Raw genomic sequence first — 72,089 nt, 5'->3', positions numbered from 1 at the left:
TGGGGTTTCAAGAAAGTGCATTGGAAGTGCAGGCTTTCCCAGCATGTTAGAAACAGCACAATTAAAGGGGAACTATCACTGCTATAAAGATGCTTCCAAACTATACTTGTACTTGAAACAGCAGGGTCTATTTTGAATCTCAGTCCAGACCTGGCATTACGGTGCGTGATGGTGATGCCGGCCGTGTTATATCTGTAGGGGTCAGCAATCTCAGTAACCTTAGCGCCTGGGCCTGAAGGACACAGAGGGATTCGCCATCTGCTCTCTCTGCCTACTGCTCACACACACATGCTGGGAGGCATATGCCCCAGACCTGGCACGGATCCCAACAATAGGGGGCACAAGGAGCCAGGGCAGTTTAACCCCTATTGGGCATCACCATTAACTTATCTAAATCTAAACGTGCATAAAATACGAGAACAAGAGCCTTGTGCTCTGAATTAGACCAACAAACGGATGGTCCTAATTAGGCTTTTCTACTTATTGAGCAAAGTACTGGATTACAAGGGGCTCCTGTGCACCCCTGTCAGTTTAATTATTTATTATTATTAGCTGCCTGTATTTTGGGATCATATAATATTTCAGCTTTGTGATATAGATTGGTATATAGATTGTAAGTTCTACGGGGCAGGGACCTCCATCCTCTTGCGTTTTTGACTCTTATGTTATTGCAAGTGTATCTTTTATTTATTTGTGTTTATTGTAATACTTTGTATTTATCTATAATTATCTTAATAACCCCCTGTTTGTATTAATGTATTCTACTGTACAGTGCTGCGTACATAAGTAGGGCTTTATAAATAAAGATATACATACATACATATAGCAGCAGCCAACCTGCATCTCTGAAGCTTTTACTGAATGTTAGTATCCAGACTGTAATGTCATTCAGTTCTATATGGGTTAGTGTGAACTACAACCTCCCTATTCATTTCACTGCTGAGGATGTTGGGAGTTGTAGTTTATCTGGAAGGATGTTTGTGGCACCCTGCACTTAGAATAACATAGGAGTCAGGGCTGGGTGATTCCTTATCCGCAGGCGCTTTGCATGTCTCCGAGATATTGACTTGAGTTAAGCAGAGTCCGCCAGCAGTCAGATTCCATTTAATTCCAGCCGCCTGCATTAGTCAGACCAAACTGTGTGGCATTATTCATTAAATCAGCAGACTTCCAGCCCCTCCTGTATCCACACGCATGATTTATGCTTTACAAGCAGGCAATTAGAGGAGTCGCCATGTTAACTCTTCTCCTGCAAGAGAGGCCTGCAGTCAAATGGGCAGCTCCTAGCACAGCCCAGTGCCACCATATATTGCCTTTATTACTGGGCACATTACATTTTAATTCTTATTTATAGCATGGCTTTTAACACAGCTTTGAATAATAACTAGTTAGTGGGGATTATAGCCTCTGGGAAGGGACTGGGGCTGTGGGATAGCAGGTATAGTAGGGAGAGATGGTGCCTATAGTAGCAGTGGGGGGATAATAGCCTCTGGGAAGGGACTGGGGCTGTGGGATAGCAGGTATAGTAGGGAGAGATGGTGCCTATAGTAGCAGTGGGGGGATAATAGCCTCTGGGAAGGGACTGGGGCTGTGGGATAGCAGGTATAGTAGGGAGAGATGGTGCCTATAGTAGCAGTGGGGGGATAATAGCCTCTGGGAAGGGACTGGGGCTGTGGGATAGCAGGTATAGTAGGGAGAGATGGTGCCTATAGTAGCAGTGGGATAATAGCCTCTGGGAAGGGACTGGGGCTGTGGGATAGCAGGTATAGTAGGGAGAGATGGTGCCTATAGTAGCAGTGGGGGGATAATAGCCTCTGGGAAGGGACTGGGGCTGTGGGATAGCAGGTATAGTAGGGAGAGATGGTGCCTATAGTAGCAGTGGGGGGATAATAGCCTCTGGGAAGGGACTGGGGCTGTGGGATAGCAGGTATAGTAGGGAGAGATGGTGCCTATAGTAGCAGTGGGGGGATAATAGCCTCTGGGAAGGGACTGGGGCTGTGGGATAGCAGGTATAGTAGGGAGAGATGGTGCCTATAGTAGCAGTGGGGGGATAATAGCCTCTGGGAAGGGACTGGGGCTGTGGGATAGCAGGTATAGTAGGGAGAGATGGTGCCTATAGTAGCAGTGGGGGGATAATAGCCTCTGGGAAGGGACTGGGGCTGTGGGATAGCAGGTATAGTAGGGAGAGATGGTGCCTATAGTAGCAGTGGGGGGATAATAGCCTCTGGGAAGGGACTGGGGCTGTGGGATAGCAGGTATAGTAGGGAGAGATGGTGCCTATAGTAGCAGTGGGGGGATAATAGCCTCTGGGAAGGGACTGGGGCTGTGGGATAGCAGGTATAGTAGGGAGAGATGGTGCCTATAGTAGCAGTGGGGGGATAATAGCCTCTGGGAAGGGACTGGGGCTGTGGGATAGCAGGTATAGTAGGGAGAGATGGTGCCTATAGTAGCAGTGGGGGATAATAGCCTCTGGGAAGGGACTGGGGCTGTGGGATAGCAGGTATAGTAGGGATTGATGGTGCCTATAGTAGCAGTGGGATAATAGCCTCTGGGAAGGGACTGGGGCTGTGGGATAGCATGTATAGTAGGGAGAGATGGTGCCTATAGTAGCAGTGGGATAATAGCCTCTGGGAAGGGACTGGGGCTGTGGGATAGCAGGTATAGTAGGGAGGGATGGTGCCTATAGTAGCAGTGGGATAATAGCCTCTGGGAAGGGACTGTGGCTGTGGGATAGCAGGTATAGTAGGGAGAGATGGTGCCTATAGTAGCAGTGGGGGGATAATAGCCTCTGGGAAGGGACTGGGGCTGTGGGATAGCAGGTATAGTAGGGAGAGATGGTGCCTATAGTAGCAGTGGGATAATAGCCTCTGGGAAGGGACTGTGGCTGTGGGATAGCTGGTATATTAGGGAGAGATGGTGCCTATAGTAGCAGTGGGGGGATAATAGCCTCTGGGAAGGGACTGGGGCTGTGGGATAGCGGGTATAGTAGGGAGAGATGGTGCCTATAGTAGCAGTGGGGGGATAATAGCCTCTGGGAAGGGACTGGGGCTGTGGGATAGCGGGTATAGTAGGGAGAGATTGTGCCTATAGTAGCAGTGGGGGATAATAGCCTCTGGGAAGGGACTGGGGCTGTGGGATAGCAGGTATAGTAGGGAGAGATGGTGCCTATAGTAGCAGTGGGGGGATAATAGCCTCTGGGAAGGGACTGGGGCTGTGGGATAGCAGGTATAGTAGGGAGAGATGGTGCCTATAGTAGCAGTGGGGGGATAATAGCCTCTGGGAAGGGACTGGGGCTGTGGGATAGCAGGTATAGTAGGGAGAGATGGTGCCTATAGTAGCAGTGGGATAATAGCCTCTGGGCAGGGACTGGGGCTGTGGGATAGCAGGTATAGTAGGGAGAGATGGTGCCTATAGTAGCAGTGGGGGGATAATAGCCTCTGGGAAGGGACTGTGGCTGTGGGATAGCAGGTATAGTAGGGAGAGATGGTGCCTATAGTAGCAGTGGGGGGATAATAGCCTCTGGGAAGGGACTGGGGCTGTGGGATAGCAGGTATAGTAGGGAGAGATTGTGCCTATAGTAGCAGTGGGGGGATAATAGCCTCTGGGAAGGGACTGGGGCTGTGGGATAGCAGGTATAGTAGGGAGAGATGGTGCCTATAGTAGCAGTGGGGGGATAATAGCCTCTGGGAAGGGACTGGGGCTGTGGGATAGCAGGTATAGTAGGGAGAGATGGTGCCTATAGTAGCAGTGGGGGGATAATAGCCTCTGGGAAGGGACTGTGGCTGTGGGATAGCAGGTATAGTAGGGAGAGATGGTGCCTATAGTAGCAGTGGGATAATAGCCTCTGGGCAGGGACTGGGGCTGTGGGATAGCAGGTATAGTAGGGAGAGATGGTGCCTATAGTAGCAGTGGGGGGATAATAGCCTCTGGGAAGGGACTGTGGCTGTGGGATAGCAGGTATAGTAGGGAGAGATGGTGCCTATAGTAGCAGTGGGGGGATAATAGCCTCTGGGAAGGGACTGGGGCTGTGGGATAGCAGGTATAGTAGGGAGAGATGGTGCCTATAGTAGCAGTGGGGGGATAATAGCCTCTGGGAAGGGACTGGGGCTGTGGGATAGCAGGTATAGTAGGGAGAGATGGTGCCTATAGTAGCAGTGGGGGGATAATAGCCTCTGGGAAGGGACTGGGGCTGTGGGATAGCAGGTATAGTAGGGAGAGATGGTGCCTATAGTAGCAGTGGGATAATAGCCTCTGGGCAGGGACTGGGGCTGTGGGATAGCAGGTATAGTAGGGAGAGATGGTGCCTATAGTAGCAGTGGGGGGATAATAGCCTCTGGGAAGGGACTGTGGCTGTGGGATAGCAGGTATAGTAGGGAGAGATGGTGCCTATAGTAGCAGTGGGGGGATAATAGCCTCTGGGAAGGGACTGGGGCTGTGGGATAGCAGGTATAGTAGGGAGAGATTGTGCCTATAGTAGCAGTGGGGGGATAATAGCCTCTGGGAAGGGACTGGGGCTGTGGGATAGCAGGTATAGTAGGGAGAGATGGTGCCTATAGTAGCAGTGGGGGGATAATAGCCTCTGGGAAGGGACTGGGGCTGTGGGATAGCAGGTATAGTAGGGAGAGATGGTGCCTATAGTAGCAGTGGGGGATAATAGCCTCTGGGAAGGGACTGGGGCTGTGGGATAGCAGGTATAGTAGGGAGAGATGGTGCCTATAGTAGCAGTGGGGGGATAATAGCCTCTGGGAAGGGACTGGGGCTGTGGGATAGCAGGTATAGTAGGGAGAGATTGTGCCTATAGTAGCAGTGGGATAATAGCTTGCTAATAACTCCTATTGCTCCATATAACCCCCATAACTTATACCTCTTATGTGAATAACCCCATAAGAAGAAGCTGCATATTCTTCTTTGAAGACTCCGTGTCCTTTGTGCATAAGGCTAAAGTTGGCCTTATCTTTCATATCCCTTGATTAACAAATCCTCTTTTCTTGCTGGCAGAAAATGGAAATTTCAGGGATAAACTCCTTTTCATCTACAAACAGGTGTTGATATCACAGCTGAGCCAGTGGGCTAGGACCCAGCCTTAGAACTTCTATAGTGATTCCCTGGATACTTTCTTTGGCACTACACTGCACTTATGTAGCCATAAAGCCAGCCTGCTTATAAATGGGTTAAAAAGGTCATCTGCTCTGGATACTTAGTCTATTGACAGCAGCAAGATGCAAACTACTGGTCAGACCAGGTCAACCTCAGCACAATTGGACTTTAAAGTGATTGATTAGGGTCGGTTCTGCAAACCTTGGGATTTTATGTCTGTAGGGAGCAGAAAAAAAACCTTGAACCAGCAGATCCCTTGATTTACTTATTTATTGCTCTGCTCCCTTTTGGTGCCATGGACATCCCTCATTAAGCGACTTGACATTACTGAGGATTCTGGGAAACTACCTTTAAAAAAGAAAATCTTTATTTAGTCTATTAAGACGCTCTTGTAAGTCATCCATATAAAGAGCAGAAAATGCATTTTATAGGTATAGCACTTTATGGGCATAAAGTTATCTGGGAAAACATTAAACTGGAAGTACATTAATATTAATGGACAAACAGACAAGTTGCTGATTTATTGAAAAGGACATAACTTTCACAGCTATAAATATGCAGGGAGGCAGCATGCATCAAGGGAACGCTAGCTGGTTAAAATTGCATGTGCTATAGTATTGGGAGTTGGGCCTTTCCCTTCTGACAGCCGGAGGCTACTAAAGGCAAGATCTTTGGGTTATTAGTACCCTATATTCATCATTTTGGCTCGGGGCTTTCCCATCTGACTGCCGGAGGCTACTAAAGGGTTATTGGTACCCTATATTCATCATTTTGAATTGGGTCCTTCCCTTCTGACAGCCAGAGGCTACTAAAGACAGGATCTTTGGGTTATTGGTACCCAATATTCATCATTTTGAATTGGGTCTTTCTTTTCTAACAGCTGGAGGCTACGAAACGCAGGATCTTTGGGTTATTGGTACCCAATATTCATCCTTTTGAATTGGGTCTTTCCCTTCTGACAGCCGGAGGCTACTAAAGGGTTATTGGTACTAGATATTTATAATTTTGGCATTGTCAATCCAAGGGGAGCCCTGTATAGTACTACTGGCTGGGTTTGATTATACATATATGCTCCCACCACCCAGGCCCGGGCTGGGATTAAAATTAGACATTAGTATTGAGTACACAGAGGCCCAAACAACCCCCACCCCCACACACAGGCCCACTAAATAATGACTGTCTATCGTATCTTACAGCAGCCCCTCTGGCATTTGCCTGAACCCACAGATTGCCAGTCTGGGCCTGGGTCCTGGCATTCCAAGTACCCAGAGTCCCAAACAGCCCCCCCCAGCCCAATAAATAGTGACTGTCTATGGCATCTTACAGCAGCCCCTCTGGCATTTGCCTGAACCCACAGATTGCCAGTCTGGGCCTGGACCCTGGCATTCCAAGTACCCAGAGGCCCAAACAGCCCCCCCCCCCCCAGCCCAATAAATAGTGACTGTCTATGGCATCTTACAGCAGCCCCTCTGGCATTTGCCTGAACCCACAGATTGCCAGTCTGGGCCTGGGTCCTGGCATTCCAAGTACCCAGAGGCACAAACAGCCCCCCCAGCCCAATAAATAGTGAGTGTCTATGGCATCTTACAGCAGCCCCTCTGGCATTTGCCTGAACCCACAGATTGCCAGTCTGGGCCTGGGTCCTGGCATTCCAAGTACCCAGAGGCACAAACAGCCCCCCCCCAGCCCAATAAATAGTGACTGTCTATGGCATCTTACAGCAGCCCCTCTGGCATTTGCCAGAACCCACAGATTGCCAGTTCGGGCCTTCCACCACCTGACTATTGTCTTCAGAGTTGAGTTATGGAATGTTCTTTATTGGTTTACTTGGCACTTACATGGACCCTTTAGGAGTCTGATATTTCCCCCCTCACTCTCTAACCCATAGTAATAGCAATAATAAGCCCCAGGTTGACATCTTTTATGCAGGGAGGAACAAGTGAAAGAGAAAGCGTGCCACAATATCAATAGAAGAAATGAAAAGAAATAAAATGAATATAAACGTTTTTGCATTATTTTTTGAGCCTCAGTATCAATAGGTGGAACAGATATGCTATAGGTTTTTATGGTCTGGATGTAACTATGGTCTTAATGTAACTTCCCCAGGTACTCATTTACCTATCCGACATGAGTGGCTGTGGAGTGGGGGACACAAGCTGGGTGGGTGGAGTGGGGGGACACAAGCTGGGTGGGTGGAGTGGGGGACACAAGCTGGGTGGGTGGAGGGAGGGCCTGGGTGGGCCCAGGGCTTTGTAGTTATGCCACTGTTTGGCACTTTTTGAGCTATAGTTTTTGTCTTGGCATGTTTGGCAAATTGTAAAGTATCCTGCCAAGCCGGCCAGATGCCTAAGGCAACCTGGTTGGCCACCTCTTGTCTCCCCCTGCACTCTCATGTGTAGTGACAGCTAACGGGGGTGGGGTGAACGCTCACATGTGGTGATGACGTGGCAGGGGACAAGATTAGATGAGGAACGTGCAATGGGGACGAGGGCCCCAACCAGGGGTAGGCAGACATGTGTCGAGTGCCCCCATCACTGTTGCCCCCTAGGCTTCTGCCTACATCTAGTTCCGGCCCTGATAGCCATATTAGGAATCACTCAGCAGTTCCATAGCCATATAAGGGCCATTACTAGCCTTATATTTTACTACAGGGGGAACCCTTTTTATACTTTTTACACCAATAAGCACCACTTATGGGCATATTTACTTATTTAAGGATTTCTGTTGGAATCAATGAAATCAACATTCGGGCGCAGGGACACATATAAAACACACAGACATCCGGATCACAGGGCACACGAGCTGCTGAGATTAATTTTATTATTCCAAAAAAAGTACAAACAGCCCAAAGCACTTTTGAATGGATTTTGTCAGGATTAACAGAAAGCTTGTATTCCCAATATAACAATTCTAACCTATAATTTACCATAAAGAGCCCTTTAGTTATATCCTTTTGCCAAAGACATTTTGCCCGTGGGGTCCAACTCACATTATGGGTGGGAGACGAGGCAAAGCCCTCACCAAAGCCACTTAGTTCCTGGCCTGTACTCTGTATCCACGTGAGTTGGTTCCTCACTGACTATGACTAGAAGCTCTGGGAGTCGCCACAATGTGGTTCTGTGGGAAATGTTTGGCCAAAGGATACCAAGCCTGCCACCACGTCAAGGTAGGCTCTGTGAGCAGGTCCCTAACCTACTCTATTTATATCCTATTTATCTACTTACATCTCATTTAGCGCTTTCTTATTACTTTCTCATATAGTTTATTATATCCTTATCTCTATATGTCTAATTAATATTTTATATTCTATATTCTCTATTTTATCTATTCTTATCTTCTGCTCTTATTATCTTCTACTGCTATTTATCAACTCTCTTCTTATCATTGGCTATTAATCTACTAATTTAATTATCACAGGCTATATTATTTATCTACTTCATTTATCCCTAATTTCTATTGTCTTTTTTATTCTAAGTCTATCCCTATTAATAAAGTACATTTATTCTATGGTATGTTTTATGTTATATACTTTTATATTATTATAACATCTTATTATTGTCTGTCTATTTATCTATAGCATATTTTTATATTATTAGAACATCTTATTATGGTCTATTTATCTATAACATCTTATTATAAATATGTATTGAACTGTTACTGTTTATTATACGAAATATACATATGAAACCTATTATTATATTATATTATATATTTATATAAATACATATATGTGCTAAATCCTATTTTCTATTGTATCCAGAGGAAGGAGAAAAAAACCCCATTGCTCCAGCCAGAGAATGGGGGAAAAAAAATTCCTTCCTGACTCCAAATCTGGCAGCCGGACAAGTCCCTGGATCATACAAACTAATATTTATTATACTTATACTATCAACTTATATAACTTCCATATCCTAAATCCTATTTATTCAGCCGAAGAGAGCTGGATCTAACGGGAGGGCTGGAGGTGGAGATCTCGGCGCTGTAGATGACATAAGGATGTTACTTGTAGCGCCGTTTGTGCAGTCGCTGGAAGGGAAGCAGATGAAGCCGTTGGTAGGGCTGAAGAAGGAGGGGATGGTCACACTGCAGATGGAGTCAGTGGCTGAGCTGCTGATGGTCGGGCCTAGTATAGATCCGGGGAAAGGGCTGGAATCTGAGCTGAAGGGGGGGGCCAGGTGTTGGAAGCACATGGTGCTAAAGCTTCATGTTGCTGGTTGGCCCTGCCAGCTGTCACTCACATGGGAAACTTCTTGAAGGCTTTTGATGAGACCTGAATCGATGTTGAGATTCAGTTCCTTCAAGAATGACAGTGACTCCTTTGGTGCTGATCACTAAACAAGAACAGCATTATTTTAGTTGGATTGTAACGTTTCAACATTAGGAAAAAATCACTAGGAATAGTAACTCTGATGCCCACAATGCCTTGCATTTGCTGTGTTTAACAGGCCTGATTTTGGATGCAAGCGCCATGCATGATCATTTGTACCCAGTAGCGAGCATGGCGCTAGTGCCCAGCATTAATACACGACCCGTATAGAGTAAGTGTTCCCATCCCATTGGTGACTTTCTCTTGATTTTAATAGACACTGAGATGCTCCTTTTAACCCAGTTATTACTTACAGCTTATGAACGTGGAGGAGGTTTTAACTTTTGGATTTCCACTGCTGCCCAGTCGATGTTTCTAAAGACTGGATGTTCTTGGATGTTTCCGTTCACCCCAAGACGCTTTGTGGGGTCCTTCTCTAGCAGCTATAGGAAAAGCATTAAGAGTCATTTTAATCATTCACAAGCCTCTCCCCTCCCAGAGATACACAATATCACAGGGGGCACGTGATCTGCGCAGCATTGTGGGGCTCCTGCGGTTTTCTGTGTGTCCTGTGAAATCATGAGTTACCCATGCTTTAATCCTGAGCCCCTTTTAACCCCATGCCCCCCAACTGTTGGGGGTTTGCTCCTCTATAGTTACTCAAGGTTAACCTTGTAATTACATTAGGGCCAAGAAAATGAGGCAGTGGACAATTTAACTTAATTACTCAAAAACACTTTCCACTTTAAAACTGCCCTGATACAAATTGCTTGTTGTTTAGCTGGAGGCCTGGGAGCTGCCTGTGACCCAATACTTTCTTGGAGCCCCTCTGTATAAGTGCTCACACCCACCTTTTGCAGGAGATCCTTTATCCTACTGTTGATAAAAATAGGATAGTCTGGTGGGTCGTGCAGAATGGCATTAATGCGTCGCTCTTGATCTTTTCCACAATAAAATGGCATTCTGCTAGTGGCCAGTGAGAATAGTACATGGCCTAAAGCCCACCAGTCTATCCCTGCATCATAGTTCTTCTTCATCAGCACCTTACAAAGAAAAAAAGATTATTTTGCAAACTTAAGCATTTCTCACTGACTTAGACCTATAAGTAACCCTTAGCAACTGGGAATTCTTCCAAATTCTGCTGAATCGCTTACCTCTGGAGCCATGTACAGTGGGGTTCCATGTGAGAAAGGGGCGCTATTCTGGCCTGTCAGCTGACAATCAGTTTGGGCAAAGTCAATGATTTTGATATGGCCCTCCCCAGTCAGAAGAACATTCGGCGGTTTGAGATCCCTGAAACATAAATAAAGGTAACTCAGTATGTCAGTATTAGAAAGGGTAAAGGGCTGCTATCATCATATTGCTGATATATTTCCTTAAGCAAAGATTTAAGACTCACAAGCGCAGACACTGATGCTTCTCACATGAGAACTGAATAGGTTTCAGTGTTACCTGTAACTACCTATAGAGCACCTTGTACACCTGGTAAAGGCCGAGGCTCCAAGCCTGAGCCATGGCATGTAAAGGATTAAAGGAACTATGGCTCTTGATATCAGGAGGAGATCATAAGCAGATCCACAGTACATTTGCTACTGTAGAACAATGCCCCTGGAATGAAGGTGCTGCCGGCCCCATAGAAGTTTTACTTACCGATGAACGATGCCCTTTGCATGTAGATGTTGGCCGCACACCATCTCTGCTGCATAGAAGCTGCGGAAAGGGAGAAAATACTAAATGTTATCATGCTGATTGGAAGCCATATCCTTCCGTACTGCTGCTTATGATTTCCAGAAATGCTGCTCCATAGGGGCAACTGTGGCACTTACACGAGGCTGTCCATGCCCAGAGGAACTTTAACAATCAGATCCACCAGGCTTCCCCCACTGATGTGCTCCATGACCAGGAAAGCTTGCCGCTGGTTTAAAGGGCAAATAAGAAGAGAATGAATCTCCTGACAGATGGAACACTCCATAAAATACAATACAGGGTAAAACACAAATCATTCATGGGGTTGAGGAGAGAAGCAAAACACAAGCAGGCAGAAAGTGCCCCTCCTGTACATTACAGACAAAGTGCATCTCCCCTACATTTCATGATTTTTCACTCTGAATGGAAAGTTGTATGGGAGGAAAGGGCCCAAATATGATTTAGGCAAAAGCCTCTCTCAGGCTCCTAAAGCCACTGAACCCCCTCCCACCAACCTAGGTCCAGGGGCCTTTTTGCCATGAAGCATGCCCATAGTATGAATTACTAGTAAAACATAGGGCCGGGCAATGTGCATCAATTCCTATTGTATGTGCCTAAAGCAATTCTGCCCAGATCAGTAGCACTTCCATTATAGTGGCGCGACACTCTCATTAGCCTTGGGTGCTCCCATAATCCCTGTGTAGCAAATTGAGTGTACAGAGATAGGGACTGGGAAGAAAGCAATGGGAAATAGGAATATAATGGTGAGAAGTATCACATGTACTAAGCAAACTTGTGTTGGCCTGACCTAAGGAAGGCTGGCAATACAAACTGTATCACTTCAATATTATCTTGTACCTCTGTATGGAATGCGGCACGGAGATGGCACAGGTAAGGGCATCCTCTCGCTGCCTTCAGAATACTGGCCTCTCTTTTGATGCTGTCTTGTGGCTGAGCCTCCTTCTCAATGATTTTAATGGCCACGCTCTCGCTCCTTCCCGCGACTGATGCCAGCATTACCTGAGAAAGGCAGAGGGGAGAGATGAGAGAGGATCTTGTAGGGACACAGCCTCACAAATCATTCTGATAGGGCTGGGGGGTGAGGCCTATGAATATAATATGAAGGGATCCTCCCAAGTCTGTCACTCACCTTGCCATATGCTCCTTCCCCAAGTTCTCCATGGAGCACATAGCCGCTGATCTGCAGGGGAAAGGCCCTTGTGAGCCTCTTTGCATCACGCCCTCCTTCTATGAGAAAAGAAATATGGGGAATGTGTTACATTGTAAAATGTGAATTTCCGAACATATTTATACAAATACATAGAGACGCAGTAGGTGAGGTTATACAAAAAGTCACGTGTCTAATCACATTTTATTTAATTTTCCTTTGGGGCAGGGCTGCATTTAGGGCCATTGCCACCCTAGGCACCTAAGCTAAATACACCCCTATGTCTTGCATGTGGCGCACAGCGTGCTCGTGCCATCACTTCCGCCGAGCAACCTGACCCCTATCCCTCCCCAGCGCAGTCACTGGATTTCCTATGGAAATCAGTGGCAGAGGCTGAGGGGAATATTTTATTTAAAAAAAGAAAATATTAGAAACAAATATATAAGCACCCGGGAGCCTGCCCCCCAAACCCTGCCACACTAGGCACAGTCCCTCTGGTGCCCTACTATAAATATGGCCCTGCGTGGGGGTCATGTGATAAAAAGTGTAAAGTTTGCTCCTTATTAATAACCCATTACAGCCAATAAGCTGGTAGCAAACATTTAATTTGTTCAAATGGGCCACTGGACTTTGCATCTTTTATGACATTGCCCTGCTAATTGTAACCATGAAACATCATGGAAACGCTGTTATTTTGGGGTTAATGTAATATTTAATTAATGCTGATTGGTTGTTGTAAATTACTGGGCAGTTGCAAACTTTGTGGCTTATTTTTTATATTCATCCAAGTATTTTAAATGAAACACTGATATTAAAATCACTTTTTCTAACATGGCTAACGGTAGGATGGGGGTTACAATGAGAATAATGAATACAATGAATATCCCTGTACATAAATACAGAGTGCGAGACTCCTTACCTTCTGATGCTGCTGTCCCTTCGCTGCTCCTGGAGATCTCCTCTATATTGCTGGTTTTTGGCAAATCCCTCCACTTCCTTTTCCCCTCTCCCCTCTCCACTTTTATCTCCTCTCTGTTAAAATTCCTATTTATCTTTCTTTTGGGGGCCACTGGGCCTCTCCCTCCATCTTTAATGCTGTGCTGCACAGCGCTCTTCACTAGTGAAGGCTGACGGATTTGCTCCGTGTTTCCCAATAAATCCCCAGCCTCGACTGTGTCTAGGTGGGGTCTCTTCTCCATTCTTGATGGAGTTTTCCTGATCTTCTCTAATATTTTATTGGACTCCAGAAAACAAAGTTTTGCCAGAGTGCACCTAAGCTGCGTCTAACCCGACCAACTGTCACTACTCTGACAAAGAGAGATGTACTTGGGTATAAGAGTGCAACCAACTGTCACTTCCATAGCTGCATTGTGACATGACTGAAATCTTGGGGGAAGAGCAAGGGGTGCATAGGGTTTGCTCTGATGGAGAGTAGATGTCTATGGTACATTCTTTTATTGGAATGGGGTAATTAATAGCATGTTCACTTTCTATATTGGGACCGCTTACATTACATAGGGTTAATGAGTTGGAGGAGGGCAACTAAACTCTCTGTGTGCCATTGTCCTAATGGGACAAAGACAAATCTTTAATGCAGAAGGACCATGGGGCACCTGTATACACCCACCTGTTGTACAGCGCAGTGGAACATGGGGGTAAATATGTAGGAAGCACGTGTAGCAAGCAATGCCAGCCAGCAGCCCTCTGCAACCAACCAACAAGTAAATGATACTCCATAAACAATGGATAACAAGTGGCTGGCACCCATGGGCTGCAGCACTAACCACAAGTCACTGTGCCACACCCTACCTGTGTGCTGTATAAAGACATAACAAGTTTAGTGCATTTAAGAAGTCATTTGAGAATAACGGCAATGGCAGCCGCCCCAACCACTGAGCCGCACCATTCTTGCCTATTGCTCTCTGCATACAGCCCCTTCAAGAACCTATTTTTAGATAGAACTCACATTGGAACTGAACTAATACCCTAAGTGCTACAGGAACATTACCACCAACCCATTGTGTACTGTTCCAATTGTGCAGTGTATGTGTGTGTGTGTATATATATATATATATATATATATATATATATATATATATATATATATATATATATATATATAATTTTATTTTTTTACATACGTATTGTGCGGGGAGAAGCCGGGGATGCCTTGAGAAATTTCCTTTACTATGGAATAAAAATATACCCACATTGAGCCCAAGGCCCAATTGCACAAACCCAGCAGCTGTTAGTGTCACTATAAGGAAATGATCAGGGCAACATGTCTTTTATTTAATTATCGTAATTTAGTTTTCGATTTTGCTTAAATATTAATATACAAATTCCTTACAGCGCGTCCCTAAATCTGGCCAATCACAGGTATATTAACTGCCAAGTCAGCCCTTCCAGAACAAACTGCCAGCTAACTGGCCCCCGAATGGGCAAAACCACTGCCCAAGCAGTATCTGACAGGGATCAGCCCTGAGGCTTTGGCCCACCATATGGGCGGCTAAATTATAAAAGATCTTCCATCCAGCTTTATAAAACAATATATATATATATTTTTTTTACAAATTGTCCTAAAATGTCCTTTTCTGTAGAATAGTTTAATAAAGGGGAATATCCTTTTTGCATGTAATGTATATCATTTCAAACAAGCTGCCTATTCCTTTAACAGACCCACTGATGTGACTGAACTCAGCCTCAGGACTAACGCTGACCCAGCCAGCTCGCTCTGACTTTCCGTATGCCATTGATCGATAGGGGCCGATTCACTAAAGGTCGATAAAACGAGTGATATTTATAGCATGCGTTAAAAATTAATTTTATCACTTCTTATTGTTTGTGACTTAACGTTCGGTGTTCTTGGCGTTATTTATCTCGCGATGACCGATTTTACGCGATATTTTAACGCATGCGCAATAATTTCTGCCGCGTGCTAAAAATCACACGCCATATTAGCCATACACGCCATATTAGCGCACGCTATTACCATGTAGCAGTTACTTTCTGATAACTACTGTTCTAAAAACAGTATACACATACTTGAAAATATCAGACTGCAAACTCCATCTTGTCCCCCCAGACAATCACCAGCTGCAATTTAGTTCAGTAACGCCTACTCCTGGGAGGCGGTAAATTTCACAGCAATTATCGCCACATTTTACGCGTTTAGCACTTTATATGTGTTAGTGAATCATACGTTAGTATTATTTCTATGCGCTCATTACCGCAATGCGTTAAAAATAACACGTTGCGATAATGTGTTTTTTGGCGCGTGCGATATGCGTATTAACGCAGGCAAAATTAGTTTGATGAATCAGTACTTAATTATCACGCTCTTTTTAATGTATGCAATACGCATTAACGCCCTTCAGTGAATGGGCCCCATAGTGTATATAGACTGGATCCTGCTTATGGCTGGTATATGAATAGGAGAGGACGTGAATAGAAACAATAAAACTGCAGCCTCAACAAGCAATAGTTTTCTGGCTGCCGGGGTCAGTGCCCCCCATTTGAAAGATGCAAAGAGTTATAAGAAGATGGAATATAGTTAAAAAAATAATGAAGACCAATAGAAAAGTTCCTTACAATAGCATGCACATCCAGCTCTTTGTATTTGTGTGAATTGGTGTTGCTGCCTGCTGCTCACACTTAGACTTAGTATCTGATAATAGAGCATGGCTGTCAATCAGACTGGATCATCGATGGCCACACCAGCATGGTAGCACCGTGTCATTATTCATGGGTAGTAAAGACCTATGGGAATTGGATTTCCCAGAGGCTATTATCCCCCCACTGCTACTATAGGCACCATCTCTCCCTACTATACCTGCTATCCCACAGCCCCAGTCCCTTCCCAGAGGCTATTATCCCCCCACTGCTACTATAGGCACCATCTCTCCCTACTATACCTGCTATCCCACAGCCCCAGTCCCTTCCCAGAGGCTATTATCCCCCCACTGCTACTATAGGCACCATCTCTCCCTACTATACCTGCTATCCCACAGCCCCAGTCCCTTCCCAGAGGCTATTATCCCCCACTGCTACTATAGGCACCATCTCTCCCTACTATACCTGCTATCCCACAGCCCCAGTCCCTTCCCAGAGGCTATTATCCCACTGCTACTATAGGCACCATCTCCAGCAGGAAGAAGAGCAAAAGAGAAGGGGCTTTTCAGTCTCAGGGGGCAGAAAAGGAGTCACTGGAGGAAGGGGAGTTGGGGGAGCAAGATGTGAGGGAGAGTCAGGGGGCAGGTGTGCGGGTACAGGTTAAACGGTCTGCTGGGAAATGTTTGGACAATTTTCAAAAAAAGAAACATAAAGATGCCTCTTGATATGTGTTTTATAATGATCTGTAAAAAATAAGATGCTTTGGAGGGAGGTACGTTTTGTTTTTTGATGTGATATTGATTTATATGTTTGTTTTTTGTTTTTTTGCTTGATTGAAATGTAATTATTGTTTAATTGTATTTGTTTAATATATTTTAATAAAATTCTCTCCCTACTATACCTGCTATCCCACAGCCACAGTCCCTTCCCAGAGGCTATTATCCCCCCACTGCTACTATAGGCACCATCTCTCCCTACTATACCTGCTATCCCACAGCCCCAGTCCCTTCCCAGAGGCTATTATCCCACTGCTACTATAGGCACCATCTCTCCCTACTATACCTGCTATCCCACAGCCCCAGTCCCTTCCCAGAGGCTATTATCCTCCCACTGCTACTATAGGCACCATCTCTCCCTACTATACCTGCTATCCCACAGCCCCAGTCCCTTCCCAGAGGCTATTATCCCCCCACTGCTACTATAGGCACCATCTCTCCTTACTATACCTGCTATCCCACAGCCCCAGTCCCTTCCCAGAGGCTATTATCCTCCCACTGCTACTATAGGCACCATCTCTCCCTACTATACCTGCTATCCCACAGCCACAGTCCCCTTCCCAGAGGCTATTATCCCCCCACTGCTACTATAGGCACCATCTCTCCCTACTATACCTGCTATCCCACAGCCCCAGTCCCTTCCCAGAGGCTATTATCCCCCCCACTGCTACTATAGGCACCATCTCTCCCTACTATACCTGCTATCCCACAGCCCCAGTCCCTTCCCAGAGGCTATTATCCCCCCACTGCTAGTATAGGCACCATCTCTCCCTACTATACCTGCTATCCCACAGCCCCAGTCCCTTCCCAGAGGCTATTATCCCCCCACTGCTACTATAGGCACCATCTCTCCCTACTATACCTGCTATCCCACAGCCCCAGTCCCTTCCCAGAGGCTATTATCCCCCCACTGCTACTATAGGCACTATCTCTCCCTACTATACCTGCTATCCCACAGCCCCAGTCCCTTCCCAGAGGCTATTATCCCCCCACTGCTACTATAGGCACCATCTCTCCCTACTATACCTGCTATCCCACAGCCCCAGTCCCTTCCCAGAGGCTATTATCCCACTGCTACTATAGGCACCATCTCTCCCTACTATACCTGCTATCCCACAGCCCCAGTCCCTTCCCTGAGAATGTTAATATTATTCTCCCCATATCATTATCGTTCCCAGAATGCTATGTATTTCCAGTTATCCCTAATGCCATAGAGGTCAGTGCATCTGAGGACTTTTGGGTCTGGTTCTGTAAGGTGGTGGCGAGCCCAGAGTCTGCATTTTGGCCTTTCTCTTTGTGCTTGAAATGTCACGGCAGATTTGTATTCTTGTTTCTGTTCCCACTGCTTTTGTTAAGTGAATTGATTTGTGTAGCAGATAATGCAGTAGCTTGGCCTGGCACGGCGTCACTCCCGGCGCCTCGCGCTCACACTCTATAAATTGGCCGCAGTTCTGGGGTAGCCAGCTGTGCGCGGAATTGCTAATAAAGCCAGCTGGCACATGGAGCCCCAAAGAGGCCGCCTGCTCAACTCCTCTTTTAATTTGGGAATGGAAGACTTGTATTTTAGAAATACTTTACATGCCACTGCCTTAAACCCATCCAATGAACATACTGAGAGCAGAATGCGTTTATGGTCAGGCCATTCCGTGCAGGGACTTTTATTGTTCCAAAGGAATACACATTGGCTGAACGGAATCTATAGTATAATCAGAGTCTTGTCTAATGCTTTCTGCCTTCAGTGGCATAAATACCCTCAAGCCTGAACTGGGATTCAAAATAGGTCCTGGCATTCCAAGTACCCAGAGGCCCAAACAGCCCCCCCAGCCCAATAAATAGTGACTGTCTATGGCATCTTACAGCAGCCCCTCTGGCATTTGCCTGAACCCACAGATTGCCAGTCTGGGCCTGGGTCCTGGCATTCCAAGTACACAGAGGCCCAAACAGCGCCCCCCCCAGCCCAATAAATAGTGAGTGTCTATGGCACCTTACAGCAGCCCCTCTGGCATTTGCCTGAACCCACAGATTGCCAGTCTGGGCCTGGGTCCTGGCATTCCAAGTACCCAGAGGCCCAAACAGCCCCCCCAGCCCAATAAATAGTGAGTGACTATAGCACCTTACAGCAGCCCCTCTGGCATTTGCCTGAACCCACAGATTGCCAGTCTGGGCCTGGGTCCTGGCATTCCAAGTACCCAGAGGCCCAAACAGCCCCCCCAGCCCAATAAATAGTGAGTGACTATAGCACCTTACAGCAGCCCCTCTGGCATTTGCCTGAACCCACAGATTGCCAGTCTGGGCCTGGGTCCTGGCATTCCAAGTACCCAGAGGCCCAAACAGCCCCCCCAGCCCAATAAATAGTGAGTGACTATAGCACCTTACAGCAGCCCCTCTGGCATTTGCCTGAACCCACAGATTGCCAGTCTGGGCCTGGGTCCTGGCATTCCAAGTACCCAGAGGCCCAAACAGCCCCCCCAGCCCAATAAATAGTGAGTGACTATAGCACCTTACAGCAGCCCCTCTGGCATTTGCCTGAACCCACAGATTGCCAGTCTGGGCCTGGGTCCTGGCATTCCAAGTACCCAGAGGCACAAACAGCCCCCCCAGCCCAATAAATAGTGACTATGGCACCTTACAGCAGCCCCTCTGGCATTTGCCTGAACCCACAGATTGCCAGTCTGGGCCTGGGTCCTGGCATTCCAAGTACCCAGAGGCCCAAACAGCCCCCCCAGCCCAATAAATAGTGACTGTCTATGGCACCTTACAGCAGCCCCTCTGGCATTTGCCTGAACCCACAGATTGCCAGTCTGGGCCTGAAGACCCACAATCTCACCAATGGTATCAGGGTGCCTGACCCAAGTAGCTTACAAGATAACTTTTAGTATGTTATAGAATGTTTTATTCCTAGCAATTTTGCAATTGGTCATTATTTGCCATCTTTTTCTGACCCTTTGCAGCTTTCAAATGGGAGTCATTGACCCCAGAAGCCAAAAACACTTTTGCTGTGTGAGGCTACAATTAGAGTTATTGCTATTTTTTATTAGTTATTCTGCCCTCACCTGGTATATTGTAGTTTCTCACTCAAACAACTGCCTGGTTTCTAAGGTAAATAAGACCCTAGCAACCAGATAGCTGCTGACATGCCAAACTGTAGAACCACTAAAAATGAATTATAATATCAATGTCTACATCATACAACACAGGCAGTGGGAGTCATTTCTCAACACTGGTCAAAGTTGCCTGTGGGCAGTAACCCACGGAACCAAAAAAAAAAAGCCAATCACTGATTGGATGCTATGGGTTACTGCCCCTTTGTACAGTTGCCCAGAGTTGATAGATGAGCCCCAATGTCTGTTCCTGAGCAGGTAGATGCACCTACTCAATGCCAGCTATGTCAGTCATTGTGATTGGCACACCGGCATACTGCACAGCATTCTGGGAAAAGAACTTGTGCCTAGCGCTGTATTGATAAAGAAAACTCCCAGCATGTGTACCGTAAACAGAATAATGTATTTTTGGCATTTATTGTACAGAACAGACAATATGCATAGAGATAATGATTTTATCTGCACTTTCCTCTCCTTTGCAATCCTCCATTCCCCAGTGCGGAGTTTAGTTTAATGCACGGGGAGAGCCCCATTAAATGCACTCGCCAGGAGCCATCCATCACTCCCCCCCCCCCCCCTTCACGCACGGGGCGAGAATGGCGCAGATAAATCAAGCGGGCGCTCATTATCGGTGACTCTCTGTAAAGTACACAGCGCAAGGAGGGGCTTCTAGTTGATGCCGTGATGGAGTGAAGGGGACACCCTATTCATCTCTGGGTCCAAGTGCTTCAGTGAATAAGTGGGACCCCAGGGGACAATCCATTACTTTATCGCTGAGCAATTAGGCAACGTAAGGTTCCCGGGAATCAATCTGTCAGCAGGCAGCCAGCAAGGGATGTCTCATTGCTTAACAAAATTAGTGGCACTGTGCAGGAATTAGTATTGTGCGGGGGGAGGGGGGGGGGAGAAGCCCCCCCTGCTGTATATATTATATATAGGTATGGGATCCGTTATCCAGAAAGCTCCAACTTACAGGAAGGCCACAGGCGGAGGGCGATGGTTTGGGGAGGCTAAAGACTGACCTACAGCTAATGTGAGATTCGCTGCTGGCGTAAAAATGAATTTCCCAACTACCTCCAGCAGTTCCCACTGACTCCTACGGATACTGTGTGAAAGTGTGGGTGGGGGTGCTTTTTTCACCCTAAAAAAAAACAACAAATATATAAAAACACAATGAGCTTTTACAGGGGATAGATGCCAGGTGACAAAAAAACTAGTGATTCAGCCTTTAGAACATGTTACAGTATAGTGCCTGTGTATAGTACCTGGGTATAGTGCCTGTGTATAGTACCTGTGTATAGTGCCCGGGTGTAGTGCCTGTGTATAGTACCTGTGTATAGTGCCCGGGTGTAGTGCCCGGGTATAGTGCCCGGGTGTAGTGCCCGGGTGTAGTGCCCGGGTGTAGTGCCCGGGTATAGTGCCTGTGTATAGTGCCTGTGTATAGTGCCTGTGTATAGTGCCCGGGTATAGTGCCCGGGTATAGTGCCTGTGTATAGTGCCTGTGTATAGGGCCCGGGTGTAGTGCCTGGGTATAGTGCCTGGGTATAGTGCCTGTGTATAGGGCCTGTGTATAGGGCCCGGGTGTAGTGCCCGGGTATAGTGCCCGGGTATAGTGCCTGTGTATAGTGCCTGTGTATAGGGCCCGGGTGTAGTGCCCGGGTATAGTGCCCGGGTATAGAACCTGTGGGAGTGAGTTGGTGAGGTTCTTAGGTAAAGGTTAGAGCCTGCAGATCCTTCTTATCAGTCTCCATTCCTGCAGTTTGTAATATCTCCTCAGCCCTCCCTATATCTGTGCCTTGATTGGTCAATTTTACTGTCTGTCAAGGGAGCTGTGCTTTGGTTGGAGAAGCAACAAAAAGAAAGATCCAATCAGAGCACAGCTGATTACAGCAGAACCAGAGCTTGCAGGAAGTAAGAATGCAAGCAGATCCCCTGATGTTAAAGGTTCCAGAGCAGTGCAGAAACGGAGTGAGGTTTATGTTTTTTTTTTTATGGTGCTGAGCAGGTTTGGGGGGGACACTTAGCCTTATTGAAAATCCACCTATGGGGAAGGATATCCCATAGATTCCATTTTAAAGGAGAAGGAAATGTAAAATCACTGGGGGGTGCCCCACCCCCTACCCAGAGATTGTAATTGCTTACTTAATACCCCAGGCCAGGGGTATTAATGGTTTGGGTTTATTTAATGGTTAAATGATTCCCTTTTCTCTGTAATAATAAAACAGTACCTGTACTTGATCCCAACTAAGATATAATTACCCCTTATTGGGGGCAGAACAGCCCTATTGGGTTTATTTAATGGTTAAATGATTCCCTTTTCTCTGTAATAATAAAACAGTACCTGTACTTGATCCCAACTAAGATATAATTACCCCTTATTGGGGCAGAACAGCCCTATTGGGTTTATTTAATGGTTAAATGATTCCCTTTTCTCTGTAATAATAAAACAGTACCTGTACTTGATCCCAACTAACATATAATTACCCCTTATTGGGGGCAGAACAGCCCTATTGGGTTTATTTAATGGTTAAATGATTCCCTTTTCTCTGTAATAATAAAACAGTACCTGTACTTGATCCCAACTAAGATATAATTACCCCTTATTGGGGCAGAACAGCCCTATTGGGTTTATTTAATGGTTAAATGATTCCCTTTTCTCTGTAATAAAGAAGCCCCAGGTCCCAAGCATTCTGCACATACACTGTGCTGCCTTCAGTTACTGATCTTGGGGACCGAATTACAGTACACTGTATACATAGAATATAAATGTCATGATAAGCAGATAATTAGTAATTAATTCAGCTCCACTTTAAATAGCAGCTCATGAATCAGTGTATTCTGCATGAGAATTTAATAATCATCCCTCCAGCATCAGCTTCTATGATAGATGGACATCATTTTCTGCTTGATGACTTCTGTCGACCCCCTAACCCTAAGCTCTCAACAGCAGAGCCTGCTGAGCATGTGCGGAGCCACCGACACTCAAAAGACAGCCTCCAACAAGATCCAAGCTGTCAAGTTGCTATGTACAACTCTGAAGGCCTGGATCATTATTATATAGGGCTGCTGAAACATTCTGCTTTATGGTAAGTATATAAAATACAGTAGTTCTAGCTATACTAAGGTTTTAGCTTTAGTTCACCTTTAGGGCTCTGGCACATGGGGATATTAGTCCCCTGCGACAAATCTCCCCGAAATACCATCCCACCGGCGAAAATGTAAATCGCCGGTGGGATGGCATACGCGGCGCCGCGATTTCCGCCACTTATGCCATCTCGCCGGGGATTTACATTTTCGCCAGTGGGATGGCATTTCGGGAGATTAGTTGCCCGTGACAGTGCCGCAGTGCCTTTATTAGTGGCGATAAAATCCTCTAGCTGCAGGCAGAGTAGGGCAAGATTTTATATTAACGTTGTCCAAGCTTTGGCCCATTAGTTATTGTTAAAGTGTCCGCACCAGAAAAAGGACTGTCAGGGCTGCTGGGAGTAGTCTGAACAACTGCTGAAAAGATACAGGTTGGAGAGTCCATAAGGCCATAAACAGTGTCAAACTGGGGGACCCTTGGGTGGACCAGTTTACCTAATCTCAATGGTGCAGGGGGAAGGGTCCAGGGGTGATGGGGCCTTGGGTGCCTGGTCGACTTGGCCTGCTCCAAAGGATTTTTATGGCCCCTGTCTGCTCAAAGGCTCCATAGACTTCATTGTATGCCATAATCATTTTAATTTAATTCAGCCCTCGAACATGCTACATAAGTAATAATCAGCCCACTATGTGTAATAGGTTAGACAGCACTGGCGAATACGCTTTCCTGATCATTTATAGGAAAGCCTACTTGGAAATAGGCCCTATTTTCCATTTATCAGCCATATAGGGGCTTGAATAGATGAATAGGGAGAGAATAGAATAGACATAATGATGTACAGTACATTAGCAATGACATTAACCGAGTTATCTTCCTGTAGTTATTGCACCTGTTTCTTATAGGATCGTCTTCCCTCCCCCCCAATGTATGGAAACTGAAATTATAACATAAATATAGTCTTTAGGAAAATGTACATGATTTATGGTTTATACAGGCAGAACAGTATGAGGGTAGGTAGCTTATTGTGTGCACAGAAAACTCATTCTTTGTGTGTATATATATATATATATATATATATATATATATATATGGGTGGGAGCTGCCATATTGGTTTCCCTAGCTGAGGCAAATCTAGTGGGATGATGTAGCACTTAGTTATGGAATATTATCCGATTTATGCTGCTTTGTCTTTAAGCTGTCTGTTGGTATGCTGGGAAATCAGAACTACTGATTCAGGATCACTGACAGGGCCCCCGCCCTTAGGCCGCAGCTGCCGTACAGTATTAATCTGTACAACGAGGGACGTAAAGATGTCTGACCTGAGGCCAGGGACTCGGCTGACACAGTGTCGCTTCCCATTGCTCAGCAGTGACAGGGCGCATCTGCGCGCATCAGTTCAGACCCAAGACTTGTGCTCGGATGGACTTTTTCGGATGCAAAGGGATTAGAGAAAAGAGAGAGAACTAAGCAGGGCAGCCGTCTGCCTCCAACAGGCTCTGAATCCTCAGGCATAGAGGAACCTTTGCTCCCCCACATCTGCCTTTCCCTGATTCTCTGGTTCACCCTTTCATTCCAACCATTCCAACCAATACAGTATGCTATTTGGCTTTAACAGTGAGTGACGGGACAAAAGGCCACCAGAGTTGAAATGGCATATAGGGACAGGGAAAATGCAAAGGCAAGAGAGAGTAGGGCCAGCCATAGCAACTGCAGGGACAAGGGGAAAGTGTAGGAAGGGTTACTGCCTGCTCTGCTCTCATTTCCCTACAGAAATAGGGGTTGGTAGCACTAGGTAGGTACCTAATATATAGGGGCAGAGACAGGGGAAAGTGTTGGAAGGGTTACTGCCTGCTCTGCTCTCATTTCCCTACAGAAATAGGGGTTGGTAGCACTAGGTAGGTACCTAATATATAGGGGCAGAGACAGGGGAAAGTGTTGGAAGGGTTACTGCCTGCCCTGCTCTCATTTCCCTACAGAAATAGAGGTTGGTAGCACTAGGTAGGTAGCTAATATATAGGGGCAGAGACAGGGGAAAGTGTTGGAAGGGTTACTGCCTGCTCTGCTCTCATTTCCCTACAGAAATAGGGGTTGGTAGCACTAGGTAGGTACCTAATATATAGGGGCAGAGACAGGGGAAAGTGTTGGAAGGGTTACTGCCTGCCCTGCTCTCATTTCCCTACAGAAATAGGGGTTGGTAGCACTAGGTAGGTAGCTAATATATAGGGGCAGAGACAGGGGAAAGTGTTGGAAGGGTTATTGCCTGCCCTGCTCTCATTTCCCTACAGAAATAGGGATTGGTAGCACTAGGTAGGTACCTAATATATAGGGACAGAGACAGGGGAAAGTGTTGGAAGGGTTACTGCCTGCTCTGCTCTCATTTCCCTACAGAAATAGGGGTTGGTAGCACTAGGTAGGTACCTAATATATAGGGGCAGAGACAGGGGAAAGTGTTGGAAGGGTTACTGCCTGCCCTGCTCTCATTTCCCTACAGAAATAGGGGTTGGTAGCACTAGGTAGGTACCTAATATATAGGGACAGAGACAGGGGAAAGTGTTGGAAGGGTTGCTGTCTGCTCTGCTCTCATTTCCCTACAGAAATAGGGGTTGGTAGCACTAGGTAGGTACCTAATATATAGGGGCAGAGATGGGAAAGTGTTGGAAGGGTTACTGCCTGCTCTGCTCTCATTTCCCTACAGAAATAGAGGTTGGTAGCACTAGGTAGGTACCTAATATATAGGGGCAGAGATGGGAAAGTGTTGGAAGGGTTACTGCCTGCTCTGCTCTCATTTCCCTACAGAAATAGGGGTTGGTAGCACTAGGTAGGTACCTAATATATAGGGACAGATACAAGGGAAAGTGTTGGAAGGGTTACTGCCTGCCCTGCTCTCATTTCCCTACAGAAATAGGGGTCGGTAGCACTAGGTAGGTACCTAATATATAGGGATAGAGACAGGGGAAAGTGTTGGAAGGGTTACTGCCTGCCCTCCTCTCATTTCCCTACAGAAATAGGGGTTGGTAGCACTAGGTAGGTACCTAATATATAGGGATAGAGACAGGGGAAAGTGTTGGAAGGGTTACTGCCTGCCCTGCTCTCATTTCTCCTACAGAAAAAAAGAAAATGCTATCCTTTCCATTAAGCAGTAATTTTTTTCTGTCTTCTTTTCTAAAGGCTTTTCTAGTTCGTCTTCAGATCCCAGCCCCTCGCTATCAAACGCCTATCTCAATAATGCTTCTGTAATGCACCCTTAATTTATGTGTCTCTCTCTGTTCCAGGCTTTTTAGCCCTTTCCCGCGCTGATGAATGATAAACAGGGCCGTTACAATTTCACCTTAATTGCATAATAACTGCTATAGCCAGCGGACTTTGTATATGCATTCCTGTGTTGGTATTGGCACCCCAGCACACACTTGGGCCACCCTGGCTCATTTCAGTAGCAGTAGGGCAGTTACTTTAGTGATTATTTATATAAATCAGTGATTTGTTTATAGATATTGTTCATCGTTTCCCAGAGGAGCTTACAATCTAAACTCCCTATCACATTCACACGAAGATCCCAGTCTCACAGACCCAGTGGAACTGATACAGACCCTTAAATCTCTCCCTGACATTTCCATTGGATGTTATTTTAGTCACAAAGGACGTCAGTAGTTTATATTCCACATACGTAGCTTGTGTCAGTTACTTAGGTCCATTATATTGCACTATTCTGGTTTGTTTGCACATTAAAGGACAAGTAACACCCAAATGCATTTATATATAATGCACTCTTAGCCTGCACCTCCCTAAATTCTGCCTCATTTATAGAAAATGTGACTTTTTTTTTGCCTATCAAATCTCCCAATTCATTCTGCAGGGCTTCGGAATGGAAGTCATGACTATGTATGAAGTGAAGCTCCACTGAGCACAGCAGACTGCTTGCGCCTTTGTATAGACCAACCCATAAACGTAGGACTTCTGCTTCCATTTAATAACCTGGGAAAGAAATAACCGATAGGTCAATGGATGGGCATTACATAGAAACAAGCTGTAATACAAAGGCACATTATTTGACAAAACAAAAAGGACCAACTGCAACTGCTTAGAACATTTTAGTGTTCGAAGTACTTTAAATAGTCATTAGACGTTTCTACCTATTTTCTAACCCATTTTAGTGATTTTACATGTACAGGTATGGGACCTGTTAACCAGAATGCTTAGGACTTGGGCTTTTCCAGATAAGGAGTCTTTACATAATTTGGATCTCCATACCTTAAATCTACTAAGAATCATTTTAACATTAAAGAAACCCAATAGGATTGTTTTGCCTCCAATAAGGGGTAATTATATCTTAGTTGGGATCAAGTACAGGTACTGTTTTATTATTACAGAGAAAAGGGAATCATTTAACCATTAAATAAACCCAATAGGGCTGTTCTGCCCCCAATAAGGGGTAATTATATCTTAGTTGGGATCAAGTACAGGTACTGTTTTATTATTACAGAGAAAAGGGAATCATTTAACCATGAAATAAACCCAATAGGGCTGTTCTGCCCCAATAAGGGGTAATTATATCTTAGTTGGGATCAAGTACAGGTACTGTTTTATTATTACAGAGAAAAGGGAATCATTTAACCATTAAATAAACCCAATAGGGCTGTTCTGCCCCAATAAGGGGTAATTATATCTTAGTTGGGATCAAGTACAGGTACTGTTTTATTATTACAGAGAAAAGGGAATCATTTAACCATTAAATAAACCCAATAGGGCTGTTCTGCCCCAATAAGGGGTAATTATATCTTAGTTGGGATCAAGTACAGGTACTGTTTTATTATTACAGAGAAAAGGGAATCATTTAACCATTAAATAAACCCAATAGGGCTGTTCTGCCCCCAATAAGGGGTAATTATATGTTAGTTGGGATCAAGTACAGGTACTGTTTTATTATTACAGAGAAAAGGGAATCATTTAACCATTAAATAAACCCAATAGGGCTGTTCTGCCCCCAATAAGGGGTAATTATATCTTAGTTGGGATCAAGTACAGGTACTGTTTTATTATTACAGAGAAAAGGGAATCATTTTTAAAAATTAGAATTATTTGATTAAAACGGAGTCTATGGGAGAAGATGCTTCCATAATTCTGTGCTTTCTGGATAAGGGATCCCACACCTGTATTTTTAACTGCAATTGCAGCTGTGTTTTTTCTTTAAATTCCTTTCTGCCCTGTTGATTTTAACTCTCTCTACATTGTTTAATGAGTCAGAACCAGCAATACAGAGAAGTAACAAGGGACTGGCAAACACTGATTTTAATAGCAATTACATTGACAGCTGTAAAAAAAAAACACTAAAAAATTTACTTTAATGGAAGGTTACTTTTTTTGTCAGTGTCAGACTGGGGTATCTGGGACCCATCAGGGCTTCCACCTCAGGGCCCCCCACCCCAGTGGCACCGCCTCCACTTCCCTCACTGCGTTGTCTTCTTTTGCTTGGGTCATGATGTTAGGGGGTGAGGGTGGAGGAGCTTAGTTGCTGGGGGGGATTAGGCCTCAGTTGGTGGCGACCATAAGTACTGGGGCCCTCTGTTTTTTTTTCTAGATATCCCACTGACTCAGACTTAAGGTCCCCATACACATTAAGATCTTCACCCGATATCCCCACCTACGGGTGGGAAATATCGGGGAGCGTGTAGGCTAATTTGATTGTTTGGCCCTGGGGCCAAACAATCGAATCATATTGGCGGCAATGGGGCAGTCGGTTCGGGGACCGCATCAACGAGCCAATGCGGTCCCCAATCCAACTGAATCTTTTAACCTGGCCAATCGATATCTGGTCAATTTCAGGCCAGATATCAGTCAGGCAGGCCCCTCGTTTCTGCCCCTAAATGGGCCGATAAGCTACAGAATCAGTCTAAGGGACCGATATCGGCTGCTACAATCGGCCCGTGTATGGACATGTGTTTCCCTTTAATTTGAAATCCCTTTGTCTCTCCAAATTGTACTAATTTGCGCTCCTCTTGTCTTCACAAAAGCACTATCCTAGCTGTGCCAGCATCCCTGGCTGTTACTAAATTACCCCGGTATCAATCGTCTCCTCCAGTCCTTGGCACCGTCACCCAACTGCTCCCCCTGACGGACTGTAAATTCCCCTGGCTCTGACTGGAATAAGCCTTGGAGAGCATCCTGAACTAATTGCAGCCGGCACCAGAGCCAGCTGCTAATTTAAACGCTTCCCCGAGCAGGTCTCCGCGAGGGCCTCCAATGGAGAATCTTGGCAGATGCTGAAGGGAGTTTCAGAGAGAGAGACCTAGAATACGGAGGGCTGCGCTGGAGTGATTCATGGGAGGCAGAGCGAGAGCACAATATGGAGGAATTAAGAAAGGTGCACCTTGGAGGCTACATGAGTTCAGCGATGCATCAGGATTTGTCAGATGCAGCAGTCATGGACTGGAAAGGGCAACTAAAATGGGAATTAAAGGACCCCCGGTCCCAACACCTCTGGTCAGATGTATTTTCTTTTAAATCGATAGATAGTAAATATAGCTGTGTGCCCAGAACATTCCTTTTTGTGCATATTTGCATTGATACATATGGGTGGTAGAATCCTATGCAGGTCTGGTTGGGCAGACAAGTGGCCAGTATGGACCCGCTTCCCAATCCTACCTGCGCCTTTAACCTGACTTATAGAACCAGAAGTTATATTCCAGACAGGTCAGGGGGAAAATTAACTTTTAACTTGGAAAGGTGGAGGCTTTGTGTGCCTTTAGTTGTGCCTTTAGCTGGTGTGAGCCTTTAGTTGACCCACGTACCCAGGAAGGGTACCCATGGACCACCTACTTGGTCAGGGAATAGGGGACTTTTTTGATCAAAACCTGACCCAAGGTGGGACTCTCATGAGTGGGGCTGCCATATAGATAGTATAATGACAGGTTATTGTGTGCCCAGAAGTGTGTAAATATGCATTAGCACCTACATAAGGGTACGGCTGTATTTACTATATAGATAAATACAGCCATATAGATACTATATAAATAAGTCCCATACACCAAGCTGGCGAATAGGGTCCTTCAGACTTATCTGCCCCTATATGGGGCCCTCCGACAGGCCCCCCAACCGATATATGGCCTAAAATCATCCAGGCTTGATTTTTCGGATCAAGGACTGCATAGACTCATTGATACAATCCTCACTCGGACTTTTCCTATCCCCTTCATTGTAAATGTGATCATTTGGTCCTAGGGCCTTGGGTGACCTTGTGACTTTGCCAAAGAGCAAATCTTACTGTGTATGGCCATATTTAAGTGGAAGCATTGGGAACATCCCTCTGGTGCTTGTACTCTATTCCTCTGCTCCTGAAGATTCCATGTCTTGGAACAAAAGGTACCCAGAGAGTGAGAAGACGTGGGTATGGGTCAGGAGCGAGTCCTACAGTGCCAGTATTTTGCTGGCTAAGGATTTGTGCATTGGGGTCAGTGCGGCTTCATTTTTTCCCTGGCCTGTAGGGCCTATAAATAGGGGTGACGCGCCAGGCTAAGAGTGGGTGGGTTAGAGTAGGGTATGGGTCAACTCTGCCCTCCAGCACAGCAGGATCATCTGTTCATGTGCCGATCACCAAGGGAAGAGGGTGGGCTGAGCACTAGTGATGAGCGAATCTGTCCCGTTTTGCTTCGCCAAAAAATTCACAAATTTGCAAAATAGCGAAAATGTCAAGCGTCAAAAAAAATTGTCGCCTGTGGCTATTCTTTTGTCACAGGCGACAAATTTTGGACGTGCTGCGAATCCATAACTGGCTAAACATTTTGCCTATCACTACTGAGCACAATACACCATGTTTTTTTACCCACGATGCAGCATTTTCCCCACATTTCCAGCTTAATTGCAGCATGCTTAGCTATGTGCCCACTGCGTTTGCATCCAGATCATTAAACACGGCATTTTGCTGGCTAGCTCCATTGTTGGGATGGTACGACCACAGTTGCAGCTGCAGTTGTAAATAAGCCCGCTAGTGTCTCCTTTGTAAAGACCATTCCTGCGCTGCCTGATGGCCTGTACATGTATATGGGGGGCCGCCATATGGCAAGAGGTCAACCAAAGAGTCAACCATGTATGGGGTCTCATGAGCCGGAAGGCTGGGAATCCGTATCTGACTCTTTGGCATTGAAGGGGTTACATGGAAGACAAGTCCGAAAGAAACTCTAGTGGGGGGTTGCCATGGCGACCATTTACAATGCTTGGTCCTTCACACTCCTGGCCTCATTGATCCTCCTTGTGGTGCCTGTAAATAATCCCAGGGAAGAGTAGTTTATTGCTCTATTCAGCTGATTACCCAAAGCCGACTCAGTACGGCATGGCCGGACCCGCTCGCTTATAGCCCACTTATATGGCCCTCACTGCCGACATACGGCCCGGGTACATCTGTACTGCAGCCCCAGGGAAATGCACAGGCTCCTCATCACGCTCTCCCCTTCCAGGTATTCACTCACCGTTTGGATAATTAAGGGGATGAGAATTGATATGTTATAGAATGGCAGAGAGTGCAGGAATCAATACTTTCTATTCATCCATATAACAACTACAATTTACACTGAAGCCCTATTTCTATAGCCCTGTCCTTTAATTCATTCTATTGAAAGCCCTTATAATTACCCTATAACTCTGTCATTAATTTGTCATGTTCTGTGAATTTTGTCCCGTAATTCCCTTTATTGCTCCATAAACACAATGCTAGATACCCAACAATTTTCTGTACTATAAAACCTTCCCTATAACTCCTCCTATTGCTCCATATACCCCTCCCTAAAACTCCTCCTATTGTTCCATATAACCCTCCCTATAACTCCTCCTGTTGCTCCATATACCCCTCCCTATTCCTCCTCCTATTGCTCCATATACCCCTCCCTATTCCTCCTCCTATTGCTCCATATACCCCTCCCTATAACTCCTCCTATTGTTCCATATAACCCTCCCTATAACTCCTCCTATTGCTCCATATACCCCTCCCTATTCCTCCTCCTATTGCTCCATATACCCCTCCCTATTCCTCCTCCTATTGCTCCATATACCCCTCCCTATAACTCCTCCTATTGCTCCATATACCCCTCCCTATAACTCCTCCTATTGCTCCATATACCCCTCCCTATAACTCCTCCTATTGCCCCATATAACCTTCCCTATAACTCCTCCTATTGTTCCATATAACCCTCCCTATAACTCCTCCTATTGCTCCATATACCCCTCCCTATTCCTCCTCCTATTGCTCCATATACCCCTCCCTATAACTCCTCCTATTGCTCCATATACCCCTCCCTATAACTCCTCCTATTGCTCCATATACCCCTCCCTATAACTCCTCCTATTGCTCCATATACCCCTCCCTATAACTCCTCCTATTGCTCCATATACCCCTCCCTATAACTCCTCCTATTGCTCCATATACCCCTCCCTATAACTCCTCCTATTGCCCCATATAACCTTCCCTATAACTCCTCCTATTGTTCCATATAACCCTCCCTATAACTCCTCCTATTGCTCCATATACCCCTCCCTATTCCTCCTCCTATTGCTCCATATACCCCTCCCTATAACTCCTCCCATTGCCCCATATAACCTTCCCAGTACCATCTCCTGCTGTTCCTTATGCGGTAAGTCATCCCTATTCCTGTGCAATATATTATTAAAAGGGAGCCTTTTATTTACAGACCCAGAATGTGATATACCAGGAAGAGTTATTGCCCATGCCCTCCTTCATGGGATTTATATGTGACCCTTGTGAATCCATCTATCTTCCAGGCACACACAGTTGGAATTTTCCATGGGGGGGTACAATAAAAAGTTGTACACCCAGGGGTTACAGTATTGCGCATGTCAGATATACTTGGCTTGAGATTCCATCTCTGTGCTTGATAATGTGAGTTTATATATTTCCTATAAGGGGATCATTTCTTACAGCAACTCATTACTCAGGTTGGTCTCTCTGGTTGCCTTAAGGTACGTCATTAAAGGGAAAACTTCCTGATGTAAATGTATTAAAAGACATACCTAGTTCCGCAGAACAAAAGAAAACCATGAGTGTCTGTATCTGCTCACAGGAACCGTCCCCCCCACCGTAGGCTCACTGTGTCATGAAACCCCTCCCTCTCATTTCTTCATTTGGAAGTGATGGACTCACACAGAGACAAGTCCCAGAATCTATCAATTCACTATAAAACAAGGTGAGGGAGGAATTGCAAGACACTGTGAGCCTAAGTGGGCTTTGGGAAATGGTCCATACAAGTATCATGAACAGTTGTACAGTTGTATAGAGAAAAACTATAAGTTTAAACATATACAGTTCCCTGATCATGTTATGGATACCATGTCCTTAAATGTGTAGGGATGAAACCAAAAATCACTGGGGGGTGCCATATTTTTAGTCAACCCCCCTTCAGTGTAAAATACCAGTGATCAATGGGATAGGAAGATAATAGTGCAGACCTGAGCATGTCGGACCCTGCTTGGAAAGATCACATTGGGTAACAGGAGGTCTGGGATAATAGAATGGGTTTAACCCATTAGAGTGCTGAGTCTCTGGGCTGAGTTATCAGAGAGGGGGGCTCTAAAGTGAGCGTTCTTTACTGCGCTCCTGTCTCGTATTGGGGTCACATTGGTGCAGATCTTGCATTCAGCCGTTCTGCTTTGTTCTGCTGTCACTTGTCCTCACATTCACTCTCTTTGCTTGGGAAGGGAATGAGGAGAGGCGAGTGGGAGATGAGGGGAAGACCGGGGGCCGGGGGGAATGGAAAGTTTGTAAAAGCAAAGAAGTAACAGAACTGCTTTCCTGCCCCAATTACATACGCTAAGGAGGAAGGGAGTGCAGAAACTTAGTTTTATGATACTGGGGGGGGTATGAGGGGAATTCAAAGTAGAACTGAGAGGAAACAGGTGAGAGATATGGAGTATTTCCTACTTCTTTATAATCCAAATGAATGTGTAAAAAGCAAAATGTTACATTGTAAATGTTCAGTGGTTTTGCTTGTTCTGCTGTAGCCTAGCTTTCTTGCCTCTTCCACTTCATAGGTAAATATGTAGCAGGCATTTCATTTAAATGGAATGGATCATTCCAGATAAAGGGCAACTGACCCTGCCATACTAATATTCTGATTGTGTTTGTATTAAGAATCAATGCCATAAAGAGGCAACAGGGCTGCTGGGTTATACAGAGGGGCAGTAAAAGAGTTCTAAAATGCAGCAAGTTATAACTTATAGGGGACCTGTCACCCACACGTAAAAAGCTGTATAATAAAGTTTTTTTAATGAAATTATCCATACCTGTTGGATAGTCACACGTCATTGGTCACGGGCAATAGTAACGTTCTGCCTCTTTGGCCTTAAGGTCCCCATACACGGGCCGATAGTAGCTGCCGATATGGGTCCCTTAGAACAATTCGGCAGCTAATCGACCCATGTAGAGGCACTACCGACGGGCCTGCCCGACCGATATCTGGCCTGAAATCGGCCAGATATTGATCTATGCACGTCATTATAATTCGACCGTTTGGCCCCAGGGCAAACGACTGAATTAGCCTGGATTCTCCCAATATCGCCCACCCGTAGGTGGGGATATCGGGAGAAGATCCGCTCGCTTGGCGACATCGCCAAGCAAGCGGATCTGAAGGTGTATGGGGACCTTTACTGTTCCTGTACAACTGTTAGACTGACAGGTCAGATAAGACCAAAAACTGCCCAATCCTATCCTTCCGAACCAATCCCACTGCTTTTCAAACCATATAAAGGGACCGGTACCCTAAAAGATGACAGTTACTCGGTTGACCCATATTATCATTTATTTCTACCCTCTATATCTGAAAATGACTGTTCTGGAATAGATGTACTGGTATTTATTATTCCATCATTCCTAGCGAGGATAACCGTGACCTTGCCCTGTTTCTCGTTAGATAAAAAAAATAATTAAAGAACCCCTTCTTGTTTATTAGTGCTGATTGGCGGCAGAGGGGGAAAGAGAGGAACCGCCCCCACCCCCAGAAAGAAACCAACCAACCCCCTTCTAGGACTCCTTTCATGGTGCTTGGAGCTTAATTAGAGCTTGTAGCGCTGCTGATAAGGTGCTCTGGGTGCTGTTACCTTGAGCTATCAGTCACTCGCCTATGTGTTTCTATACCCCCAGCACCTACTCACTGCTTCAGCCCCTCAATCATTGTCATTGTCAGGCCATCTCATTAACTGTACCACCACGCACGCACGTGCCGCAAAGGTTCCAATCCCCCAGGCCTGCCCTGACCGCGATTTTCCACCATAATTAAAGAGACAGGCCATTCCGTTCCATAAGAAATTCATTTTTTCTGCAAATCAATAAATAAGAAACCTCTCATTATATCAGAGCACATTAATAATGAATATATTAAAAACCCTCTTATTTTATCAGAGCGGATTAATGATATGGAGAGCGGCGAGGGCAGGAGATGAGCCCCCCCCTTCCTTTCCTATAACTCGTTTGGTGACGTCTGGAGCTTCATTAAAGTAAGTTTTTCCTCTAATAAGGTGCCTGCAGTAATAACATTTCTTCTCTCTCCCTATTCTAGTAATAAAGCGAATGGTATTTCTTATAAAACTGAGGGACCCTGATCCTGACATTCTGCAATATCTCTACAGATCAAGGCCGAGAGAAGGAACGCAGCACGAGAATATCTCTCGTATAATTAGTACTAACATTGGTACTAGAAAGGTACTGATTTATACTCATTTCTCAAAACCATGCATCAGCTGTGTTGGACTTCCCCTGTGCAGTGTTGGACGGGGACCCTAGGGCCCTCCTTGCCACCTCAAGGGCCCATCCTCCTGAGGTCTGCCTTGGGTTACCACCTGGCTCCTAGTTAACCAGCTAGGCCAGTAAAATACCAGCCAGGTGGCAACCCTAGTGGACCCGGGGCCACTATTACAAATTTACCAGCAATGTATATCCTGGTAAATTTGTAATCACCTGTTGTTCTGCCCCCAGCAGGTCGGCCCTGTACTCTCTGATAGGTTAAGATTTCTTAAGCACTAGCCAAGGGGTCCCCAACCTTTCTTACTCGTGAGCCACAGTCAAATGTAAAAAGACTTGGGGAGCAACACAAGCACCATAAAAGTTCATGGAGGAGCCAAATAAGGGCTGTGATTGGCTATTAGGGGCCTCTATGCACACTATCAGCTTACAGGGGCTTTATTTGGTAGGAAATCTTGTTTTTATGCAACCAAAACTTGCCCCCAAGTCAGGAATTCAAAAATAACTCCCTGGTTTGGGGGCACTGAGAGCAACACCCAAGGGGTTGGGGAGCAACATGTTACCCTGAGCCACTGGTTGGGGATCCCTGCACTAGCCCATATATCCTGCATGCCCCTATCACATCACAACCCTGTCCCTTCACACTGTTACCCTACCCTGGCAACCCTAGACCTGGCCGTCCGTTCCCCTGTCCACGCTGGGTAGTGCACCTCTTAGCACCTTCCTCCTCCTTAACTTGCAGCTGTTATCAGACGAGAAGGGGTGCTCCTAGCCTCTGGAGCATCTACAGGGTTGGAACCTTTTTCTGTAACTAATACAGGGCTTTGGGTTGGGCGGAGGGATGTTCCTACCTGGTGATTTACTGGCAGGCCGGTCAAATACCAGCCAGGTGGCACCCTTACACCCAGGGCCCACCAGGTTTTGTTCAGAGAACCTGAAATCCAGGACCTACTCTCACTGCGATTCGATAGAAGTAGTGCCAAATTGTAAGAAGATTGCACAGGTTTATGGTGGAAAGAAGTCAAAAGGGATTCTGGTAACAAATTCCTTAAGGCTCTTAGAAAAATCCCATTTACATGGGTTTATCCTATAGGCTAAAGCTCACCCACTAGGTTTTTAAAGCAAAAGTCAGGATAATAGCTGAATTTTCCAAGCCTGTGGCACTTTGGCCTGGCCAAGCCTTTGGCGCTGTGGGTAAACTAATAGGCCCCTTAGAAGCTGTTGTGATATGTTCTTACTCCTCTGGTATTATTTAAGAGTACTAGCACATAGGGAGATGGGGAGCAATTTCCAGCTTGGCATATGGCAGGGCCACAGCTGGGGGTAAGCACAGTCTAGGGCACAACTGCAGGGGGCACAATTAGGGAAAAAAATGCTTATTGTGTCGCTGCGCTCTACAACATGGAGAGTGGGAGTGGGTTAGGGTGCTAGCCACTGTCGCTATGCCATTGCACTGTGCTCCAGAGGGGGCAGCCAGGCACAGGAACAAGTGGTACCTGCCTTGGTCACAAGTTACAAATGGCCAGCTTGGCCTATGGCAAGGCCGCAGCTGGGGGTAAGCACAGTCTAGGGCACAACTGCAGGGGGCACAATTAGGGGAAAAATGCTTATTGTGTCTCTGCGCTCTACAACATGGAGGGAGTGGATTAGGGTGCTAGCCACTGTTGCTAGGCCATTAGACTGGGTTCCAGAGGGGGCAGCCGGGCACAGGAATAAGTGGTACCTGCCTTGGTCACTAGTAACTCTTAGCCTGGCACTGGCAAATGGCAAAACACTCGCAATGGCCCCTCCATAGACTTTTATGCACCTTGCCGGTGCAATTGCATGCCAGGCAGTTTATCATGAAAGTCTATGGAGGGGCAGTTGTGAGCATTCCCTGCCAAGCTGGAAATCAGGTGGGTGATACAGTGCTTGTGTGCCAGGGCCCTTACAGTATATATAAGATGCCAGGCTGGCTACGAGATCCCGTAGGGCTGCTGTACACCCAGACTGGGGCAAAAGCCTCATTACTAGGTACATGTTATACATAAGGACATGCAAAATATTCAGTGATTTCTTTTAACTCTTTAAAGTATGCTTTTTACAAATCCCTTTCTTCACTGCCATCAGATGTAATTGAATAATTTCCCAACGCGATGCATATGCAACAGCTGCGGCCGGGGGCACGTTTGGCTTTGCACATGACTGATCCCATCCGTCGGGCTCCTCAGAGCTCACAGTGTTAACTAACTCTGATGAATCCGGCTGCGCTTCTTTAATTGAGAGCCCGGGGGAGCGGCGCCCAGCAGAGACCAATTAGTTCCACCATATCTCAGCCTCGCACATTTTCACTTGAACCGATTCGCGGGGAAGGAAGACGACAGGTACGTGACAGCACCCAGGGACATGGGGGGGGGGGAAGGGTGCTAAGGCATTGTGCTGCTCAGTCTAGCATAGGAAACTTACTGCATTACCTGTTAGACAAAAGGGAAAGTAAGCCTGTTTTACCATTCCTGAACAGAGTCCATGGGGACAAAGCAGATTATGAAAGCGCCATAATATCATATACTTTTTGAACTACAGCTCCCAGGACCTACTGGCAACTTATAGTGGGGACTGTCTGATGGGCTACACTGCCAATAACTGTTATTGCCCTACTGGCTACTGCAGCTTACTGTAGCCATCTTGCCCTATGGCTGCTGCAATATTAGGGTGATTCTGGCAATCCGCTACGGTTCTGCAGCTTCCTGACCCACACCACATCAGCCTGGGTACAAACACACACTGCAGATTTTGGTGTGTAAAAGAGTAAATATGTCTTTTCATGCCAAAATCTGCAACATACATCTCCATCTAGGCCCTAAGTTTGCTCATAGCCTCTACAGAGAGATACTATAAAACTATGACAGTATAGGGATTCCCCTGTACTAAGCACAATTCAGCAGGAACAGCCCCCTAAGTTTGTTCATAGCCTGTACAGAGAGATACCATAAAACTATGGCAGTATAGGGATTCCCCTGTACTAAGCACAATTCAGCAGGAACAGCCTCATAAGTTTGCTCATAGCCTGTACAGAGAGATACCATAAAACTGTGGCACATAGGGATTCCCCTGTACTAAGCACAATTCAGCAGGAACAGCCCCCTAAGTTTGCTCATAGCCTGTACAGAGAGATACCATAAAACTATGGCAGCATAGGGATTCCCCTGTACTAAGCACAATTCAGCAGGAACAGTCCCCTAAGTTTGCTCATAGCCTGTACAGAGAGATACCATAAAACTATGGCAGCATAGGGATTCCCCTGTACTAAGCACAATTCAGCAGGAACAGCCCCCTAAGTTTGCTCATAGCCTGTACAGAGAGATACCATAAAACTATGGCAGCATAGGGATTCCCCTGTACTAAGCACAATTCAGCAGGAACAGCCCCCTAAAGTTTACCCATAGCCTGTACAGAGAGATACCATAAAACTATGGCAGTATAGGGATTCCCCTGTACTAAGCACAATTCAGCAGGAACAGCCTCATAAGTTTGCTCATAGCCTGTACAGAGAGATACCATAAAACTGTGGCACATAGGGATTCTCCTGTACTAAGCACAATTCAGCAGGAACAGCCCCCTAAGTTTGCTCATAGCCTGTACAGAGAGATACCATAAAACTATGGCAGCATAGGGATTCCCCTGTACTAAGCACAATTCAGCAGGAACAGCCCCCTAAGTTTGCTCATAGCCTGTACAGAGAGATACCATAAAACTATGGCAGCATAGGGATTCCCCTGTACTAAGCACAATTCAGCAGGAACAGCCCCCTAAGTTTGCTCATAGCCTGTACAGAGAGATACCATAAAACTATGGCAGCATAGGGATTCCCCTGTACTAAGCACAATTCAGCAGGAACAGCCCCCTAAGTTTGCTCATAGCCTGTACAGAGAGATACCATAAAACTATGGCACATAGGGATTCCCCTGTACTAAGCACAATTCAGCAGGAACAGCCCCCTAAGTTTGCTCATAGCCTGTACAGAGAGATACCATAAAACTATGGCAGCATAGGGATTCCCCTGTACTAAGCACAATTCAGCAGGAACAGCCCCCTAAGTTTGCTCATAGCCTGTACAGAGAGATACCATAAAACTATGGCAGCATAGGGATTCCCCTGTACTAAGCACAATTCAGCAGGAACAGCCCCCTAAGTTTGCTCATAGCCTGTACAGAGAGATACCATAAAACTATGGCAGCATAGGGATTCCCCTGTACTAAGCACAACTCAGCAGGAACTGTTTAGTATACAGTGGCCCACTTTATGAGCAGTTACACACAATCCTCATGCTGCATGAGATCAAATGAATTTCCCTCTTTAACCTGGAATGTTGCTTACGAGCACATGAACCTAATGCGATGGAGTCTCAGCGACAGTTACATTCTAGCAATGTTCTTGTTTATTAAGCTCTCCCAGCTCTCAGCAATAGGATGTGTGTATTTTCCATTAACTATTAATTACTCTTCACTTACGGAACTGACTGCAAATTAGACACGCAGCCACCATTGATTTTATAATTAAAAAAAACTGTGTATAAGTGAATGTAATATGAGCTCCTTTATATTTTAAAGGGCCACTGCACCTCCAAATGTTGCTGCTGGGCGGTGCTTAGTACAGTAGATACCTATATTTGTTATAAAAATAAAGGGCTCATAAGGACAGTTGTGGTCACATAGTTCAACAACAATGGAGTCCTATGTAGGTCTGAAACTATTTTTAGTGCACCATTATATTAGTTTCAGTACTCTGGATTGGGCACACTCCTGATTGGCTAAAGGTCCCCATACACCATAAGATCCGCTCGTTTGGTGATGTCACCAAGCCAGCGGATCTTCTCCCGATATCCCCACCTACTGGGGGGCGATATCGGGAGAATCCAGGGTAATTTGATCATTTGACCCTGGGGCCAAAGGATCGAATTATAATGGCAGGTATAGGAAAAGTTGGTCCTATACCGACTAGATTTTCTAACCTGCCCGTTCGAGATCTGCCCGATTTCAGGCCAGATATCGGTCGGGCAGGCCCGTCGGTAGTGCCCATACACGAGCCAATTAGCTGCTTAATCAGTCTAAGGGACCCATATCAGCAGCTACTATTGGCCCGTGTATGGGGACCTTTATACTGATGAGGCTCCTGACAGATTTTACCATTTACATTGATAAGAGAAAACTTCCCCTTTAGGCCGATCTCGCCCAGTAATACTAATCCCTTAGTAGGATTATCCATATGTATGCAATAGAAACTGTCAGTTATGGGGATGCGTTTAGCAGCCAATCAGGGGCAGATATGATATAAAGCTCTGTGTGACAGTGAGATGGGTTCATGTTGCCATGGAATAGCAGATTATAGTGCACCCTTACACAGCCCATAGTGAAACGGACACATTTACATATATATCAGGTTATTTTCTATATGGCGGATAAGTGCCGTTCTCCGCAGATCTTTGCCGAGATTGCTTTCTGAGCGTCTCCGCTAAGTGTCTTATTCTCCGCTAATAGAATGAGCCCCGGCCAGAGAGGCTTATGATGAACAGTAAAACTGAGGGCCATCGGCCAATCACTAGACACTTCTGATAATGCCACGCTGATATCCTAGCTGTTTTACTTGCGGAAGCGAGGGCTGATTGAAATCCCACGAGCTTCTCTTTCTGCGTTCCAGAGGCTAGGAGACGGAGCAGTTATTCATAGCAACCAATCAGCAGTCGGTTTTCATAAGCCTGGTACGAGTTAGAAATTAAAAGCAAAGATTTGATTGGTTGCTATGTATCAATGGACTGGTTTATTGTAGTGCTTGGGCAAAGTGACCAGGGATGCCCAATATGAAAAGGGCCCCTTAGGGCAGTGTTTTTCAACCTTTTTTGGGCAAAGGCACACTTGTTTCATGAAAAAAATCACGAGGCACACCACCATTAGAAAATGTTAAAAAATTTAACTCTGTGCCCAGCAGCAGTGCCCCCCTAGTACACTGGTGCCCAGCAGCAGTGCCCCCCTAGTACATTGGTGCCAAGAGCAGTGCCCCCCTAGTACATTGGTGCCCAGCAGCAGTGCCCCCCTAGAACATTGGTGCCAAGAGCAGTGCCCCCCTAGTACATTGGTGCCAAGAGCAGTGCCCCCCTAGTACATTGGTGCCCAGCAGCAGTGCCCCCCTAGTACATTGGTGCCAAGAGCAGTGTCCCCCTAGTACATTGGTGCCCAGCAGCAGTGCCCCCCTAGTACATTGGTGCCAAGAGCAGTGCCCCCCTAGTACACTGGTGCCCAGCAGCAGTGCCCCCATAGTACATTGGTGCCAAGAGCAGTGCCCCCCTAGTACATTGGTGCCCAGCAGCAGTGCCCCCTAGTACATTGGTGCCCAGCAGCAGTGCCCCCCTAGTACATTGGTGCCAAGAGCAGTGCCCCCTAGTACACTGGTGCCCAGCAGCAGTGCCCCCCTAGTACATTGGTGCCAAGAGCAGTGCCCCCCTAGTACATTGGTGCCCAGCAGCAGTGCCCCCCTAGTACATTGGTGCCAAGAGCAGTGCCCCCCTAGTACATTGGTGCCCAGCAGCAGTGCCCCCCAGTACATTGGTGCCAAGAGCCAGCCCCCCTAGTACATTGGTGCCCAGCAGCAGTGCCCCCATAAGTCAGTGTGCCCTGTGGCCCCCCCAATACATTGGTGCCCAGCAGCATTTTACTTCTGCTCTTCGGCGGCTTCAGCAGCATCTTCCCCTCACGCGCGCCGCCTCTGCACTTCTGCCTACACGCGACCGCACACAGGCCCTTTTATAACGTTGCGCCCCGTGCGTACTGACGTCACCCGTACACACGGGGCGCAACCAATGACAGGGCCCGGATTTTATTAAAGGGGGCCCGAGCTACTAAGAAAAACTGTAGCATCGCCGGGCCCCGTTTGAAAGTAAAAATTGCGGCCCTGCCTACGGCACACCAGGCAACATCTCGCGACACACTAGTGTGCCGCGGAACAGCGGTTGAAAAACGCTGCCTTAGGGGGTGGGGTAAATGCAGATAAACATTCAAAGGGCATATTGTATTGTTTTACTATTAGATATTTACATCAAAGATGCCCAAACACTTGCTATGGCCCCTCCATGCCCAAACTTCAGCCCTCCCAGCCCAAGGCTATAAGTGGGATCTTGGTAGCCAGTGGCCATACACACTTGCTTGGCGATCTTCTCCCGATATCCCCACCTATAGGTGGGCGATAACGGGCTAATTTGGTCGTTTGGCCCTGGGGCCAAACAATTGAATTAGATAGACGAGTATAGGTACAGTTGATTCGCGACCACATCAATGAGCCGATGTGTTCCCCGATCTGCCCGATTTCAGGCCAGATATCGGTCGGGCAGGCCTGTCGTTAGAGCCCATACACGGGCCGATAAGCTGCCAATTTGGTCTAAGGGACCGATATCGGCAGCTACAATCGGCCTGTGTATGGGGACCTTTAGGCTCTAGGCTGCACATAGTGATTTTAAGGAATATTCCCCCCTTCAGATGAGGGGCACATCGTTCTCTATTGTCTCTAACTCCTGGGCAGCAGCAGAACTAGAACACCACAGGCTGGGGCCAAAATTTGCCACCAGGTCCCCCTGCCCATTAATTTCCCCCCTGGAACTACACCCTGCCGCCACAACAGGCCCAACAGGGGGCCACTATGGGAACAGAACAGTGGAAGCAATGGATGATATATAATATAAATGTACCCTAGGAAGCAACATGGGAGCTCCCACACACACATTACCAGATGCCAGTAAGGCAGATTGGCCTATAACTATGCTTTACTGTTCATTTTGTCAGGATCCTTCCCAACCCCATGTATTCCCTGTATCCCACTGAAGTTTGCACAGAAATCCCCCACAAGCCACTGCGCTGTCCATGGTCCTGGCACAGAGAGCTCCGTATGAGCAGTTACAGTGGGAATAGGTCACATGATATAGACCCCTAGCTTTAATGAGGATTCTTAATTAGCGATGCTAAATATAGCATGGCATTTCCCCGAAGCCCAAAGCCCACCCCGGGGGCAATAACCATAAACACCTCCCTCTCTAACGGTTTTCCCTCTGCCTGTGATTATATTTATATCTGTATATATGGAGAGCTTCATGAATAATTACATATGGTTAAGTGCACAGTCTTGTCATTTGGAATGGCGGCACTTAAGGGCCACAGGGCCACCGGGCCACCAACACCGGTGAATTATGGGTAATTTAACACTTGCATTTCTACAAAGAGCCAGTGCTGGGGGGTTCTGTGCCCATATAAAGGCACAAGGCTACAGGCTGAGTTATACAGGGAACTCTGAGTATCACTCATGTATTATAAGGGATAATGTACCCCCTACTGTAAATGATAAGGATATTAGCAGTCACTGAGGGGTTCTGTGCCCATATAAAGGCACAAGGCTGCAGGCTGAGTTATACAGGGAACTCTGAGTATCACTCATGTATAATCAGGGCTAATGTACCCCCTACTGTAAATGATAAGGATATAAGAGGTCACTGAAGGGTTCTGTGACCATATAAATTTGGACAATTGTACAATTAGCAGACAGGTAGAAAGACAGTGACTCTCTGGTTTTTGATGAATGAAACCCCTTTGCATATCTAGGCAGCAAAGAGAGCTAGAAGTTGCATTTGGAATACTGAGGCAGAAAGATAAAAATGGAACAGCCAAATAAAAATGAACATACATCTGGCATTTCATTTCCCATTAAGCAGTTTGTGTATGATATACAGAAGGAAGAAAGTTGTCCAACTAACTGAACCAAAAGAAAAGGAAAGTTATTAGTTCTGAATGTGTTTTTTTTTATGGAGCTAACATTAAAAGTCTATATAGAGGCATCTGTTCTCAACGTAACCATCTGTTGCTGGACGCCGTGTACCATTAACTACTGCAACTGCGCAGGAGCCAGAACATTCTCACAGCAAGACTTGGGTGCTACCAACAGCGAAATGAGAGCAGGGCAGGCAGTAACCCTTCCAACACTTTCCCCTGTCTCTGCCCCTATATATTAGGTACCTACCTAGTGCTACCAACCCCTATTTCTGTAGGGAAATGAGAGCAGAGCAGGCAGTAACCCTTCCAACACTTTCCCCTGTCTCTGTCCCTATATATTAGGTACCTACCTAGTGCTACCAACCCCTATTTCTGTAGGGAAATAAGAGCAGGGCAGGCAGTAACCCTTCCAACACTTTCTCCTATCTCTGTCCCTATATATTAGGTACCTACCTAGTGCTACCAACCCCTATTTCTGTAGGGAACTGAGAGCAGAGCAGGCAGTAACCCTTCCAACACTTTCCCCTGTCTCTGTCCCTATATATTAGGTACCTACCTAGTGCTACCAACCCCTATTTCTGTAGGGAATGAGAGCAGGGCAGGCAGTAACCCTTCCAACACTTTCCCCTGTCTCTGCCCCTATATATTAGGTACCTACCTAGTGCTACCAACCCCTATTTCTGTAGGGAAATAAGAGCAGAGCAGGCAGTAACCCTTCCAACACTTTCCCCTGTCTCTGCCCCTATATATTAGGTACCTACCTAGTGCTACCAACCCCTATTTCTGTAGGGAAATAAGAGCAGGGCAGGCAGTAACCCTTCCAACACTTTCTCCTATCTCTGTCCCTATATATTAGGTACCTACCTAGTGCTACCAACCCCTATTTCTGTAGGGAAATAAGAGCAGGGCAGGCAGTAACCCTTCCAACACTTTCCCCTGTCTCTATCCCTATATATTAGGTACCTACCTAGTGCTACCAACCCCTATTTCTGTAGGGAAATGAGAGCAGAGCAGGCAGTAACCCTTCCAACACTTTCCCCTGTCTCTGCCCCTATATATTAGGTACCTACCTAGTGCTACCAACCCCTATTTCTGTAGGGAAATGAGAGCAGGGCAGGCAGTAACCCTTCCAACACTTTACCCTGTCTCTGCCCCTATATATTAGGTACCTACCTAGTGCTACCAACCCCTATTTCTGTAGGGAAATGAGAGCAGAGCAGGCAGTAACCCTTCCAACACTTTCCCCTGTCTCTGCCCCTATATATTAGGTACCTACCTAGTGCTACCAACCCCTATTTCTGTAGGGAACTGAGAGCAGGGCAGGCAGTAACCCTTCCAACACTTTACCCTGTCTCTGCCCCTATATATTAGGTACCTACCTAGTGCTACCAAATTACAATTGCTTGTTATTCATCCAGCACCTTCCGTTGCTCTTCCTGCTAAACAACCTGCAATAACAGATTGCAGCAATATCTATCCAGAAATGATGCCCGTGTATCTGGGGAAACCGGCACAATGTCGGCAATTTATCAAACCACAGCAAAAGGCACAAAATTGAGAAAATGTATTTTTATTCCTGGAATTTAGTGCTCTGGAGCCTCACATGGGTAAGAATGAGATGGTGATGTTCATACATGGGCTGTTTTAAGTCGGACTGGGTCCCTGGGCAAAAAGTCTATAGGGGGCCCATATGTATTTAAGACTGGTCTCTGTGTAGTTAAGATCTCTGAGCATCTTTACGCGCTGCTGGATCTCAAGTGGTGGCACAAAGCAGGCTCCGACATGTTTATAAATGACACTTGGTAGTGAGATGTCGATACCTAGACAGACTGAACGGTATCAAAGGAAGATAACTGGATAAGCTGATGGCACGGCTTTCACTGGGTGCCGGGGGTGGTTTTCAGGAACTGACACTTGTTACAAAGGCAAAATATCGGCTTTTGTATTTATCTTTAACAATGCCATGAGAGGGTTCTATTTGTGTTTATGCATAGGGGTGGGAGCGTCCATCTTGTTTCCATAAGACAATATAATAGGAGGGTAAAGCTTTGCTTATAATAATTATTCTCCTTGTCCATTTGCTTTTAGCCAGGGTAGGATTGGCCTATTGGGTGGTACTGCTGGGCCCTGCTCCCCTCAAGCAGCTTGCTGTACACTTGCACACACAGCACCACTGGAAGGGATGGGCTTGACCAAAGTGGTAAGTGACAGAGGGGGGCTGGTAGCCACCATTATTATGGGGCAGGGGTTGCATGTTTGTATTTGTACATATGGTTAGGGCCTGCCATACCTTTTATCTGAATTATATTTATGTAAAGGGTGAATATACCTGCACAGTTGGACTGTGCCCACCGGGTACCCGACTCAAGGGCCCACTATCCAGCCATCGCTGTAGGTTCCACTATGGAACGCACAGCAGAAGAGTGAGAAGCAGTGGTGGCTGAGGGCAACTGTTATATGGGCAGTGCCCAACAGGTTAAGGGCCCACTGGGATTTTACCCAGTATCCCGGTGGGCCAGTCTGACCCTGTATACCCATGATCGCATATATGATGCTTATTAGCTCACAAGGCAACTTTGGGCTGCTGTTTAATGTATGCGTTTTCTCAACGGCAACCTCAGCCATTTGTTGTCCGTGCTGTAGGAGACAAAATGTCCCATACAGAAACCTAGTATACTCAGTGCATCCCTACAAACAGCATTATGGCACACTCCTTTTGGCCCTTATGATACCCAGTACTTGGGTTAACCTGTGTCTCACCTAAGCTTCTCCAGCTGCTATAGTTCCACTCCTGACCCAGTATTAATACCAGGTATTTCCATTGCTAAAATCCAATTTCCTCCTGATTTAATATCCCTATTAAGCGCAAGTATCCTTACTGATAGCTTTCTGCTCTTCAGAGTGGCCATTAATATGCATGGGGTTGTTATGGGCACAGGCATCATCCAACACTATAACCGTAATCAGAGCCCCCCTCCCTGGCCCACCCGGCCTGAGACCCAGTCCCACAGGGGTGCGTTGGAATGATGTGCGCAACCGGCGTAGCAATGCAGAACACGCTGAATGGCAGCGGCACTTGTTTATTCCCAAAGCAAATTCCCCTAAACCTGAAGCAATTTCCAACACCGGGAGTTTGATAAGTGGCTGTTGTTGGGGTGGCTGAATGGCAGGCGTGTGTGAGAGGCGACTAAATTAGATGTATAAGGACTTGAAGTTGTTCTCACCCCCCCCCCCCTTTGCCAATGGTAAAATATTATTAACTCTCCTGTAATCAGTCCGACTCCCCAGATATCTCAGTGCATTGATGTTCAGATGACTCTGGCTAACGAAGGGTGCTGGGAGTTTTGCTTTAATAACTGAAGGAATGCACATTGGGCAGCAGCTGCGGCTCTGGTACCATGGATATAGGAAGCAATAAATAAAAATAAAGGGGTCATTTCCAACCAGATTGGGGAGCATAATGTCATTTCACGTTCAGGGTGGGCACAGTGCCGGGATTCCCTTGTGTCAGTATTAGTGATGCACCAAATATGTTTATTTTTTTTCCGGACTTGGCTAAATACCAAATCTTACAGTAAATGGAGAATTTGGCCAAATTTAAATCCTAATATGTATATCCAAATGAGCAAAATCCCAGTGAAAAAAAAACAGCAGTATCCAAATAATGTGATTATAACTGTTCAGATTCATTTTGGCTAGGCACTTAGATTTGGCCCAATCCTGCCAAAAAATGCTGGGATTCGGCTGTGACCAGTGTCCTATTTCGATTCACGGAAAACTTCGTCAAACTGCAGAAAAAGCTGTGAGATGGCAAAATTTCACAAAATGGGTGTTTTTTTCTCTGCATTTATTCTTGCACCAATCACATTTGAATTAATGGGCATATTTTCCCATGTTTGTTTTTCACCAAATGCATTGGAGTTAATGGGCGTTTTTTCTTTTGCCAAATGTAATTGGCATTTATTTTTAAGTTATTCGCCTGAAACAAACTACAGGACAATATTTAACCTCAGATTTGCACATTTTTTGCAAAAAGTGCAAATTGTACTGCTGATCTTAGTCAATAGGAGCACTTGCTTGTGATTTATCAGAAGAGGCAAGCCTGACGCAGTGACCCATGTGGCCCATTACACAGAAGTGCAGGAGCGTGTTGCAATAACAATTGTGGGCATTTTGGCTCAACTGCCATTGCAGCTGCAATTTTAAATGAGCCCTTTAATATTGGATGGCAGTCACCCTCTATGGAGAAATGTACCCCACTCCAGTGCATATTGTATAGAAGAGTGACAGCCTGGGGTAGAACGTAAGCAGTTAGTCACTGGGTGCTGTCTGTTTACTTTATCTTGTCCTTTAATTAGCTGTAATTGATGTAACGAAGCAAGTTTACTGTGGTTCTAAAATGAACCCAGTACAAGGCCCAGACTGGCAATCTGTAGGTTCTGACTAGAGTAGCTGCCATAAGATGCCATAGACCAGGGGTGGCCAAACCGTTGATCGCGGTCCACCAGTCAATCCCCCTTGGACTTCTGGTGGACCGCGTCTAAGCCTGCAAATGCGGATGTGCGGCCCTTTCATTGGGTATGTGTACATACGCTGCGCCGTGTACGTATGCGGGGAGGAGCCAAAGTCGATCACCGCGCGAAAAAGTCTGGGCACCCCTGCCATAGACAGTCACTATTTAGTGGCAGGGTTGCCACTTTTTTTTTTTTTTTTATACCAGCCTTCGGGTCAGGGAGCAGGTGGGGCGTGGGCAGGGAAAGTGGGCTGAGTATAGGCGGGTCTGGCCAATAAGAGGTAATTCGTCAGTGGAGAGGGTCTGGGAAGGGAAGGATTCTTAGGGTATTGTAAATTTACATTGCTACGAATTTACAGTTACATTGCTGGTAAATCAGTAATTCCGGCCCAGCCCTAGCTGGCCATTTACCTGCTGCTGGTAACCCATTTAGTGGGCTGGTAGGGGGCTGTTTGGGACTCTGTGTGCTTGAAATGCCAGGGCCTATTTTGAAGGCCAGTACAGACCTGCCTAGTTAGTAATAAGTGCATAAAAATGAGAGAAATATTCTGAAAAGGTAAATTTTAAGCTAAAAATATTCCCTGAAGTATACAATTTATGCGGCAGTAGTGCAGCAGGGTACTGAGTGGGACAATGGTGTAAATTGGGCAAGAGACTGCCCACCGAGATGCAGCCACAGAGCAGGCCGGTCAGGCTGACATTCTCGAATTAGCACAACAACAGGCTGTACCTGCACATTAATAAATATTCCTCCACTTGGCAGTTCCAGGGAGCTCGGTGTAACCTGCGTCAGATACATAGAAATACAGAGCAACTCTATGCTAAATTCCTGCGTCTGTTTATGCTAACCTGTTCCTTGGCTGCCAGCGCTCAGCGAGGTCGGGGAAATTACATGTTTTCTCCGTTCGGCGGCAGTTTAACCCAAAATAGCCTGATGTCATGTTTATTTCTCCAGCTCATTTTAGAAAATCATTTTGCTGAGCTTCTACCAGCCCTGGAAATGATAGGAAAAATATCCTCTATTTATATGTAGGCCGGGTTTAGTTTATTTTTGTGCTCACAAACTACATTTTCTCTATCTATCTATCTATCTATCTATCATCTATCTACTGTATCTATCTATCTATCTATCTATCTATCTATCTATCATCTATCTACTGTATCTATCTATCTACTGTATCTATCTATCTATCTATCTATCTATCATCTATCTACTGTATCTATCTATCTATCATCTATCTATCATCTATCTATCTATCATCTATCTACTGTATCTATCTATCATCTATCTACTGTATCTATCTATCTATCATCTATCTATCTATCATCTATCTACTGTATCTATCTATCATCTATCTACTGTATCTATCTATCTATCATCTATCTATCTATCTATCATCTATCTACTGTATCTATCTATCTATCTATCTATCATCTATCTATCATCTATCTACTGTATCTATCTATCATCTATCTACTGTATCTATCATCTATCTATCTATCATCTATCTACTGTATCTATGTATCATCTATCTACTGTATCTATCTATCTATCTATCATCTATCTACTGTATCTATCTATCTATCTATCTATCATCTATCTACTGTATCTGTCTATCTATCTATCATCTATCGGCCGAATGGAATTCTCTACAAGGGATGGTGCACCCTTGGCACAGCTGTGCTACAGGACAATAATGGTACAGACCACAATCACTTGTATAATGGCAGACCTGCCACCCCTGCCAACTTGCTGCCTTAGGCTTTCCCAAAGCCAAGGGGGGGAGGGTAAAGAAATCTAAGACCAGGGGAAAAAGGACAACAATGCACTTCCACCCATTTCCAGGAATATCTGGGCCCTGGCCCCTTTTAACTAGTGGGATGGCAAGGCAATTTTCCATGCAGTTTGTTTTATGATTCCCCACAGTTGCTGATGGTGGCACCCAATAAAAGAATACAGTAAGCAGGAAATGCATAATTCTGAACAGAATCTTAGGTTGTAGGGGGGTTTGCTTAATTGAGAAGGACCTGGGGGGGGGGGGGTGGTTGTGGATGACAAACTGTGCAACTCTAGTCAGTGGCTACTAAAGTGAATAAAGTACTTAAGGGGTCTTTGGCACCAGGGATGAAACATAATTTTGCCAGTTTTGCCAATTTCTCCAGTCCTTAAGAAGGATATTAATGAGCTGGAGAGAGTGCAGAGTCTGCAACTAAACGGATAAAGGATTTAAACAAGGTTGGGGTTATATTTTTTCTTTGCATGAAACATATATATACTTTTTTTTTTTTTTTTTTTTTTTCAAATAGGAAAGAACAAAGGACGAGGCCACCCCCTTTAGATTCGAGTAGAAGAATTTTCACGCAGAGCAAATGGCCCTTCTCAACTATATATACAGCAGACCCCGGGGGACCCGGACTGCGGGGTCTTCTGAACCTTAGTCCCCCCTCCGCAGCCCCTCTCCTACCTTAAATATACTGTAGGTAGGACCGGTCAAAAGAATTTTCTGCAGGGGGCCCGGCACGACCAAGTTACACCGCTGGTTAGAGCTATATCTATCAGTTTTGTAACTTGATCGGGCCGAGTCCCCTGTCGATTGAGCCCCCCTGTTATCATGGGGTCTGCTGTATAGGTAGTTTGGCCACTAACACCTATATGTACCCAGGTATAGGTATCATGGAGGCACATATATAATAAACATGCTCACTATACAAATGCACACAGGCACTCATCAATAAAACATTTCAGTTTGATATAAACATCGAAGTGGTAAAGATATTCCAGGCAAACGAATCCCCTTTAAACGCATCTGGAGAGCCGTACCAGCAATAAGCCTTCCTTTATGTACCCCCGGCTGTTGGTTTATGCCAGCGCATGTTATTATTGCTATGAATGCTACTGTTATGCTCTCTGAATGGTATCTGTGTGCTTCATTCAGTGCTCTCTGTGTGTGTTATCAGCTGCTTGTGTGATATTTAATAGCTGCTCGTACGTATAATAGCCACAAAGGTGTGTGTATCAGCGGGCTGCTATCTGCTTTAGTGTACGGCTTTGTTACAGGGGGGGGGGTATTACATTCTATCCTATTTATGGTTTCATGTTGTTCTTTGTGCCATTTACAAGTTGTTTTCATTGTATTTTTCCAGCTGACGTGATAGAAAGCCCCTTCTTTGTCCTTCGGCGCTGTCACTTTGCTGGGAAGCTGTATGGGATTGGCAAACAGGTAATGATGCTGGGATTTGTAGTCCAACTCCTCTTGTAGATCCTTCTACAGAGCTTGATTCGGGACCATTACAGGGGGGTTATAGAGAATGGCATATTCCTAGCAATTTTGCAGTTGGTCTTCATTATTTATTCTTTATAGTTTTTGAGTAGTGATGAGCGAATCTGTTCCGTTTCCCTACACTGAAAAAATTTGCGAATCTTTCAAAAGATCTGCGAAACGGCGAAAAATCTGCGAAACGGCGAAAATGTCGTGCGGCAAAAAAAATTGTTGCCTACGGTTATTATTTTGTCGTGCGGCTATTATTTTGTCGCGCAGCTATTCTTTTGGACGTGCGGCGAATTTTTCCAAATCAAATTTTTCCATCCGTTTGGCGAAACAATCCGCCAATGGCGAAACGCGGAAATTCGCAGCGAATCCATACCTGGCGAAACTTTTCACCCATTACTATTTTTAGTGTTATTTGCCTTCTTCATCTTCCTCTTTCCAGCTTTCAGATAGGGGTCACTGACCCCGGCTATAAAAGCTATTGCTCTGTGAGGCTACAATAATAACTTATATAACTTATCAGCCTATTCAGTCCCTTAACAATACTTATTGTTGGCTCTTATCCAAACCACTGCCTGGTTCTGAGAAATATAAGCTCCTAGCAACCATGTAGTTGTTGACATACCAAACAAAAAGCAAAATAACTGAAAAACTATGAAAAATAAGAAATATCATTGTCTGCATCGTATGAAAGGTGAACTACCCCTTTAAGAAGCTGATGTGTAATGTGTTGGCACTGGATTTGGGTAGGCTAAGGGTACATTGTTTTTAACGGTACAGACAAAATAACTGCATTTTACAGTCACTGTGCAGGAATCCAACCTGGGAACCAGTTGAAAACACGTGAAAAGTAATCGATGGATGCCAACTGAGACTGGAGGAAAGGAGATTTCAGCATCAGCACAAGAAGGGGTCCTTGACTATCAGAGCACCCAGGTTATGGACTTCCCTACCAAGATATGAGGTACAGGTATGGGACCTGTTTTCCCATAATGCTCAGCACCTGGTGTTTTTTGGATAAGAGATCTTTTCATAATTTGGATCTCCATAGCTTAAGTCTACTAAAAAATCATTTAAACATCATTTAAACCCAATAGAAGTGATCTGCCCCCAATAAGGGGTAATTATATCTTAGTTGGGATCAAGTACAGGTACTGTTTTATTATTACAGAGAAAAGGGAATCATTTAACCATTAAATAAACCCAATAGGACTGTTCTGCCCCAATAAGGGGTAATTATATCTTAGTTGGGATCAAGTACAGGTACTGTTTTATTATTACAGAGAAAAGGGAATCATTTAACCATTAAATAAACCCAATAGGGCTGTTCTGCCCCCAATAAGGGGTAATTATATCTTAGTTGGGATCAAGTACAGGTACTGTTTTATTATTACAGAGAAAAGGGAATCATTTAACCATTAAATAAACCCAATAGGGCTGTTCTGCCCCAATAAGGGGTAATTATATCTTAGTTGGGATCAAGTACAGGTACTGTTTTATTATTACAGAGAAAGGGAATCATTTAACCATGAAATAAACCCAATAGGGCTGTTCTGCCCCCAATAAGGGGTAATTATATCTTAGTTGGGATCAAGTACAGGTACTGTTTTATTATTACAGAGAAAAGGGAATCATTTAACCATGAAATAAACCCAATAGGGCTGTTCTGCCCCCAATAAGGGGTAATTATATCTTAGTTGGGATCAAGTACAGGTACTGTTTTATTATTACAGAGAAAAGGGAATCATTTAACCATTAAATAAACCCAATAGGGCTGTTCTGCCCCCAATAAGGGGTAATTATATCTTAGTTGGGATCAAGTACAGGTACTGTTTTATTATTACAGAGAAAAGGGAATCATTTAACCATTAAATAAACCCAATAGGGCTGTTCTGCCCCAATAAGGGGTAATTATATCTTAGTTGGGATCAAGTACAGGTACTGTTTTATTATTACAGAGAAAAGGGAATCATTTAATCATGAAATAAGCCCAATAGGGCTGTTCTGCCCCCAATAAGGGGTAATTATATCTTAGTTGGGATCAAGTACAGGTACTGTTTTATTATTGCAAATTTATCCGCATAGAAATCTTTTCATAATTTGGATCTCCATAGCTTAAGTCTACTAAAAAATCATTTAAACATCATTTAAACCCAATAGGGCTGTTCTGCCCCCAATAAGGGGTAATTATATCTTAGTTGGGATCAAGTACAGGTACGGTTTTATTATTACAGAGAAAAGGGAATAATTTGGATCTCCAAATTACAGAGAAAAGGGAATCATTTAACCATTAAATAAACCCAATAGGACTGTTCTGCCCCAATAAGGGGTAATTATATCTTAGTTGGGATCAAGTACAGGTACTGTTTTATTATTACAGAGAAAAGGGAATAATTTGGATCTCCAAATTACAGAGAAAAGGGAATCATTTAACCATTAAATAAACCCAATAGGACTGTTCTGCCCCAATAAGGGGTAATTATATCTTAGTTGGGATCAAGTACAGGTACTGTTTTATTATTACAGAGAAAAGGGAATCATTTAACCATTAAATAAACCCAATAGGGCTGTTCTGCCCCAATAAGGGGTAATTATATCTTAGTTGGGATCAAGTACAGGTACTGTTTTATTATTACAGAGAAAAGGGAATCATTTAATCATGAAATAAGCCCAATAGGGCTGTTCTGCCCCCAATAAGGGGTAATTATATCTTAGTTGGGATCAAGTACAGGTACTGTTTTATTATTGCAAATTTATCCGCATAGAAATATATTTTTTTTACATAAAGGAATAACAGCAAGTCCCAGCATGGTTTGCCCAGGTGCTGCAATCGGAGCTGTATAACTGCCGCACTGCCAGAGGTGGGTTATTCCACATCTAAGCTGTCACCTCTTCTATCCCATGATTCCATGGGGTATCTTCTGCCTGACTGCCCCCGAGCGCAGCGCACCTGGCTGCTTATCCATGCAGAAAGGAAGTTTCCGGCACAGCCAGTATCTAGCAGGTCTGTATGCGAGCTGGCATTTATATGCTGCCCAGTTTTATCAAGTGGCACCTTTCCTGCTTATTAAACGCTTGAGCTGCGCAGAATGTTCCTTTCCCCCCAGGGGGGCGCTTTTAATTCCCCTGTACAAAGTTATGCCAGCAAATAATGGTGCCGAAGTGCAGGATGTGTGTGGAATGCTATGCTGTCATTAACCCCATACCCACCGGCAGCAAAGCCAGAGAAATGAATGGCAAATAAAGCCCTTTTTATGGATCCGGTTATTATCTAGGGAACAGTATGGCATTTCCAAATATATACACCGTACACAACAAGCCGCCTTATTTTGCAAATCTATCTTTAGAGCTGTGATGCCCAAACTGTGTGGCTGCCCCTTCCCCTGGGGGTCCCAGAGCCGTGGCAGAGGGATTGTTTTTCTACCTCTAAGGGGTAATTATATCTTAGTTGGGATCAAGTACAGGTACTGTTTTATTATTACAGAGAAAAGGGAATCATTTAACCATTAAATAAACCCAATAGGGCTGTTCTGCCCCCAATAAGGGGTAATTATATCTTAGTTGGGATCAAGTACAGGTACTGTTTTATTATTACAGAGAAAGGGAATCATTTAACCATTAAATAAACCCAATAGGGCTGTTCTGCCCCAATAAGGGTAATTATATCTTAGTTGGGATCAAGTACAGGTACTGTTTTATTATTACAGAGAAAAGGGAATCATTTAACCATTAAATAAACCCAATAGGGCTGTTCTGCCCCCAATATAGGGGGTAATTATATCTTAGTTGGGATCAAGTACAGGTACTGTTTTATTATTACAGAGAAAAGGGAATCATTTAACCATGAAATAAACCCAATAGGGCTGTTCTGCCCCCAATAAGGGGTAATTATATCTTAGTTGGGATCAAGTACAGGTACTGTTTTATTATTACAGAGAAAAGGGACTCATTTAGACATGAAATAAACCCAATAGAACCCAATAGATAATTATATCTTAGTTGGGATCAAGTACAGCCTTCAGTGATTTAGTTGACGTTAGGCTACTATATTCAGCACCCAATGATCATTGCTGCTTTGCTTGACCTGTGTCATAGTTGGCTGCTTCGGGTGGGCCACACCTTCACTATCATAATGTATTAACCCCTTAACTATCAGGTCATGCACAAAGCTTATCACATGGAGTGCATTGCAGAGCTGCCAGGGGGCTAAGTGCAAAAAATGAATCTTTTACACTGTATTGCTGGTCTCTCGAGTGTAATAGGTTCAAATGTGCATCTCTGGCACACTATTTCTGTTTTATTGTTGGTCTGTCTTAGAGTAATAGCCTCAAACCTCTGTAATATTATGTATTGCTGGTCTGGCTGCCAGTAATATCCATGCATGGGCTGGGGGTACAGTTCTGCTCAGCAGGTAACACTGTAAAGCTTCATTTTAGGGGGGGGCGGGTTTGCTGGGAGGCCTTGATGGCTCCAGAAGGAACTGATGTGCTGTGTGATATGCTACAGGGGACACAAGGAGACTCTGGGTTTAAGCTGGCCATACACGTGGCGATCTCACGATGTTTCGTACGACCGTCGGTCGCACGAAACATCGTCAGATCCGCCACACACCATTCAGGGCTGAATCGGCAGGTAAGGAGGTAGAAACAATAGGATTTCTACCTCCTTCTGCCGATTCAGCTCTGAAGGGAGAATTTTGGTCAGGCGCCTTCTATGGCGCCCGATCAAAATTTTCTAACTTGGCCGATCGGCGAGCCGACCGATTTCAGCAGCTTCCTGCGATATCGGTCGGCTCGCTGACATGCCATACACGCACCGATTATCGTACGAAACGAGGTTTCGTACGATAATATCGGTGCGTGTATGGCCACCTTAACTCTAGAAACCAATGAGAAGCTGCCATGTTATACAGGAGGAACTGGCTAATATACTTGTATGTATGTATGTATATCTTTATTTATAAATCGCTACTTATGTACGCAGCACTGTTGGTATTTATATTTAGAGAACGCTAAAGGATACGTTTAACCCCCACAGTTTGTTGCTCAGTGTTGAACAATCTGACAATCATAATTAGGTCCAATCGTTGCTCTTTATTGCCATAATACATCCAAGCTTCATTGAGACCATTTACACAACTAGGTGCAGCCACTTTCCCCTTATGATGCCCTCATATTTCAATATAATGACCCCAGGCACTCAAGGATAAAAATACATATACACCAGAATAAAGTCAAGTGCCTCCTGAATCACCAGATCTTAACAACATGAAGAACTTCTAACGGCAAACGGTTGCCCAAATTCTTATAAGGTACTTGATATTTCTGTATTGCTGTTTTTAATACATTGTATATTAGGAACGGATTCCCCTTTAAACACACCAATGCTTATAATGGCTGCAGCTGTCTGTCCCAGATGTGAGGAAAGGATGGGGGGGACTAGTGACTTAAGTGACTACCAATAATACACCTTGGTTGTTCTTGTTGCCCTTTTCTTTCTAAGTACAGAATAATCATCCTGGCTTTTGTTATCGCTGCACATAGCGAGAAGGAATTAGAACGGTTCCGGGGTCATTCAGGCGAGACGAAGGATCCGAGGTGGCAGCTGGCTCCCAGGATGTGAGGCATGGAGGCACAAAGCTTCTCTCTCAGACAGGTGCCAAGCATGTCCACATCTCCCCCACTTGTTGCCTCCTTAATGCTAGCAATCTGTTCCAGCCGGTTCATGCGTGTAAGGCTCACAGTTTAGATACACCCCAATAGATACAGTCCCTATTTTGGTGGAAACCATCTTGAATCAAAGTCCGACCCGAGTCTTCTGATGTCAATGGTATTTATACCCATGGGCAGGGTGCAATAGGGTGCATAGTCAGTGCATAATGATGTATGATTGGGGTGGAACTGGTATTAACTACTTGTGTCATAGATGTGAGCAAAGCTCAACCAGATTCTGTTCTCATTACGTTGACTTTCAAAGGGCTACGGCCGGGGTTATTAAGTAAGTAGGTTGAGTGCTTAGTGCATTGGGAGTGAGTCTGGCAATGGCGGCAGTGATGGGAGGTAATGGTGTCTGTCCCAAGAATGCCGTATGCTTTAATACAAATGTCTTTTTAATCTGGACTTTATTTATTATTTAAAAGGACACCATACCATCCCTAAAACCATTACATATTAAAAATGTATGACCACTTTCCTTCTTGAATATTCAGTAATGTCACCCTCCCCCTGGTGACTTTTTGGCCGTGCCCCATTCTACTTGATTCTACCTTGACCTAACTCCATGTTCCACCAACGCTGAGGGTGTAAATATTGGTCATTTCCAATCACCCACAGGTTAACCTGCTTTCTTGTCATGTGACACCGGTGCAATCTCACCCCCCCTTGCAAAAAAAAGTCAGTGGTAATAATTCCTGCAGCCGTTAGGTACACATTATGGTTCTCTGCTGGCAAATTGTCATTCCCAGGAATTGACACCATCACTTGTGACCTAAAAATGCACATTTGCTTCAGGCCAGAAACCGCTAGTCTCCAGCAGTTGCAGTTTGTATCCATTCATGTGATTGACAGGTCACACAGAGGGGTATATCCACCAGTTAAAATACCTGGGCAGGGAAGCCATTTGGGTGCCATTATCCTCATGCTTTCAGCTGCAAATATTTTTGAGGGTGCAGGGAGGAGATAATAGGAAGCCTTTATAATAAATAGTACACTTTGAGCTGAACTTTGTCATGTAAATGTTCTGCTGAGGGTCGGTCTGGGCCGGTGGGACATCGGGAAAAAACCTAGTGGGCCCAGCTGACCCAGTCCCATTTTCTGACCCAGGCACTCCTCCCTCATCCACCGATCATGGGCATAAATAAGAGCGATAAGGCACATAGTGGGGAAGAGTGGGGTTTTAACGACTGGATGGAGGAAGGTCCCTGAGGGGACATCCCCGGTGGGCCCAGGACACCCCAGTCTGACACTGGCAAGAACCAATACACAGTCAGCATGCACAGAACTGGTTAATCCCATCCCCGTGTTTAAGAAGAATTGAGCCTTTCCACATGGATTCCTACAGTATTTCCTGGCAACTTTCAGCACCTGAATAGGAGGGAGAAAAATCCGAGTGAATAGCAGGCGGATAATGGCAGATGTTATCGAGAATGTAGAAGAGGGATCAAACTTATCTGCGGCTCCAGATGTGAAAATCTCAGCCACATTCCCCTCCAGTAGCCCATCTTCCCCTCCGTCTCTCTCAGAAAGTCAAGTGATTTCCATCTTCGCTTAGAGACCAACCAGAGAAGGCACTGAATGGACTCGAGACGAAGGGTTTCACCAGGGGCTGGAGAGGCTCAGCGGTTGGAAAGTGACAGTGTCGCCTCTTATTTGCCTCTGCACGGTGACAGCTCTGAGGATTATCTCCGGCTAATGAGAGCGAAGGCAGCAAATGCACTGCGTGTAGTTCACTGTTGTCAGTCGGGGCTTGGGTAGTCACAACTGGCAGCAAAGGGGCTGGCAATTTTCAGATTGGCGGGCCTATATAGGCCCTTGAGCAGGGGCTCTGAACCAACTCATGGCCCAGCCATCAACGTAACCTGCAATACTCAGCGCTGCGGAATATGTTGGTGCTTTATAAATAAATGTTAATGTAATAATGTAATGTAAATACTGGGTTACAGCCTTGTTCTTGTGTTATTAGTTTGCTGACAAAGTTTGAAACAGGCAAAAGCATTAAGGGGGCAAATGCCACCAAAAACAAAGCAGGCTGTGCAACCCACAGAACCATACTGCGCTGGGAAACCAACAGATATGGGTAGGGTTTGTACTTCTTTTGATATCTCTTCCTATGCTCAACACCATCTCCCACTCCCGTGCCCCAAGTTCTTCTAGGCCTCTCTACGTGTCATGTCCAAGGGGAGGCAAACGCGATCATGTGATTATGTAACTTTACCCCTATTATAAATCTGCATTGCCCCACAGTGTCCATGGATAGCACTGGCTCCTAGTCCCCAGCACTGTAAAGACCAAACACAGTGCCATGGCTTATATAGCAGAGATAGGGTCCTCATATAAACTTATAGTCCCCATACACAGGCCGATTGTAGCTGTTGATATCAGTCCCTTAGACCAATTTGGCAGCTAATCGGCCCGTGTATGGGCACTACCGACGGGCCTGCCCGACCGATATCTGGCCTGAAATCGGCAGGTTAGAAAATCTAGTCGGATCGGGGACCGCATCGGCTCGTTGTTGCGGTTCCCGGACCGACTTTTCTTATGCCCGTCGTTATAATTCGATTGAATTGAATTATCCTGAAGATCCGCTCACATGGCGACATCGCCAAGCGAGCGGAACGGCCCATGTATGGGGACCTTTAGAGTGTGACTGTATTATAGATCTAAGGCCACAGTTAGGTGGGACAAAAATGATGGTTTCTGCTGGTAGAGCAACTAATGTTTTGTTGGATACTAGAAGGGCCACCTTAGTAGGAGAGGAGCAGTAGCCATAGTTACCTATGAGTGGAGCCTATCTTTTGGTGGGGTGAGTTGTAGTTGCACAGTACAATGGCCTAGTGGTTAAAGCTACCACCTTGCAATGTGTGGGTTCTGTGTTTGATCCCTGTCATGTTGCTAGGGGGAATACTCACTTAAATGTGCTGTCTAAAGGTGTTAGTACTATATATCTAAAAACAATGGCTTACTTGTATGGTGGGGCCCAGTGGCTTAGAGGCAAGTGCTGCAGCCTTGCAGTGGAAGGGTTCTGAGTTCAATCCTGATCATGGCACTAGGGAGAATGTTTGCTTTAAAGTCCTGGCTAAAGGTGTTAGCGCTATATATTTACGAAGAATGGCTGGCTTGTATAGAGTGGCACAATGGCCCAGGGGTAAGTGCTGTCGCCCTGCAGCGCAAGGGTTCTGAGTTCAGTTCCACCAGGAAGAACACTCTTTAAACTGTTTAGAGGTTTTAGCACTATACATTTACGGAAAAAAACTGGAAGTTTTAGCAAGCTCATTGGTAAGTACTGTTACCTTATAGCCAGAAGGTCTCTAGATCGATTCTAACCAGAGGAGCAATCTTTTTAGAAGGAAAAAGACAAGTTTCTTTAATTACACTCAAAGACTTCATTCACATACATACATACATACATACATACATACATACATACATACATACATACATACATACATACATACATACATACATACATACATACATACATACATACATACATACATACATACATACATACATACATACATACATACATACATACATACATACATACATACATACATACATACATACATACATACATACATACATACATACATACATACATACATACATACATACATACATGGTCCATTTCTTCTCAAACTTACACAAAATACCTACCTGCTATTTTCTCTATTCTAACACATCTAATCTCTCAATTCTTTCACAACAACTACACTTCACTCACAGTGACATAAGGGCCCTACCGATGTGGGGTGGTACAGGCCCTGTTCTCAGGAGCCTCCTAGGCTGCCTGTTCTTAGAGGAAACCCACACAGTACATGGAGAGAACATACAAAGGCCTTGCAGATAGGGCCCTGACCCAAGGTCAAGGCCCTAGAGCTGCAAGGCACGTATGTCTCTGCCATTACACTGATCTAGGGCTATTCTTATCAACTCTCAGATGGGAATTGAACCCAGGCCCACAAGTACTGCTACGCAGCAGCACTAACCACTGAGCCACCATGCCACCCAAGCTCCAACCTTGATCTTTCGTATATATATCATCGACATGACTTTCACACTAAATAAAGCAAATCCAAACTACTTATTTATTCTGCTTCTGGCATGTAGGAGGGAACCCACACAGATCCAAGAACATGCAAACTCCATTCCAGATGGAATTGAACTCAAGACCACAAGTATGACTACACAGTAGCACTAACCAATGAGCCACCAGGCCACACAACAAACACCTCTTTTCTTTGTAAATATATCATCATGTTTATGCAGCACTTTAAAGAGAGAAGATAATGCTAAGGGTGGATTTGAACTCAAGTCCCCAGTGAAACAAGCCAAAAGCACAACCACTAGGCCACCATGGCACATAGCCAATCCCTCGCAAACAGAGGAAGTGAGATATAATGCTAACCACTGAGGCACACTGACAGTCAATAAAGTTGGGCATTTGGTATGGCAAAAAAAAAGACATTCCTGGGAACCACTGCTCCAGGAAGCACCATCGGGAATTTTTTAGGACCTTTGTTTTTCCAACCTCTGTTGTCCATGAAGCAGCTCAAACCCAGAGGGAGAAGCGAAAGCTTGTTAGAGCCAAGAGGCAATAAGACGGGGCCGCTTTATCTTCGAAGAGGGAATTATTGTTGGCCTAGAAATTATTGCTCCCTCACAGAAGATTTGATCATCAAATGAGATGAAGATGCCAGCTGGTTATAAATTTCCCAGCACACAAAAAAACACAAGTTAGTTGCCCATAAAAAAAGATGAATCTGTGCAAATCGAGAGCCATTAGCAGAGAGGATTGTCACTGCGGAGGTAATAAAATAGAGATGGCTTTAATGGGGCCGCCATAAAGTCTGATCTGGATGTGTAAATCTGGGAGCGCTGGATCTGCTCCTACAGCAAACACCTTGGATTTATAGCCGGACTGCCCAAAACACACGGAACTCTGCTCTAGGGACTCTCCCAATAGAAAACCACCACTTGATTGTAAGCTCTTCAGACCAGCTGTTTATTTTTCTCATGAAGCGCAGATTATTGTATTTATTGACTGCCGATATCTTATCCTACTGAAACATTTAGGCATAGTTGATGCGGTCCCCGATCCGACTACTGTACATTTTTAAACCTGCCCGATAGATATTTGCCGATTTCAGGCCAGATATTGGTCGGGCAGGCCCGTCGGTAGTGCCCATACACGGGCCGATAAGCTGCTGAGTCGGGCTAAGGGACAGATATCCGCAGCTAGAATCGGCCCGTGTATGGGGACCTTAAGGTGAGTGGATAACTAGGTAGGCCTGGTGTCCCATGGGTGGTGGACAGACTTGTATAGGGACTTGGATAGAAAGCAGAACTCCAGGTCAGGGTGGTCCTTCTTGAAGAATATACGGCATTGTTTTAGAACTAATGTACAGTTACTGGGTGGAACAAGGGGTAATGCAGTAATAATGCAATCTCATGAAAAAAATGAACTTTTTAAATATAATCTTAAATTTCTGTATCCCTGTAGAAGTAAGCAAGCTCATCTTCATTCTTCCCTCTCCACTATCCATCTTCTTCGTGCAGCTTTGGGTCAGTGTCTGGGCGAAGCAAGCACACACCTTGACCCCAATAAGCATAAGTCATAAACCAGGGGATACAATTCATACAACAGTAAAATGATGAGAATAATTACATGGATAGTGGGTATTTCATTTCTGTGTGCAGCTGAAATGGGCACACTTTTAACAGGTCAGAATTGTCTTTGTGCTCATTATAGAACATGGAGACAAGAAATAAAAGCGGAAGACTTTCTGAGGACATGAGTAAGAAAGCATGGACAATCTCGTAGCTACAAGTCTATCTGCATAGACCTTGACATTACTTTGTCCAACATAGGCAGTAGGAAGTATGAGGCCCATCGCCCTGCAGCCAATCTCCCTGGATGTGAACACAATATTAATCAATATTTCAGAGGAGAACATTTCTTATTTGAATGGAAGAACCTCATTTAGTTGCCAGGCAAAGTCAAGCTGGTCTTCAGACAGTTTCAACTCACAGTGTTCATCACCAACTTAATGAAATGGTAGGAGACACAAAACAATTCCATAAAGAAACACAAGAAATTCCAACTGGAGTCCGATAAACACACCTGAACAAGCCAACATCCTTCTAGAAGAAAGACAGACGTGACTAAATGAGAGAATTATGGTAAGGAACAAGAACTCTTTGTCTACAGGGAAGAAAAAATGAAGAACACCTGTCCTACAGTCAAATATGAAGACAATATCCTGATGTTTTGGCTTTTCTGCCCCTGGAAGTGGGTGGTTTAAGTCTGTGCATGAAATCTGGAGATGACCAAGGTACATTGGAACTTGAATTAAACCCAGTTTCAGAAAGCTGAGTCTTTGTCCCCGATCATGGCACAATAACTTAATACACATTTGAACCACCACCCAGCAATGGTCAATGATGAAACGCTGGTCTTCTGAAGTGACCAACAATAAGTCCAGATCTAAATCCCAATGGCCGTGGGAGGAATCCAATACCAACCGTTGTGAGAAAGCGCCCCTCAAAACTGGAGCCGTAGAGGTATAGAAAGATCATTCTTTGATATCGGAAATGCCTGATTTGACTTATTCTGTCTATAGGATGTTCTGAATGGAATAACAACATTCTGGAATCTTATTCTAAAGGAACTTGATGTATTGGTTTAGCAACAAGTCCCACCACCCTCTTCCCCAGCTGAGTGAGCAATAAATCCTGGGAGTTGTAGTTCTATAACAGCTGGTGAATGGAAATGTGCTGTCCGTGAAGTCTTCCCTCAGTAGAATCTGAGTTTGCAGAATGCGAATCCAAGCGATTTCCTTTATGTCCCCTCGGCTTCCTACACCAGGCAGCGCTAAATCATTTCCCCCTGACAGCGGGACCTGCAAAAATCAATTTTTAATTCTACATTTGTTTATTTAACTAATCCTGCGCGGGTTAGATATAAGCCCCCGAGATTCCTGGCTGTCACTACTGGCTCAGCGAGCTGCTAGTCATCAACTTAATACGGCATGATTTCACTTCCCCCCAGAGGAACCCGCAATCCTATTACAATCCCTCCTTATTAATAGCGCCCCCGACAGCCAAGATAACTTCGATGTTATGCTGATCCACCGGTTGTATAGGCGTCAAATAACTAACCCAAACGAGCACTCAGCAGTCCATCTCTTCACGTTCATCTCAGCCGTCACCACCCGTCTCCGTTCATGTATACGTTTATATACCTCGCTCAGTATTCCGTGGCGACAATTCAACCATGGTTAAGCTGTGACCAGGAAAATCTCCCTGCTGGAGAAACCTCAGCTGCATACCGAAATTTTCCATCCCAAATGTCGCACAACAGTCCGACTCCTCAATTGCATGTCTCTGGTTATTCCAGTACCGCACAATCAACACTCCACACGACAGACTCAAGGCATCCCTAATTCCATCCATGACTGACTGCACACACGACTCGGTATTATGTTACCACGCCGGTCTGAGAACACTGTAGCACCTCATGATCTGTCCCCAGACTTCAACTCTCAAGAACCCGATGACAGTCAATCCTTCGGTCCACGATCAGCCATGCACCATCTTAGACCGCTATTCTTTCCTTAGCACAGAGCAAAGCGTGAGTAGCCACTACAGAGGAACGATTGAACTTGTCAGAAGCAAAGAGTACACAGCCACCTGGCAACAATATACCTGATCATGATTGGTAGCAGTACACATGCCGACAGCAGATTCAAGCTCGGTCATTAGTAACAACGAGCGGAACTACGTCGTACAAGCAAGCATTCACTCACACCGCTAAGGACCGGCCGAGCATCCGTCTAGCGACCGCATATGCTCCAATCTAGTGATATGCCAACTTAACATTAGGATATGAAATCCCATGCCAACCACAGCACTACCACGTAAGGACGAAACTAGGACCTTCTAATCTGGCAGATCGCTGACGTGCACAAGCTGAACGATCCACCCGAAATCTAAATCACGATTCAAATTGACAGTCACAGGAATACACAATCAAAACCGTTGTTATTGAATCATATACCGTATAAATCTACCACTCAGGTGAGCTAGATCGAGCGTCAAAATGGGGATTCTGGGAGGCCTTGGAAAAGTGCCATCCAGGTTTTAAACTTAAATGAGAAAGTCATTTAACTTGTTATACATGAAGCAGAGGAAAGAGCGTATGAAAGGTAGAAGTTTAATGCGAAAGAGCTAGACAAGTCAATCTGATGACGCGAACATGGGTCAGTTAAAACTCTGCCTCCTATCCTGTACTGGTTGCTGATGGCTTACTGAGCCCTCTGGACCAAATGCTGCTCCTATTTAACTTTAACCTTCATCCAAATAGATAACACAAAGGAAGACGCTTTCAATAACAGGAGAGCTTGAGAACAAAAAGGCAAATGCAGATAAGATGTTGTACGGAAAGATGCTCTAGTATACACTGTAACATTATGAAGGAGAAGGGTTAGAGGCAACAGGTTATATGGCAGCAATCAGGTAGGAGTTATAGGGAGGGCGTACTATAGACAATAGCGCTGACGGAGTATTTATAGCGGGAAGGGGCCGTATGATGGGCAGGCAATAGGAGAGTCTACTATGGAGGGCGTATATGGAGCTAAGTAGGAGGAGTGGTATAGGAGTGGTGACTATGAGCAAATAGGAGTCTATAGAAGATTCTAGCAGCAATAGGAGGAGTTATAGGGAGGGGTATATGGAGCACCGAATAGGAGGAGTCTATAGGAGGACCGTATATGCGCTCAACGCAATAGGAAGGAGTGTGATAGGGCCTAGGTGGTATTATGGAGCAATAGGAGGAGTCTATACGGGATGGGGTTATTATGGTGATCAATAGGCAGTCTATAGGTGTAAAGATTATTAGCAATACGGAGGAGTTATAGGCGAGGGCGAGGAATATATGGAGCAATAGGAGGAGTTATAGGGAGTGCTATATTGGAGCAATAGGAGTTTAGGTAAAGATGTATCGCATGGAGCAATAGAGGAGTGTAGTAGGGAGCAGGGATATGAGAGAAATAGGAGAGTTATAGGGAGAGGCTGCTCATATGGAGCAATAGGAGGTACTGTGCTATTAGGGAGCATATGGAGCCAATAGGAGGTAGAGTTTATTAGCGAGGTGTATATGGAGGCGAAATAGTAAGGGAGGGACACGTTTACTAATCGCGAGAGGCGGTAGTATGCGCAGGCAGAGTAGGAGGAGTTATTGTATATGGTAGTGCTGTGTTGAGTATATGTGCAATAAGGAGACCTTCTATAGGGTATCTATAGTGTGGCGTAGGTATGATGTGCTAGTGATATGGGTAAGATCTCTATGAGACGTTGAAAGCCATAGATGATGGATGATATATCGAGAAATATGAGTGTAGGGGGTATGATGAGAAAGTTGTCGAGGATCATATGAAGTTGAAGAGGGTATAGGACAATAGGAGGTGAGTCAATAGAGGATATTAATGTGGAGCCAGAGATAGAGCTTTGATAGGAGGGGCATATGAGCAATAGGGAAGACGTTTTTTAGGCTGCGTAGGTTGGTGTGTAATATGCGGTCGTCGAGCATTCAGGCAGGTAGTTAAACTAGTAGATGTCAGGGGCTCTATATGGTAGCCAAATAGGAGACCAGTATTGTTGGGAGCGGGATATATGGCCTAGCTCAGCAATAGGAGGAAGTCGATTATAGGACGTGAATCATGTGGGATATATGGAGTCCAATACGGGGTAAGTCTATAGGTCGAGGAGATATAAGCGCACCAATAGGAGCCGAGTTATAGTGGAACGTGAAGTCATTTAAGTTGAGAGCCTGACTAATCCCGCTGAAAACTGCCCTCTCTACATTAAAATCTCTTTCTTCCATATCCACTTTTTCTCATCGCAACTGTAGAAACTTGAGTTTCATGTTGCTGCTCCTGTTGACATTGAATCCCTTACTGCAGAGATCTGGGCCTTGGATTCAAAAATTAGGCCTGAATTTCCAAACGTGACCTTCAGTAGGCCCGCCAAACATGCATCAACCCAACCCCTCTATCCCCACCCAGCCCACCATGAACTCACGTGAACATAGTCGTCTTATGCATCTGTACGCAGTCCCATCGCTGGCCCATCTATAGCACGTGAACCACACGATTGCTCCGAGTCATGAGTCGTCCCTTAGGCTGCTGGTCCTCTTCTCGATAGTCCTTAATCGTCATAGAACCTGTAAAAAGGCCACACAGGAACAATCTTACAACAGAATAAAGTCGTTATCAACAGATAATCAAAAGATAAATAAAAGTATACTGACATGTTGCCCTGTGCCACCTCTAGGTACAGCTGGGTGTTTGCTACAGAACATCCGCACTACTACTAAGTGTAATCAAATAACCCTGCTGAGCGTGTAAGCCCCGGAGGCAGCCATTCACTGCATGGGACAGCTGGGGGTGTATTGATATCAGAAACCCTCATCTATAGTCTTTTCATCAATATACTACCCCGTGCTGTCGTAGTCCCCGGGGCAGCACATTCCTGCACCTCGTAACAGCTGGGTGGTTGCTACATAAACCCCTAGCCTCGATAGTTTATATAAATACCCCAGTTTACTATAAAACACCACCCCAGCCTTACCAGTGCAGGAAGCGGCTTCACCCCGGGGCCTAACACCTAGCCTCCTCAGAACCAGATACTCTCACCGACTACATAAAACCTCACCCCTAATATAGTAGGTTTCTGTCAAGTCAAACCCCAGGTCATGTACCAGCTGCCAGGCAATCGGCTGCCTCCGGAGGTACACACGCGAGAGGGTATTTACTATCATGAAAACTTCATAGTAGTGTTTCATGTACAAACACCCAGCGATGTACCAGCTGCTAGCGCAATGGCTGCCCCCGGGTCATACACAGCAGGGCAACCATCGGCGCCCTTCCCGACACGAATCCCAAAGCACCACTGCAGCTTACTGGACCTTTTATAATAAACGTATAGTTAGGGGTTCTTGTAGCAGATAACCCAGTCCTGTACCAGTGCAGGAATGCTCTGCCCCGGTGGCAACACGACGGCACGGTATATTGTTAGTTATAAAACAGTATGAGTGGAGCGCAAACACCCCAGCATGTACCGGGCAGGAATTTTGCTGCCCCCGCGGTGCTCACACAGCGGCCTACCTATCACATGCATGCGAAGATCCCGTACTGACACATAACCTCCATTACGATAAACGATCCAGCGCATCATATATGTATACGAATGAACTAGCACCCATTCACCTCTCGTCTGAAGCCAGCGACAGCTAATTACGCCGCACCTCCTTCGTGTCCAATCCACACGAAACTCAAGCGCCGAACCATCGCATGATACCCGGCGGAGGATCTCATATACTAAACCTTATAGTAGGGTCCTTTCTGTACGCACGCAAACACCCCCTAGCATGTCACCGGTGACCAGGATAATGGGCTTCCCCCGGCGGCCACTACCACACGCCGTCTGTCAGTCTTTACAATCAAGTCCACCTCTCTGACAGCGCCGGCTATCCAGTGCACCAGAAATATTGCACGCGACAGGAGGCATACTCATAGATCACGCATAGCCCGTTTCTGCCGTAAGCAAACAGCCCCAGCTCATGTACCCACCAGATTCTCCTCAGACGATGCTGCCACGCCGCGGCGGGCATACACAGCACGGTTGGTATACTTATATAAACCTCCGGTATAGCTCAGGTGATAATCGCGTCTAGCCCATAACACTACCACACGCTCTGTCACCATGCTCAACAGAATTGAGCTCACAAATCCCCCGCCGGGGGATCCGAGCAGATACTACACATAGCGCCTACGCCTCTTACTCGGTACTTATATATTAAACTATAGTAGAGGCTCTTCCTGTTAGCAACGCGCCTCGAACACCGCATCAGCATCTGTCTACCAGTGCAGGAATGTGGCTCGCCCCCGGGCGCTACACAGCGGGGCATCGTAATATTATCTACTACCGATATATAAACAGGGCTCATAGACTAGTAGCTTTCTACGCCAACATATACCTTGATCAAGCAGAAGCACCCCAGCACACTCGCCATCGCGTGTTCTTTTCCTCTTTTTACTTGTTTCTTGTTTTTTTTTTTTTTTTTTTTATTTTCTTTTTTTCTTTTTTTTTTTTTTTTTTTTTTCTTTTTTTTTCTTTTCTTCCCTTATTCTTTTTTTTTTTTTTCGCCCCTTTCTTTTCTTTTTTTTTTTTTTTTTCTTTTTTTTTTTTTTTGTTTTTTTTTTTTTTTTTCTTTTTTTTTTTTTGTTCTACCAAGTGCAGCGAATGGCTGCCCCCGGCGTGCTACACCAGCTAGGCCACGACCCCTATCGGGTATTCCTATAATAATACTATAGTTAGGACTTTCTGTAGGCAAACACCCCAGCTGCTACCAGTGCAGGAATGGCTGCCCCATGGGGCTACCACAGCTGGCCGAGTCATACATATATAAACTTATAAGTGCAAGCAGGCTTTCCTGCTAGCCAAACACCCCAGCTGTACCAGTGCAGGAATGGCTTCGCCCCCGGGTACCACAGCAGCATTGTATGATTTATATAACTATTTAAGTAGCAATCTATACAGTACATTATATTTCAATACTTCTAATAACACTCACTCGCTTTCGTTGCTTACTTGTTCTCTTTAAAACCTACCGACTACTATCACCTAAACCATTCTCTTGTTTGCACTTTCAACATCGTTTCTGCCACCTAGATATTGAGATATAAATCACAGCTCACCATGGGCGCATGAGGCCCGTATCTACTAAACCAGCATGGTAGGAAGCTAACGGCTACACACAACTTTGGCGCGCTATTGACTAAGACATGGATAATCAAATACATTGAACAAACTTACAATTACTTCAGGTTCTATGGTCTTATTCCTGCCTAGAATATTCCGTACGTGTTTCCTCCTGCCCATTCTCTGAGCCATTCCTGCAAGAATATAAAACGATGGATACCTGACTTATCCCTCTGCCACGGTTTTGAAGAGAGTATTAATAACACGGAGGTTAATAAAGACATATAGACATACCTTTGCGCGGGATACAGTCGCCTTCCGCTGAACAGGCTTATTTAATGAGAAAATTGAACAGCCCTCAGCTACATTGATGAACCTCCAACATTATAGCGGTAATCGTTGCTGCCTTCTGCATCTAAAACTGGGGAAGCGACGATCGGTCCTTTCCAATAAGCTGGAATATGAATTTCTTGGCATTTCAGAATCAGCAAAACCATAACCAAATGTGCAGGTTCCACTCTCACGACACTCCCGTGGTGCATATTACTGGGCTTCCGTGCGTGTTAAGATGAAATAGCGTTAAAACTGGCGACGAGATTCGCTGGCAAGGGAAGGCAAGTAGGAGTACCGAGATAACAGCATAGAGAATAAGCAGAAGAGAAAGGTCATGGAATTCTCGCACCATAAGATAAGCACTTAGGGATTATAGATCATCACGTTAGGAAACACAGTGGCACGCTACCTCGCGAAGGTATATCATACTAAGCTAATGTGTAAGTCAGCCCGATAGTGATAGAGTTATATGGGCCAATAGGAGGAGTTATAGGAAGAGTTTATCAGGGCCACGATTAGAGGAAGTTATAGGAGACGGTAACATGCAGAGCACATCAGGAGGATATAGGGAGAAGGTATAATGGAGCAATAGGAGGAGTTATACGGCAAGCGAGTGCTATATGGTGAGCAAATAGGCAGGAGTTTATCAGGACGGGGGTATATGGCGAACAAGCGAATAGAATCGGCGCTATGGATGTATCAGGGAGGTTATATGGCAGCAATAGAGGAGTTATAGGTGAAGGCGTATTATCGGAGCAATAGGAGGAAGGTTATAAGGAGGCGGTATATGCGGCCAGCAACTAGGAGTGAGTCATTGATAGGTGAGGGGTATATCGGAGCAATAGAGGACGTTAGTTAGGGAGCGGTATATGGAGGCAATAGTAGAGTTATAGGGCCAAAGGGTATATGGGAAATAGGCGGAAGTTAGAGGCGGTAAGGGTATATATGGAGCCAATTAGGTAGGAGTTATCAGGCTCAGCAGGTAGTATCTAGTCGCAGCAATATAGGGAGAAGATCCAACTTTAGTAGGCGACAGAATATGAGCAGCGAGTGAGAAGGAGTTATAGGAAGGGCTAATCTTATGGAGCCAAGCAGGAGGAGATATATAGGTGTGAGGCGGAATCTATGGAGCAATAGGGAGGAGT

This window comes from Xenopus tropicalis, chromosome 10, assembly GCF_000004195.4.
Source record: "Xenopus tropicalis strain Nigerian chromosome 10, UCB_Xtro_10.0, whole genome shotgun sequence".
NCBI lineage: Eukaryota > Metazoa > Chordata > Amphibia > Anura > Pipidae > Xenopus > Xenopus tropicalis.
This window is presented reverse-complemented; position numbering follows the sequence as displayed.